The sequence below is a fragment of the Durio zibethinus genome, chromosome 27 (assembly GCF_047325235.1).
Source record: "Durio zibethinus cultivar Kanyao isolate XHJ-2024 chromosome 27, ASM4732523v1, whole genome shotgun sequence".
Taxonomy (NCBI): domain Eukaryota; kingdom Viridiplantae; phylum Streptophyta; class Magnoliopsida; order Malvales; family Malvaceae; genus Durio; species Durio zibethinus.
This window is the reverse complement of record NC_143188.1, coordinates 9,762,629-9,834,717: the sequence shown is the minus strand read 5'-3', so window position 1 is coordinate 9,834,717 and position 72,089 is coordinate 9,762,629. Positions and strand designations below refer to the sequence as shown.

At 28.9% G+C, this 72,089-nt stretch overlaps 1 protein-coding gene and 2 pseudogenes across 3 annotated transcripts; 2 read left to right on the top strand and 1 right to left on the bottom strand.

The window, feature by feature from the left end:
• The first annotated feature begins 22,260 nt into the window (after positions 1–22,260).
• Positions 22,261–45,086, top strand: LOC149510892 (2-alkenal reductase (NADP(+)-dependent)-like). Of its 3 annotated transcripts, none has more exons than XM_089756423.1 (4): positions 22,274–22,560; positions 22,652–22,829; positions 23,320–23,486; positions 45,057–45,086. In XM_089756423.1, exons 1-4 carry the CDS (start codon positions 22,318–22,320, stop codon positions 45,069–45,071), a joined length of 603 nt encoding a protein of 200 aa, XP_089612549.1. In that variant the 5' UTR covers positions 22,274–22,317; the 3' UTR covers positions 45,072–45,086. The 3 variants fall into 3 exon arrangements, with proteins under 3 accessions (XP_089612548.1, XP_089612549.1, XP_089612550.1); XM_089756424.1 differs by lacking the exon at positions 45,057–45,086 and adding an exon at positions 35,894–36,862 and having other exon boundaries at positions 22,279–22,560; XM_089756422.1 differs by lacking the exon at positions 45,057–45,086 and having other exon boundaries at positions 22,261–22,560; positions 23,320–23,644.
• Positions 35,556–37,573, bottom strand: LOC149510893 (shikimate O-hydroxycinnamoyltransferase-like; annotated as a pseudogene).
• Positions 45,087–51,793: 6,707 nt separating the features above from the next.
• LOC111279102 (protein LURP-one-related 15-like) lies at positions 51,794–52,565 on the top strand (annotated as a pseudogene).
• Positions 52,566–72,089: the final 19,524 nt, after the last annotated feature.

Below are 72,089 nucleotides of genomic sequence, written 5' to 3'. Positions count from 1 at the left end.
TATAAATCATAAGTTGTAAAAAAAAATCTTAAACAAATAAATAAAATAAAATAAAACTAAAATTAGAAAATGAAAATGAAAATAAAATGAAAAAAGAAAAACTTACAAATAGGTTGGGTTGCCTAGTGGGTCATGTGCGAATCTTGCACAGGTCACTCCATGGGTTGATGCCAAAATGGCATTGTTTGGAAGGGATTATAGAAGGCCCAAAAATCATATTTTTTTTTCATTTTTTTCTTTCCCTTTTTCTCTCTTTACCCCAAAAGCTTTTTTCTCTAAAAGTTTTTTTCCCTTCGCAAGTCGTTTCTATTTTCAGTTTTCAACTAGTGGCTGCCATCATCAATTGCCAAAAATTTCAATCAGCATCGAAAAGTTTAAAAAATTTTAGATCTTGATCAATTTTTAGGTTTTTGATAGCCGAAAAGTTCAACAATGGCAATAAAATTCAAATTATTCCAGCTTCCAATGACCCAAAAAAATTTCAAAAAAATTTAAAGAAATCTTAAAACAATTTTTTTGATTTCCTAAATACTTTTCCTAAACCAGATTTTTCAAAAAAAAAAATCCTACACCTTCAAGATCAAGAATTTTGAAAATTTTTGTTTTTGGAAAATTTTTTGGCTTTGCTATTGGCTTATCCTCTTAAACGATTATGTTGTTGGTTTTTTTTTTTTTTTTTTTGCTTGCTTGTGTGTGTTTTTATTTCTTTTTTTTTTTTATTGTTCTCTTAGGTTTTCTTTTGTAATCTAGCCATATCCTAAACTTCTCTCTTTGTCCTCTATTCTTTGTAAGAATTGGCTCTATTGATAAAGCCAATTAGAAGATCAAAATCTCAGATTTTGTAGACTTTTTGAGATTTTTTGTGGAAAAAATTAAGATTTGTCTAATGACTTTTGATCACCAAATTTTATGCTACCAAGTTCAGCAGTACAGAGTTTTGATGAATTAAATATACTAACCTTTAGGGAAGAAAAACCTTATGGCAACTTGATTTTAGCTATTAGAGTTGAAACAATTTTTTGACTCTTTCCCTTTTTTTAAAGATTAATAATAATAATAATAATAATAATAATAATATAAACAAAATTATATTTAAGTTAAAATAAAATCAGACAAAATTGGTGCCTATAGCTGTTCTTTTTTGCACATTGTTAAGAATTAAGACTAGAGCAAAAATGAAGAGACAATAATTTTGTCCAAGAGATTTTTTTTTAAAGAAAATTTGGAAGGTTCTTTTAAGCAGAGGCTATAAAACTTTTGAAAATTTAAAAGGCTTTTTTGACTAGCGGCTGACCAGAGGATATAAAACTTTAAATTCAAAAGGTTTCTTGGACTAGAGGCTATGAAACTTTAAATTCAAAAGGATCATCAACTAGAGGTAATGAAACTTTAAAATTTAAAAGACTTTTATGACCAGAGGCAATGAAACTTTAGAATTTAAAAGACTACTCAAACCAAAGGCAATAAAGCTTTAAATGGTTCTCTGACTAGAGGCAATAAAACTTTAAATTAAAATTCTAAGAAGACTTATCGACTATGCCCTTTGGTCTTACAAATCATGCCTAATTTTGATGGAATCCTCTAACCAGAGGCTTTTAAAAATAAAAAGCTTCTCTGACTAGAGGCAATGAAACTTTAGAATTTAAAACTCTAAGAGGACTTATAGATTATGCTCATTGGTTTTACAAATCATGCCTAATTTTGATGGAGTCTTCTAATTAGAGGCTTTTAAAATTAAAAAGCTTTTTTGACCATAGGCTATGATATTTTAAAGAAAGCTTTTTTGACCAAAGGCAATAAAACTTTAAATAGCTCTTTTGACTAAAGGTAATGAAACTATAAATTTAAAAATCTGAGAAGCAATGGTATTTAAAAGATTCCTCTAAATAGGGGGTTTACGTATTTTTTTACTTTTGACTTTTTCTTTTATTAGTCTTTGATTGCCCGTAGAACCATATATCTATTGTTTAACATGCATGCATGAATGACATTTTCATGCTTTTGCAATATCATGCAATGAATGATAATCATGATGCAAATGAATGAAGCATCTTCTTTCTTTTCCATTTTATGTCATTTTCTTTTAATCTTCAAAAATTTTCATGTCTGTTTCCCTTTTTTTCTTTGAATCTAATGCATTCTAACAACTGATTAAGCTTGGTTAATAAGATTTCTCATCATGATTTTTTATACTCAAGGTCTACCATTTTTATGACTTATAGGCCTCTTTTCTCATTGACCTCTGTTCCTTACTATTTGGCTTATCATTTTAAATTTCCTTCAAAATAATGTATGTGTCTTTCATGGTCATTGTTGTTCACCCATCATCTTTTGAATTCCATGACAATTATAACACATTCATATTTTTTTTAATAAAAAGGATAAAAGAAAGATAAACATAGGTGTATTTTATTTCAATAAAAGAGATAAGTGTTTTATGCATTATCCAAAAAAGATATAACAAGAAAAATAAGTAATCACATAATGAATATTCAAATCATCATAAACTAATTCATCATGGATTCTTTTCTGAAAACCCTTGATGCCTCTTAACTTTTTGAAAATTCAATAGATCAAGCTAGCCCAAAAGCAATGAGATCTTTTGGCACATATTGAGAATTATCCCACTCCATTCAATGCTTTTTTTTTTTTTTTTATCTAAGTCACCCTTTCAAGTTTTCAATTTAGATTTCTCTTCAGTTTGTTTTGCCTTTTTGACCTTTTTTAAGCATATTACTTCTTTACTGCATCAGTATTGACTGAATTTGACAAATCATTTCCATCCATTCTTGCCAAGATTAGTGTCTCACCAAAGAACGTTTTCTTTACCATATATGGGCCTTCCAATTAGGAGTCCATTGTTCTTGAGCATTCTGTTGGTTAGGAAGAATCTTCTTCAATATTAATTCTCCTTCTTGAAATTATTGAGGGCAAACTTTTTTGTTATGAAATCGCATCATTTTTCTTTGATACAATTGGCCTTAACAAAATACAGTTAGTCTCTTTTCTTCAATGAGATTCAACTATTTATAATGAGTGTGAACCCACTCAGCTTCTTCCAACTCAACTTTCATGAGAACGTGCAAGGAGGAAATTTCAACTTCAATGGGCAACACTGCCTCCATTTCATAAACCAATGAAAATGGTATGGCTTTCGTAGATGTGCAAATCAAAGTTCAATAAGCATGTAATGCAAATGATAACTTTTCATGCCAATTTTTATACACATTTTTCATCTTTTCAACAATTCTCTTTATGTTTTTATTGACCTCTTCAACTGCCCTATTCACTTTTGGACGATAAGGTGCCAATTTATTGTGTTTGATTTTGAACTGAATACAAACCTCACTCATCACTTTATTGTTCAAATTAAGAGCATTATTCAAAATAATCCCTTCTAGAAGTCTATATTGGCATATGATCTCTTTTTTGATGAACTTACAAACCACCATTCTTATCACATTAGCATATGAAGCCATCTCTACCCACTTTATGAAGTAGTCGATCACCATTAAAATGAATCGATGTCCATTTTAAGCTTTTGGCATAATGGGCCCTATCACATCCGTTCCCCACATAGAGAAAGGCCAAGGTGTTGACATGACATGCAAGGATGTTTGAGAAACTTGCATTTTGTTTGTATAAATTTGACATTTGTGACATTTTCTAGCATAGTTGATGCACTTTTTTTCCATTGTCAACTAATAGTATCCTACTCTCATGATTTGCTTAGTCATCATGTGGCCAATTGCATGAGTTTTACAAATACCTTCATAGATTTCTTCTAGCAACTTTTTGGCTTCAGCAGTATTCACACATCTCAATAGTGTCTGGTTTTGACTTTTCTTATATAAAATTTCTTCATCCAAAAAGAAACTTTGTGCTAGTCTTCTTAAAGTTCTCTTATCATTCTCTAATATGTACTTTGGGTATTACTAATACTTGATATATTGTAATATGTTTGAATACAATGGTTTCCCATTAACTTCTTTTTCAACATTTGAATAGTGAGTTGGTTTCTCTTGCAAGCTCAACTTGATGGGTTGGACTTTAACATTTTCATTTAGCTTGAACATTGCTGCTAATGTAGTCAAAGCATCAACCATCTGATTCTTTTATCGTGGTAAATGATGAAACCAAATATTCTTAAAATTTTGGATCAATTTTGATATGTACTTTTGGTTTAGAACCAATTTAAAATCTCTGGTTTTTTATTCTTTTTGCAATTGGCATATGACCAAGGTAGAATCTATATAAACTTTCAATGTATGGGCCTTCTTTTAAAGAGTAGCTTAAAGACTTATAACACATGCTTTATATTTTGCCATATTATTGGTGCAATCAAAGCTTAGTTTTGCAGTGATGGTAGTAATCTCCTTTTGGAGATATCCAAACTACTCCTATACCATGTCCCATAGCATTCGATACGTTATCAAAATATATTTTTCATGTATCTTCATTAGGCCCTTCTTCATTTATGTATAATGCTAACATTAAGTCTTCATCTAGAAAATCAAATGTCATAAGCACATAATCTTTATGAATGCATTCTACAAGAAATTTAACAATAGAACTTCTTTTGGTTATCTTTTGGGACACATATAAAATGTCAAATTCAAAAAGTAACACTTACCATCTCACTATTCTTCTTGATAATGAAGGCTTTTCAAAGATGTACTTGATTGGATCCAGTTTTGCAATGAACCAAGTGGTATCACACAGCTATACTGTCTGAGTTGACGAGTCGTCTAAGCTAGTGCACAACATATCTTTTCCAATGGTGAATATTTAGACTCGTAATCAGTGAACTTTTTATTCATGTAGTAAATGGCTTGTTCTTTCTTTTCTGTCTCATTATTTTACCTTAAAACGTATCCTATTGACTTTTTATGCACCATCAAATATAAAATGGGAGGTCTTTTAAGGACAAGCGACATTAATATTGGTAGGTTTGATAAATATTCTTTAACTTTTTCAAATTCCATTTGACAATCTTCATCTTGTTCTCCTAACCTATGTTTCGAATAATCTTGAATATGGGATCATATTTGGCTATAAGTTGAAAAATGAAACGAGTAATATAATTCAATCTCCCTAGAAATCCTTTACTTTTTTTATGTGCGTAGAGGTGATAGCTCTTGGATGGAACGTATCTTATCTAGATCCATCTCAATTCTTCTTTTACTGATAATAAATCTGAGTAATTTTTTTGTAGTTGCTCCAAAAGTGCATTTAGTCGGATTTAGTTTAAGCTAAAACTTTCTTAATCTTTCAAATAACTTTTTAATATTAGCCACATGATTTTCTTCTTCATAGGATTTGGCAATCATGTTATCCACATACACCTCTATTTATTTATGCATCATACCATGGAATAAAGTTACCATGGCTTTTTGATAAATTACCCTAGCAATTTTCAAATCGAAGGGTATGACTTTATAGAAAAAGGTTCCCTATAATGTCTTAAAAGTAGTCTTTTCCATATCTTCTTGTGCCATCTTGATTTGATTGTTGCTCAAAAACCCATCCTGAATGAAAATAGGGAATGCTTAGCAATAATGTCCACTTAGGTGTCAATATAGGGCAATGAGAGGTTGTCTTTTAAACTTGCTCTATTCAAATCCTAGAAATCAACATACATCCTCACTTTGTCATCTTTCTTGGGTACTAGAACTATCTTTGCCACCCATTCAAGAAATTTGGCCATTTCTAAGAATCTCGCATCAATTTATTTTTTCACTTCTTCCTTTATTTTCAACAACATTTTAGGTTTCATCCTCCTTAACTTCTGTTTAATTGGTTTGCATTCAGGCTTCGGAGGTAGCTTACGTACTACAATTTTGATATCTAGCCCTGGTATATCTTGGTATGACTAAACAAATTCATCCTTATATTCATATAGTAACTTTATCAACTTTTACTTTATTGGTAATGGCATTGAAGTTCCAATCTTAACCTCATTTTTAGTTTTTTTTCCCTCGAATTCATAACTTTAGTGCCTTCTTAATGAGGCATGATTTGCTTCTCTTTTTGTTCCATTAATCTCAACAGTTTTGAAGATATTACGTGGTCTTCCTCATTCTCTTCATCATCAAGTTCACCAATATAAACAGAGTTTTTAAAATCAAATCCTAAAATATTGTCATGATAATTTTCACATTCATTACTTGAGCACCTAAAAGTAAGTGAAATGGACAAAATGTAGAGGGATATATAGTAATGCAAGGAATTGAAATGAAAAAGGGAAAAAAAATGGACAAATATGCAATGCTTGTCATTTATTCAATTGAAAATGAAGAAACAAACACACATACAAGACATTTAATACCTTTAACAAAAGCATTTAGATTAAGTTCAACACATTACTTTAAAGAAAATTTAAAAATAATAAAAAGCTCCTCAACATGCTAATTCTTTAGTTCTGCACTAGTAGGAATAGGATACACCCATGGACAACCTAAATCTTCATTCACCTCTTCACTTACCTTCTGTATTGAAAATTCAATGAAAATATCTTTCAATGATGCTTTAAGCCCTTTTTTTTATGTTTCTTACTACATCTGGTTAAATATAGCTAGTTGAGATAAAAGTCTTGTAGAGCGGAAGAAAAGATAGGCCTTCAGTTTCTACCTCTTGCCCCATAAAATGAGCCAATCCTTTTTTCTCTTTTCTCCTCTATGAACATTATTCTTCCCCTTCAAGTTGGCTTGTAACCCAGACTAAATCGATCATCTTTTTTAGGTATCATCCATGGTTGTTTCATCTTTTACAAGTTAGCCCACAATTGTTGTCCTTTTTCTGTCATTTTTTTAAAGGCCATTTTGGAAGCTTTAGACAGATATGGAGGAGGCATCTTTGATCTTTCACCCACATAAGTTACATTTACAAATTCAAAGGATCTGAAGGAACATTTTAGCGCTTCCTTAGCTACTTCAACATATAATGCAGTTGATGGTTTAGTAACTAATAGATCTTCTTCACTGGCAATAATAACCACTTTTTTCATTAGTTATGAATTTTACCTTTTGATATAGAGTGGAAGGGATAGCTCCTACCATGTGAATCCATGGCCTTCCTAAGAAATAGCTATAAGAAAGAGCAATATCCATGACCTAAAAGATTATATCAAAAGTACATGGGCCAATTTGGATTAGTAACTCGATATCGCCTATCACTTCATGACGAGTCCCATTAAAAGCCCTCACTATCATGTGACTCATCTTCATATATGACATGTCACTAGCAATCTAGATAGTATAGTCATGGACATGATGTTCAAAAAAGATCCAATATCAATGAGTATCTTAGCCAATATGTGATCCTTGTATCTTATGAAGATATGTAAAGCATTGGCATCGCTCCTACCACTAAGTGGAATCTCGTCATCACTAAATGATATAAAATTTCTTATTGTTATATTTCTTATTATACGACTAAGCTTTTTTACAGATATATTGTGAGCTACATAAGCTTTATTAAGTGCTTTGAACGTGACATTTCTATAAGGCTCAAAATTTAACAATAATAAGAGCATAAAATCTGAGTTGGTAAGAGATTCAATTGCTCCATCGCACTATACTCACTATGCTTAATAAGTTTCAAGAACTCACAAGCTTCTTTTTCCATAATTGGATTCTTATATTCTTATAGTCTATCTTTTTTTTCTAAGCTTATCAACCTTTTTTACTTTTTTTTTCGTGCTCTTTCAAGTGCTTTTAGGGTATGGCATCGCCCACTTCAAGTTATGCCCTTATACTAGTTATGTTTGCTGTGCTTGTATCACCTAAGTTAGATTGAAGAGATCCATTGTTCAAACCTTGTGATATGATATTACAATCATATTTTCAAGGGATTGTTTTATTAGTTTTGTATGAGAATGGGTTAGGGACCTTAATTGTCACCTTGGGCATTGTCGTACAAAGTGGTTTATCAATTTTAGCACTTAATTTTTCATCATAAAAGATGGTGATAGCCTTAAAATTCATATGAATTGGCTTATCAACCTTAACATGTTGTTTTTTTTCATAAAATATGGTAATAGCCTCAAAGTTCATTCAATAAGGCTTGCTTTTAGATGAATCTCTAGTCACAATATTCACTGAACTTTCTTTATATTTCTCATAAAATTTGTCTAAACGGTTCATAATCCTGAAGCGAATGACCAATTGCCTCCATATTGAATTCACAAGTTTGATTAGGATTATTTGTAAAATTCTCACTTTTTGTGTTGTGTTTCCTGGTATTGGGCAAATCATATTGGTTTTCACTAAGGCAACAAATATTTAGTCCATAAGGGTTTTGATCTCGTTTATTTCTCTTTAGATGTTTCGAGTTATCTCACTACTTAAAACATTTACTGATCCCTCATCATGATTGGGCAATGGATTGGCCTCTACACTTGGTCAGACCTGTGTTGTGAAATTTAAAATTTTGTTATCAATTAAGCTTTGCACCTTACATTTGAAATTTGTATAATTTTTTAAAGAATGGCCCTAAATCCCATAATGATAGTCATAAGAAGCTTCAGGATCATACCACTTTGGGTTTAAAGGTTTTAAAGGCTCTATGAGTTGTCGGGCCACTAAGTGTTTTGAAATAACTGATGGAACAATTATGTGTAAGTCATAGGAATTAGATCAAATATTTGTTGCTCTTGGTTCTTTTAGGGTTCTTTTCAATTAAAGTTTATAGTGTTTGACTGAAGGGAAGGTCGTGGTGGAGGTGTTCAAGGATGAACATTGGTTTGGAAGGTAAGTATCTAAGTTTGCACTGGTTGGTAATGGTATGGGTTTTGGGCAATGTTGGAAATGGTTGGGAAGAAGGTTGATATACAGGATATAAGTAGTATGGGGTAAAAAGTTTCGATTTTTGTTTTTCAATGGTGATAGCTTACACTTCTACTTTTTTTTCTTAGGTGGCCTTCTTTTTTTTTATCCAAAAACATTACCCCATTTAATCTTTCCATTCTTAACAATATTTTCTAATATCTCACCCATAATCACCATATCAACAAAATTTTTCACGTCATGACCAATCAACCTATCATAATACGAGGCTCAAAGAGTATTGATGAACAAAATAGTTATTTCTTTCTCAATGAGAGAAGGTTGAACTTGGGTAGCAATATCTCACCATCTCTAGGATTATTCTCTAAAGTTTTTGTTAGTTTACTTTTCCATGTTTTGCAATGACAATCTATCTAAAGCCATATTTATGACATGCTTGTATTGGGTAATAAATTCTTTGGCTAGATTTTTTCATGAATGAATACGACTCCTGTCTAATTAAATATACCATATGACAGCTGATCCTATAAGACTATCTTGCAAACAATAGATAAGCAACTTGTCATTGTCTATATGCCTAATCATTTTTTGGCAAAACATGGTGATAAGCATCATGAGGCATTTGGTTCTATCATATTTTTTAAATTTTAGTACCTTAAACTTTGATGGGATTACCAAATTTGAAACCAAACTGAGTTTACTAGCATTAATTGTGCCTAAACTCTTTACACTTCCAACAGCTTACACCCTTTCTTCCAAGAGATTAACTTCTACTGCTCCTTTATATTCTTAAATTGTTGAGAGTGCCTTTTTTTATTTTCCCCTGTTCTCTTGGATCATTTAAATCTGGGACATAATAGGTTTCATATGACATCCCCTAATGTTTAGACCAATGTGTCTTTGACTTCATGGTTGAACTGTGAAGGAAGGTAAATTAATTTGAACATAAGGTTGCCTTTCAGGTTATGTCATTTATGGATGCACTTGATGAGAGGCTTGAACATGAGTGGAGTGAACTCTAGTGGATATAATGGATCTTCCCCATTACAGGTATTTTTCTTAGGTTAGGGCTTTTTCTCAGTGGTCAATTATTCAACTAGCCATTTTTCCTTGGCCATTTTCCTTATCATATCCATCATCACAACCATTTCTTTTCAAGTCTCTTCTTAAGACCTAGTCATTTGTTCTATCAACTCTTGTTGAGACTTAATCATCTACTCTTGCATTTCAAATTGAGTTTTCTTCATCTTTTTTGTTTTAGATGCTTGCTTGTTTTCCATGATTTTGACTTATGAGCAAGGGTTGTAATGATGATGAGTAGTGTGATCTATATTTTCTAATGCCTTAACTATCCTTACACCTGATCGAGTTAAAGGAAACTCTTTGAGATTTGTTATTTTAAGGCCTCTTTCTTTTAGTCATGATGTATATATATATATTTAAGATTTATCATTGAATGAAATACACGTATGATGCATGAATGCATGAATGCAAATGATGTGCTTGTTATATATCCAATATTTGTAAAAGATTTTAAGTCTAAACTTGAACTGCCATATCATAACATCACATTATTCTTACGAAATACTTCTTTCATTACAATATTAAAATTTTTAAAAAAAGTGCCCTACATGCTCGTATTACTCATAAGCACTATCTAGAAAATTGGTCAAACATTAACTGTGCTATCATAGGTAAACTTCTTTCTTTACCTGTTTAGCTTCTTGAGCCATGTCTCTTACTTTAAAGTTAACTTCTTTTATCTATTCTACCAGGCAAGTGGCTTGAGATTCCTTCAATAGATATTCCTCTTTCCAATACTATGCTTTATGTTCAAATTGATCTCGTTCCTCTCTCAAAACTTGAATGCTTCATGTCAATAATGCATTTGCTATTTCAAGTTATCCATGATACCTTGTAGTATCTTTTTTTCTTCCACAGAATGACTAAGATCTTTTTTTTTAGACAACAAATTAGACTAAAGCTGTTTTTTTTTTTTTTTTTTTGAATTCTTTAAACTATGAGGTCATTAAAGTGATGGACCTATGCCAATTTTTAGAAATCTTTTCTTGTTCTCTTTCAAGCCTTTGAGATTTTGCTTAAGTCTTATCAGTCTTATCTTTCCACTCATGAATCTTATGTTTAAACCTTTTTTTTTAAGCTTTTATATTTCTTTCTTTTCTTTAAATTTATGCTTCATAATCCTCATGTCTTCAAAGACCTCTTCATAATGGGCATCTTTTTGGTGACATAGTCTCTTTTCTTTGGGACCAACTTTGCTTATGACATATTACCCCCTCTATATCAAATATTTAAGCATGGCTTTGTTTGTATAACCCCCACAATCCATTTTTTGGGTCTGTTTTCATTCTTTGATAATATTTGTCACCTTTTCAAGAAATCCTAACTTCTCGAAACAGAACTCCAATTCTCGAAGGCCATGAGTTATTGGAACAAATTACAATGATCTTAATTGTCAATGAACTATTGCTAGAGCATAGCTTATACCTCTCTACGATCCTTAGAGTGGAACTATGGCTTGTCACCATACTTATACAACATAGCTTCTTGTGGCATCCATGGAGTTCTCCATAAAACCTGAGCACTGGTGAGATTTTGCAAAGTCAATACCCACTCTTCTTTGGACTTTGATTCTGGCCACTTAACATTACAAAATTCTTCAATTAGCTTGCTTTTATTACTATAAATAGGATGAAATTTACCTATAGGATGTTAAAGATGATTTTTTGCCCAAATATAGAGTAATTGTGAACACTTTATGAAGCATCATTTTCTTCTTTGACAGTGATTCAATGATCTAAAAGTTTCTGCTGGTATATAAGGAATAGGATTGATTTTGTTATCCACTTGCTAGAGGAAGTCAATCACTAATAACTCAATGTGCCCCAGAACCTTCGAGAATATAATCAAGCTATAAATTGCCAAAGCTATCATTCTCATGCCTCGTTCATCCTCTAAGTGTTTGACAATGTAATCACAAAAGATTTTTCATAGGATGCAATCACTTTTGCCTTTTATTTGGATAAATAAGTTCACATTTTGAGTGGGGACTTTCATCATATAGGCAAGTTTTTTTCAATATCTAAGTTTTTGACATTGCCAATAGATTTAACCCAAATTGAAGAGATGTAACCATAGCAATGTAGTATACTTTTCAATCAACAGGCTCATATCTATCTCGTAAAATATGGAACATCTATAAGTAGGTCCCAAAATTAAACTAGAGCTCTTATCAACTGATTTTCTATAGGCACCTTAAGGAGTGAAGCAATATGACCATATTTTTCCTTGAAAGCCATTTTTTTAAGAGTTGTGAGATGATGCCAAATCTTGACCAACTTAAAGATGTTGTTTTATTGAAGCCTTGTTTGATTTCTTTAAGCATAGTTCCTATTTAGATTCTTTCATGAAGTTTTATTAAAGCTCAGTCTGATTTATTAAAGCCCCAGTCTAATTTCTTTCATATTGTTTCCCATTCTGCTTTGGGCTCTAATGATAGAGTTATCACCACATTAATCCTTTCACACACGTTGGTTTTCGTAACTAAAAACATCATGGTAGTGTTTTTCTAGCAGAACTAAAAATCTTCTTATTGATATTGGCATAATGACAAGCACATCCCATATACAAGTGTTTATGATGATGCATGATCATGAAACAAAGGCAAAGTAAAACTAATTAGGGTTAGTAATTGTATTAAAATGAATAGTCCTTCGTGTGTCTTAATTTAGGGTGTAATCTACAAAGATGGTATGGCTTTATCTAAGATTGGTTTCTTAAGGTTAACTATATGCATGGCTTAGTTTTTAATAAAGGCTAAAAAGGTTCCCAAATTTATCTTCACTGTCATCCACTCTGGAATAGTAAGGCCCTTCAATTCTCAACATAACGGGCTGCTAACGAAAAAGATTAAACTTGAGTGAAAGTATTTTGCTAGCCCAAGCAGAGAATTATAACCTCACAAAAGCATAAGTACTCTATTCCCTCTTAAAAAGGGATAGATTTGGGAGCCTATGTATAGAGCTTGTGCATGACTGCAAATGTGTACGTGTGTGAGGAACGTAGCAATTATTAATTAAAATAAAATTCAATAATATAATTAGCAAAAATATAAGACAAATAAAATAATGAAACCATCAAATTTTTGCCTTTTTTTCTTGTTTTAATTCTAATATGAGATAAGAAATTAAAATTAAATATTGAAAAGACCATAAAATCAAAGTTTGGATGACATATACTTAATTTTTAGCTTGACTCTCTAGTGTGTCCAGTGGAGTCGCCAAATTGTCATAATGATTTTTTGTCTAAGGGGACTTAATCACTAGACTTGGTTGAAATTTTTGGAGTCACCACCAATTTTTTTTGGAGAGTGTGATTGGCCACCCAAAATAATATCTTTTAATAAAAATTTCAAAATTAATTAATATTTACGAAAAGATGTTTTGAACTACAAAATCAAGGTTAGGTGCAAGAGTATGGTTATGAGTGAGAAAAGTATTAGTACCCTCACATCACCAATTCAAAGAAACGGTATTAATTAAATATGTATAATCTTTTAATTTTGATGATATGGTTTCCTTTATATTTAAATTTAATTTCCTTAAATTTATTTATGAAAAATATTTTTGTTATGAAATAAGTACTATTATTATTTTCATATTTTATAAATTCTTCCACATTTTCATAAAATTTATAGAAAATCTTTATTAAAAATATTCAGGAATATTGACCATTCACAAAAATCTCAAAATTTTGTCATAGAATATTTTCTTTATTTATTTAATTGATTTTAGGATTATCCTAACTCTTTGTTGAAATCTCAAAATTTTATTAAACTAATTTTGAATTATCCCGACTCTTCAATTAGATTCTAAAAATTTTAAATAAATTTTAATATCATCTCAACTTTCTAATAAGATATTAAATAAAATCATTTTTTATTTATAATAATTAAGAGATTAAATTAAAATATTTAATTATTTTTATTATGATTATTTTTCTTGTTTTCTGTCATTATTATTATTTTTCCTTATCAATTAAATAAACCTTTATTTAGTAAAAAAAAATTTGTTTTTTACTTTAAATTATTCCAACTCTTATGTAAAATCTAAAAATATTTTTTTTAATAAGTAAAAGATTTATTTGAAAAAATATTTTTATTGTTTTTTAATTATTACTTATATATATGTTTATTTAGTGAAAAATAATTTTTAGATTATCCTGACTCACCGACGAAATAAAAAAAAATTATTTTTTTTAGTTGCATTAAGAAAATTGAACTCCTTTAATTTTCTTTAAATATTGTATTTTTAAAAGATTTATTTAAATAAATAATTGTTATTAGTATTATTATTTTTTGGCAAAAATAATTTTTTAAATTATCCCAACATTTTAACGAAATTTAAGAAATATTTTTACTTGTAAAATTATAAGAAAATAAAACTCTTTTTACTTTTCTTGAATATTATCATTATTTTATTTATCCTTTTATTTTAAATTAAAAACTTAGTATTTACTTTTTTTTATTGGTGCTAATAATTATAAATTTTTATTAAAAAATATAAATATAGAAATATTTTAAATCATAAGTTGTAAAAAAAAATCTTAAACAATAACGAAAATAAAATCAAAATAAAATTAAAAAAAAATAAAATGAAAAAAGAAAAACTTACAAATGGATTGGGTTGCCTGGCAGGTCACATGCGGATTCTGCATAAGTTGTTCCACGAGTCAGACATCAAAACGGTGTCGTTTTGAAAAGCTATTAATGGCCCAAATATCTTTTTTTTTTCATTTTTTCTTTCATTTCTCTCTCTACCCCTGATCCTCTCTCTTTAAAAGTTTTTTTCTCTTCGCCGGTCATTGCTATTTCTAGTTTTCAACAAGAGGCTGTCATGCAACGATGGCTAAAAACTTCAACCAATGTCGAAAAGTTAAAAAAATTTCCACATTCCAACCAATTTATCTATTTTTGGTGGTCGAGAAGTTCAATGGTTGTCAAAAAATTCAAACTTTTTCAATTTTCGGTGACCTAAAAATTTCAAAAAAAAGGTCAAAAAAATCTTAAAACAATCATTTTGATTTTCTAAATACTTTTCCCAACTAGATTTTTCAAAAATAGTCCAAAATCTACTAGATCGAGAATTTCAAAAATTTTTTATTTTTGAAAAATTTGTGGCTTTGTTGCAGCTTTCTCCTATTGGAAGACTATGTTGTTGTTTTTTTTTTTTTTTTTGCTTCCTTGTGTTTCTTTTTTTCTTATGCATAACCCCCTAACTCTTTCATTTTTTTTTTTTTTTGTGTAGTGTTTTTGATCTAGCCGTCTCTTAAACTTTATTCTCTATCATTTGTTCTTTGTAGGAATTGGCTCATTTATAGAGCTAATTAGGAGGTTAAAATCTTAGATTTTGTAGACTTTCTAGGATTTGTTATGGAAAAAATGAAGATTTATTCGGTGACTTATGGACACCGGATTTCATGCTGCCAAATTAGGTAGTGCAGAGTTTTGGTGCATTTAATGCACTTGCTTTTAAGGAAAAAAAAACCTTCTAGCAGCTTGATTTTAGCTGCCAGAGTTGAAACAATTTGTTTGACTTTTTCCCTTCTTTTAAAGATTAATTAATAATAATAATAATATAAAAAGTTATATTTAAGTTAAAATAAAATCAAACAAAATTGGTGCCTGTAAAAACAATGACAAATGTATGCAAATAGAGGCCAAACTCGACCACAAAGAATACTTGGTTGAGTTGCTATGAGATAATGCTGACATATTTGCATGGACTCCATTAGATATGCCAAAGATAGATCTCACGATAGTGGTCCATAGGCTGCATTCTGACCTAAACATGAAACCTATTTAGCAAAAAAAGAGGAACTTTGCTCTTAAAAGGCAAAATGCATTGAGGAAAATGTTAGAAACTGCTAATGGTTGCTTTCTTTAGGGAAACATATTACATTGAATGGATAACCAAAGTCTTTATGGTGAAAAAGCACAATGGAAAATGGAGACTGTGCGTTGATTTCACTGACCTTAATAAAGCCTGGCTAAAGGATAGCTTTGTTTTTTTATTGAACATAGATCACTTGGTAGATGACAATGCTGAGCATGACCTGTTTAGTTTCATGGATGCATACTTGGGTTACAATCATATCCAAATGTTAAAGGAAGATAAGGAAAAAATGACTTTTGTAATTGAAAAAGGCTTGTATTATTATAAAATGATGTCGTGTAGCCAGAAAATTCAGAGATGACCTATCAAAGGCTAGTCAAAAAAATCTTCGAGGATAAACTTGGTCAAAATGTTGAAGTGTATGTTGATGACATGATTGCAACAAAAAAAAGCCTGGACAAGTATTTGAAAGATCTGGATAAGACTTTTAACACACTTAAGAAGTACAACATTAGGCTTAACCTAAACAAATGTACTTTTGGGGTTACATCGACCAAGTTACTCGGATACATAATCAATTAAAAGAGGATAAAAGCCAACTCAAAAAGGTCCAAGCCATTTTCGATACAAAAGCATCAATTTTAATAAAAGAGGTACAAAAACTTATAAGAAAAGTTGTCGTACTAAGCAAATCTATGTTAAAGTGGGTAAATCAGTGCTTACCATTTTTTAATATATTAAAAAATATCTCCAACTTCAAGTGGATCCCCTAATGCCAACAAGCCATTGAAGAGCTGAAGGAATTCCTCTTCTTTCCCACTATATTGTCAAAGCCAAGAGTGCCCGATAAGGTATTGTACCTTTATATTGCAACTATAGATTAAACTATATGTAAAAAGAATGAAAAAAGTAAAGGCCACTATATTTTGTAAACAGAGTGTTCACTAGAGCAAAGCTCAACTACCAAAAAATAGAAAAATTGTCCTATGTTGTTGTCAGGTCGGCTAACAAGTTCTGATTGTAAACTCTTAAGGTAAGGATACTATTAGCTGACCATTAGAAAAGAAACAATCAACCTAGTGAAAAAATGCGGTAAGTGCCAAAGGTTTGTTCATGTGCAACATCTATTCTCGATTGAGCTGACTCTCATAATAAGCCCATGGCTCTTTATGCAATGAGGCATGGATATGCTTAGACCATTCAAACCAACCATTAGACATAGGAGATTTGTACTAGTAGTTAATTATTTTATCAAATGGTCAGAGGTCAAAGCACTAGCTCTTACAATTGAGTCCCAAGTTGAGAATTTGTATAGAAGACCATAATCTATTGATTGATCTTCTTTGATCTATAATAACTGATAATGAAAAATAGTTTAAGAACCCAAAGTTCAAAGAATGGTGTGTAAACCTCAACATTAATTTAAGGTTCACTTTTATTGTTGATCCAAAATTCGATGGTCAGGCCGAGGTAGTAACAAAATCATACTTGAAACCCTCAAGAAGAGATTAAATGAAACTAAGGGCTAGTGAGACAATGAGCTTTTTGGAGTTTTATAGGCTATAAGAACAACCCCAAAGTCCCAAAAAAAGATATCCCTTTTAACTTAGCTTTGGGAATAGAGGCTGCAGTCCTAATTAAGATCAGCCTCTTTAGTTTTCGAGTTGAGCTTAGCTTTAAGAAGAAGAATAAGGAGGCTTTAAGGGTCAACTTAGACTTGATCAAGAAAAAAAGAGACATTGCTATGATGAGGATAGCAACACATTAATAAAGAGTTTCCAACTATTACAACAAAAAGGGTTTAATGAAATAATATCAACAAGGGCGACCTAGTACATAGAAAGGTGGAAACCTGTAAAGTCAATGATCAAGAAGGGAAGTTTGTCTCGAATTGAGAATGCCCCTATATTGTGAAAGAAATAATCTAAGATGGGACTTGGAAGCTATAGTACTTGATTGAAAATCTCATCCTAAGGACATGGAATAGGGATTATTTGAAAATTTATTATCAATAGAGGCTTTAAAGCCAAGAAAATCAATAATTATGAGGTATACTTGTATAATTGAAACCTAAACTAAATAAAAGCCTGAAGTTCAAACATCTTTTGCTAATTCATTTATTTTAAGTCTGAGGGGACATTATTATATTAATATTCAAAATGTCCAAGGCTCAAGCTCAGACTTGTGTGAGCAACGGAAACCAAAAATCAACCTTAAACTTCTTTTATAAGCATAATGTCTGAGTTAGTTGAATAATGATGTTTATCTCATCCATAAATTGTTAATGCTAAAATGAAATATCAATGAGTAAAAGTATCGAGCTAAGACTAGTTAGAATTTTTGAAGTTAAAGTTCAAGGTATGTTATCATATTAGGTATAAGTTTTTTAAGATCGATTTTAGATTTCGTATAATTCTTGAATTTCTTTGAAATTCTTAAAGTTCTTTGAAATTCTTGGAAATCCTTCACTGTTTTCCTGGTTACAATAATCAAGCGAAGATATGGGAAATTATTAACTACAAATTATGTATTTTTAAACTGAGCTAAGAGTGTATAAGAAAAAGGACCAAGCTCAAAAATGCAAAAAAAAAAATTTGCATTTATTAAATTATGGAATGTACAATATAGATTAGAATAAAAAATAGAAAAAGATAAAAAAAAAGCTATCTTAAATGCCCTTCTTAGGTTGCTCCTTAGGAACTTGTGTTTCGATTTGACTAGGTTGGACTCCTACCTTGAGCTCTCTACGCTTTCTCTCTTATTACTCCTTAAAAGTAGTGTTTAGAGTGGCCTTGATTTTCATGTCTTTTTTGTCCTCTTCAGATGGTGCTATGACTTGTTACAATCGAAGTTTGTTTATGTTGACCATTGATAAGTCAAGAACAATATAAAGGAGTTTCACCTTTTTCAATGCTAAGTCAAAGGAGCTAAACACCTAGTCCCAAGCAAAGTCAGTCTACATGTTGTAAAAGTCATTGGGCTCAAGGAAGTTCTTAACAGCTTACTGCTTAATGTCCTTGGCAGTATGAAGCTCACTCTTCAATTGCTCCACCTTGACTAGTGCCTCGTTCAACCTTTAGTCGGACTGTTGTTGTAAAGATTTTGTTGTGGCTTTTTGGATAGACGTATCCTCAAGCTTTTGGCTGAAGTTTTCAACTTTCTTGTTGAACTCCTCATTAGTCTTTTTATATTCCTTATTGGAGAGCTTAGGCTTTCTTACCTCCTCATTAAGGGAGTTGAGGTCCCGAGCATAGTTTTTATGTCATGTTTGAACTTAAAAAAATAAGCAAGAGCTCGGTAATAGTGTGTAGGCCTTGTTCCATATTTTGAAAAATAGAGGTAGAAGCCAATTAGAAATTACAAACAAATTGAACAAATTTAGAAAAGATGTTAATTTTAAAAGTGAACTAAGCTCATATATGGATAAATGTTTTTTTTAGCATGGTGGCCCTTATAATCTTTCTCACCACGTCAAGATACCATTACGGTGGATACCCTCTTTAAGAATAGCTTAAGCTCGACAATAAACTCGAAGGATAAGGACTCCACCCTTGGCCTCTTTATGGCTTTTGAGCATGGACTTCTGTTATAGCTTTTAAAGTGTGGTTGGGTTCTTGCCATCTACCTAACCCTACTTAGAAGATGATGGGTCGATTAATTTAATCCCTTAAGAATGAGCACTGAGCTAAAGAGGGGCCTTACCCCTCTCTCTCTCTCTCTCTCTTTCCTCTAAGGAGGTTGTACAAAATAGGACATGTCAAATCCACTACCATAGCCAACCATATCTATAAAACCAAATTCAGAGTTAGAACAAAATTAATAAAGATCTACCCTAGTACTTGACTTCTTTAATGACACTAAGGGAGGTCGACTTTTAAGCATCAAATATTAATTTCCCCTATTAAAGAAGTAGTTTATTATGTCTTGAGCACAGAGCTTGTCTATTGTTTGGGGGTTGATCTTAGCCTTTTAAAAAATGCCCAGGTCATTATTAATTTTTGAAACCCCCTTGACTTTTTCTATATAAAGGAAAAGACCTTTCAAGTCTTCATTAAGCTCAAGTAGTTGGCAAAAATCCTCTTGGAAGGTCAAGTTGTTACATAGAACCTACTCTTATCATGTGGATGTTTTTTCAAGGCATAAAATTCCTTAAAAAAGGGCATAAAAGGAAAAAGACCTAACTTTCTACAATAATAATAAATCCTACTATATACTTAAAAGAATTTAAGGCGAACTGGGTGATAGTTAAATTGTCAGCTAAAGGAAGTTCAATAATAAAAAATGAAAAAGAAATTTAAGGTCAACCACTATAGAGTATGAGTACATCCATATCTTGTTGGATTATAATGGGATGTTTATTCTATCCTAGGAGGTCAACATCATTACATTGTACCTCTTTTGGAGAAAATCAAATTTGAATTTCATCGTGGAGACATGATGGACAGAGCACAAATTAGGGCAATCCACAAAGTTACCTTAACCTTTAAAGCTCTTCATCATGTCCTTATGGATTATACTTAAAGGGCTAGGGATGTATAAAGGGACAAGGTTGACATCATCATTGTCATAAGCAACTTTCCCCTTACTAGCTTAGCCAGACCCCTCGACCTACTTAAAACTTTGAGCCTACTCAATTTCAAAAAGATTATCACCAATTTGCTCGACTTTTAAAGAGTGAATAGTCCTTTAAGCCTGAGCAAGGGTTGGGACCTCTATGATGTTTAAGGAAAAAAAAGACGAAATGAAGTTAAAAAACTCCTTAGACTCAAAAGATGAGCCAGAGCTAGACTTTGAGCTCAAACCATTGGAAAGTTAGGAAAAATAAGAGTTTGTATTATTGGTAGGAGAGTTGAGGAAAAGTAAGGAAGGTCAGATAGAGAAATCGAAAGGGCTGTTTTGGAGGTCAAAATTTGTTCCCTCTAAAAGCTCTTCCATTCCATGATAGACCTTCTCTCCCTAGATAAGGCATTGTCTTCAATTTGTATTTAGCCTTTTGCAAACATCAAATTCAACTAGTAGGCAGCTTGACGATAGTCCTTTCTTACAAAAACAGAAGAGACCTTATCATCTAAAAAAAAATTCTCTTAGCCAAGCTGATCTCTTTTTATCTTTACCCTAAAGTTAAACAAGCTAAAATTAAAAGACATAATAAGAAAAGAGAGAGACATACTAAATAAGTTTTTGAAAAAAGGTTGGATAAAAAGAGATTGAGCAAAAAAAGCTTAAAAAATTTTTTAGATCAATAAAAACTAATCAACTAGAGAGCTAACAAGTCTAGGTAATGAGAAATTGGGACCCAAAGGGCCCTTATATAGCCATATCCTAGATCCGATAAACGTTCAAGATTGAGTCCTGTCACCATAACGATTATTGGGGATGACTGTTCAACTTTTTAACTTAAATTCAAAGAACCACTAGAATTTCCTTTTCCTCAATACAACTGGATATCCGTACACACAAGCATCATGTCAATCAGGCTATACAAGGACCACATCAATTGTACCTTCTTAAACTTGAATAATGACACCACCTCATATACGTTGGCATAGCCACATGACAATTGAGGTTAGGACGATCATGAAAACATTTTGTCAAAACGATGCCATGAAAACTCTGAAAAAATCCACGCTCAACTTGCAACTTGATTTTAATGATAACAGATCAACCAATCCTATCGCTAATCTAATACCTAAGATTACTCGGTAGGGGAATAGAATGATAAAGGCATTTTAGTGTCCAAAAGGCAAAATGGACCTTTCCCTCTAGAGTATGAGTAAGCTGTTAAGTGAAGGTAGTTTTGTCATTTCGATCAAGTTGGTATGTCAAGGCAGTCTGAAATCTCAGGCTCCACGTTAGCTTGGCCACCTCAGTCGATAACTTACTAGCACATTCGAATGCTGACTTCTCATCTTCAGATTGGACCATCAATTGTCAACTCAATTCAAGCCTACAACATCAACTCTAGCCTCTGTACCCTGAACTCAGACCACCTAAGCCTATGGTTTCCAATTGCACATGTATATGTATCCCTTTTCAAGCACTCCTAAACTAACTGAAACACTATCTTCCTTTCTTATATTTGGCCTTTCTCTCCTTCTTACTCCTTAATCGAACACTAACTTGATCATTGAAATATAAACACCAGAACAACTTTCCACCTTTTTCATTACCGATCTCCTTTTCTTATACTTTCATGTTCTTACCCCTCGTGCTATGTACATTCTTTGGTTAATTAAGACAATAAAACATTTCATACAGATTCATATTTTTGATGAAAATGTAAATTCATAATTCATAAAATTAAATAAACATCCAGAAATTATATGTAGTTTGTAACATTGAACGAAAAAAATTGTTAGGTTGACATGCATTTTTAGTGCTTAATTCTTGTGGTGCTAAATAAAAAGGAAATACCTTGACTACTTTTCAGACACAAATTGCTTTCAAATTTTTAGCCCCATAATACACTTTCCTGAAACTTCTGTTGAAATACCATCTATACGCAATCAAACTGAGCCACAGAACTAAAGTAGCTGATATTTCTGGAAAAAATGAATTTGTATAAAGGGGGCTCTCAGCTTAGTGTCTCCGCACAGAAAGAAACATTAAGCAACAAAATGGCAGAAGGTAATGAAAAGGAAGAAACTGTAAGCAACAAGCAGGTGATATGGAAGGACTCAATTACTGGGTTTCCAAAGGAATCAGACATGGCTATCACCACTGGCAAAATAAAACTGAAGGTACCAGCTGATTCGAAAGCAATTCTTGTGAAGAATCTCTATTTATCATGCGATCCTTATATGCGGCTTTTAATGAGAAGCGAAGGCTCTGAGTTATTCAATTCCTATACCCCGGGCTCTGTAAAACTTTCTTTCCTCTAACAGTTGTTTCTACACCGGCAACATATTATATATTTTCTTGGGTTAGTGACTTTTTCTGGAACATTTGCAGCCAATAACTGGGTTTGGAGTGGCTAAAGTTTTGGACTCTGGTCATCCAGATTTCAAGGAAGGAGATTTGGTTTGGGGCGCAACTGGATGGGAAGAGTACTCTCTGCTGACAGCTTCTGAAGGACTCTTTAAAATTCAGCATACTGATGTACCACTTTCCTACTATACTGGAATTCTTGGTATGTAACAAAAATGAAATTGTTCTTTTTATCAAATTTAAATTTATTTGGAACTAAAAAGAGAAAAAATTAGTGCATTTAAAACATTCGAAGTGAGAAAAAATTAAAATTTTAATTAAGCAATATTTGAATATCAAAATTTATGTATTACTATTACATCTCGGAAAATAAATTTATCTAAATTGAACCAATGTGATCTTATCAGAATGAAAAAAAAAAAAAAAAAAGAGTTATGGAGCCTTGGTACCTGCTGTTCTCTCTATAAACTGGTCTGAGTTGACATTGCTAAAGCTAGATATGAACTCAAGCTCGGCTAGTTCATTAAGTTTCATTTAAAATAAATTTATTATTAGAATATTAAAAAATAATTTATATTAATATGATAATATTTTAAATATATATTAGTAATTGCTAATCGTTAATCCACAATTTCGCCCAAGGAAAATTTTGCCTTATTTCTAGTTATTTGTATTATTTTCTTCTTAACAAGGCATGCCTGGTATGACTGCTTATGCGGGGTTCTATGAGGTTTGTTCTCCAAAGAAAGGCGAGTATGTTTTTGTGTCAGCTGCATCTGGTGCTGTGGGACAGCTTGTTGGGCAATTTGCAAAGATGATGGGTTGCTATGTTGTTGGTAGTGCCGGAAGCAGAGAAAAGGTGAAACCTCTTATCATCAGCTCTTATATACCTAGCATGAATTGGACTACAAATTTTAGCTTCCATTGGACATGGAGATCTTATTTTGTCAACCTATTAGCATATTAGAGTTGATTTTTATAAAATTATAATCATAATCAATTAAGTCTTGACATAAATTCATTTGTAACTTGCAGTAATTTTTTTATAAAATTAAATTCATTTGTAAAAATTATAATCATAATCAATTAGGTCCTAGCAGATCCATCCTTCGTGAGAGGATTTGGAAGTTGGAACCGTAATATTTCCCATTAAAACAATACTTCATTGCCTTCAACTTTCAAGTCTCAAGATTCAAATAACGGTGAAATAATGGTTGCTATTTCATCAGTAACATCACTTTTTCACCGTTATTGATGAAAAACGAAAAAGAATTTGAATCACGACAGCATTGATACATCGTGATTATGAAATGTGACGCAACGATAAATAGTAACAATAAGGAGCCGTTATTATCGTTACTCCATTTTTCGTCCAAATTCAAAACAAAAATATTACTCAGTTTAAATTTTAAACACAAAAAGGAAAAAAAAAAAAAAAACCCAGACTAACAGAGACTTCAATTTATTAGTTTGGCCCATAAAGCTCAATTAATTTAGTCATTCAATTAAGAATTGAAGGTAAGTAAGTAAGTAATCCCAAACTTTAATAACCTTTTTTTGAAAATTTTGCAAATTTGTTGTGATTTTTTGTTGAATGGGATTGGAATTTGCTGCTTCTTATGCTGCTGTGTTGTAGTGATGTTAAGGTATAGGGGCCAGAGCCAGGTTGTTGCCCGTTGGCTCTTGGCCTGGGTGCTTGGGGCTGGGTGTAAGGTGAATAGAAGACAAAAGGCAGAGAGTAAGTGTGACTCTATGAGAGACGAGAGTGATGACAGGCAGAAAAGTGAAGGAATTACCGTGAGTCGATGAGAGATAGAGGTCCATAGGATGTAACCGAGAGGGTGAAACTTGAGAGTACTGATGGCAACGAATCGAGAAAAATTTTTGCTTGCCACACTTTCGACCGACCGTCTTATCTTTTTACTGGATCCTTGACCAGCTTCTGATAAAAGATTTTGGTTATAAAAATGAATTTCAATCCGTAAAGAAAGGCGATTGTCTGATTTCGTGATAACTCTAAAAAATAAAATTATTTTTAGTGTTTAACTGTATTCTTTGTTCTTGGCAGAAAAAAAAAACACAATTTCCTCCATAATTTTCTTAGTTTGTTTATGTGTGGAAAATTTTCAAGAAAAGACGAAAAAGTTAAATTTTCGGCAATTTTGGTTGATTTTTTAAGCAAATATGGAAGATTGACTGAGAGCTTAATTGATGCAAGATACAGTTGCAGCCATAATTTTTTTTAGAAGCAGTTTAAAGCTTTTACAGGCAGTTTTGAGCTACTTCGGAGCTGAACTTGGGAAGAAAAATGGCAGGAAAAATTCTAGGCTGAATAAGGATGAATTCTGTTCAAGAATATGTTGCATTTACAAGCATGCAGCCATAGCAATTTAATGAGGCAATTTTCGGTTCAGGCAGAGGCAGAATTTTAATTCCAAAATTTGGATACTAGTCCTTTGTAGGTGTGCATGCAAAGGATAATTTTTTAATTGATATGGCAGCAGCTGGATTTTAATTGGAAAAAGAAGTTGACTAGGATACTGACATGGAAAGAGAAAGCCTATAACAGAAATTGAAATCCTAATCTCTTTTAGGGACTGCATGGCTGATTTTACTCTTACATGATAGAGGTCAAATTGAAATTGATCTCCCAGTTCTATTTGGAATTAGCGTGAAAAGAAGTGGCTGGAAGAGAGAAGTACATTTGAACTTGGAGTTCTAGTTCTATGTGGAGTTGGTGTTGAAGAAATCCAAGATTGCATGGGCCTTAATCACGTCACTGCATAGGGTTGTCTTTTAAATCCAAGTTGCAATTAAGGTTGTAAATTCCATGAGAAGGTGGTGTGATAAGAGATAGAAGAGTCCAATTCCCTCCTAGAACCGAAACTCTAAGAAAAACTCAGCCTTCTCAAGAATTCAATTAAACCGAACCACTAAGCTTTTTTATCTATAAGTAGCTTAAATTAGATCTAGAAAAGCATGATTGGGATGACAGATCAACCTATCTTTAGTTTTCTTTAATTTTCTTGTTCTAGTTCTTTAAGTTTTCAAGCTTCTTTAAGTTTCTTTTACAACAGTTTTTAATTTTCAGTTTATATTTCATGCAATTTAAATTCAGTTTTGTTTCAATTCTAGTTCAAGCTATTGTTTGTTCCTGCAATTCCTCAAAATTTTTTATTTAGTTTCTTGCAAAATTTAAGATTTTGGTTCATGTAATTGATGATTTCAATTTCTTAGATTCTTGTTTAAAGTTTTGGTTTGCTTCAAGTTTAGCTAGTTTTATTTTTGGTTAATGCAGTTTGTGATTTTTAAGTTCATAAGTTCTCGCTAGTTTCAGTTTCACTTGATTTTCCACCTTTAAAGCTTTCAGATTTTAAGTACAAGATTAGAGATTAGTTAATGCAAAGTTACAATTTAATTTTCCTGTTTTCATTACTGCATATAAGTTCAACCTTTTGTTTTCTACACTAGAATAGATTTTCTGCATTCAGTTTAAAGGTTGTCTTTACTTTTCTGCATCGATTTTTTTTTTTTTTTTTGTTTTGCATATTCTTTTTCTTGCTATTTTCATTTTAATTTCCAGATTTTATTTGCCATTTAAATTGGTTTATTGTTGTTTAAGTTCAATTTGTTGTTTGCTCACTTAATTTTGGTTTAATTTATAGTGTTTGGTAGTTTAATTTGGTTTGCATAGTAGGTTAGTAATTGCATAACTTTTCAATTTTTTGAATATAATTAAAAGTATTCAATTTTGGTACTTAGTTTTCTTTATTAAAGTTTTTGTGGAAACAAACTCTACTCATCACTCCATCACTTATACAATTTTGTATACTTACAGATATTCAATCATTTTGATCTGTCTCAATTTGAATTCTCTAACATAATTACTCATAAAACAAAAAATAATGCACAAACTAAAATGGAAACTCCTTCAATTTTTGTAACAATAATCAAATCCAACAACTTAAAGAAGAGAATGAAAAAATAAACCAACCAATATAAAATAATATAAAAATCTAAACTTTACTCACTTGAAAACAATCTTAGTACTGCAAAACCAATCAATATAAGGAATCCATTTGCATCTGAAATGAAGTTGATAAAATTGATGAGTTTTATCATCCACTCGTGGAAAAAGATGGATGAGTTTGGGATTGGGAATGAGAAAAAAAATCTATTAATCTTTGAAAAAAGGAGGTGAAAGTGAGATTTGAGTTTGAAGAAAGGATGTAGAACTGGAGAAAGGGTATTTCATGGGATGGTTAACATGTGGCCAATTACGTTCATGTGCCACAAGTTGGGGACTTATGCTAACGTTTCATGTTGCTTTAGGTTGGACACCTTCCTTGTATACCTCAGTAAGCTTAAAAACACTTTCAAAGAGTGAGCACTCAAACGAACACTAAAAGGCACTCTAAACTAAGAAAGGCTAATAAAGCAAGAGATGCTTGAAAATGTTGTAACTTGTATTAACCTCAAGTGTTTTTGTATATCCAATGAGGGTGCAGAAAGCCCTTTATTTATAGTTGAAGCCGTCATGAATCAATGGCCAGGATTGACTCAATCCAATGGTTATGAGGGTGGGGAGTCCTTTTATTTATAGTTGAAGTCCCCACGAATCAATAGCTAGGATTGACTCAATCCAATGTTTATTATAAAGTCCAAGACTACAAAGAGATTGCATAAGAGATACATTAAGAGTTTAAATTATGCAGGGAATTATCTTAGCCTTGGGAGTCTCTAGATCCTTCTAGAAAGTTTAACTTATTAGGTCTACTAAAGCCTGGTGAGCCCGTACTTAGGCTTGGTCCGTCTAGGCCCTTTCTAAAAGCATTTAACTTGGTCGGGGAGTTGCTGCGGTGGCTTATGTTTGTTGTGTGCCTTGGACCCAAACCTTCGTGATTGAATCTATTGATGATGCCTGAGCCTCAAGTGCACTTGTACGGGTCATGACACTCTCCCTCACCTGATTTTACGATGCCCTCATTAAGTGCTCTAAGTGAAATTGGTTGATTTGGTCCAACCTACCAAAGATCTTCAGCTAGTTCTTAACTTGCTTCATTATTGGGAAGTCCCTTCCATTGCACCAAATACTTATGCCTTAGCTTCTAATTTTATCGCCTCAAAACCCTGTTAGATAAGCTGCACTGGACCTCTTTATCATATGAAGCATTTATCCTTATGGATGCACGCTTTAACTCTACCTGTGTTGGACCCTCTTAATCTTTATGAAATGGCTTTAAAATGCTAACATGGAAAATTAGGTGTACTTTAAGCTTCAATGGAATTTTTAGCTTATAATCTACTTTACCTACTCTCTTCAGAATTTTAAAAGGTCCCTTATATCTCCGGACAAGGCCCTTATGCACACCTTGTGGCACAAGATTAAGTGTAGCTTTACCATCAACAAGTCCCCAACCTGGTATTGCACATCTTTTCGTTTGTGACCTACCTATTTATTGCACTTCTTAGCTGCTTTGAGTAGATAGATTCTACTTAATCTTACCAAGTTTTGCCAAACTTATATGTTGCTAGATTAGGATCAGTGGCGCCCACTGTAACAGCTTTTGGATTGTGGCTATTAGCCTATCACTAACTCAAATGGACTCTAGTTTGTTGCCTCACTCTGTTACAAGTTGTAAAAAAATTAGGCAACATCTAGCAACTTGGACCAATCTTGTTATACTGCACTAATTTAGCATTTGAGGTAGATCTTTAATAACCCATTAACTCTCTTAGTTTGCTTATTAGTTTGTGGATGCATGCTGGTGGAAAAATTTAAGTCTGACCCCAATAGCTTGAACAACTTTGTCCAAAATCATACTATAAAGCACCCGTCCTGATTACTAATGATGGTCTATGGTATGCCCTAATACTTCACCATATTCTTCAGGAATAAACGGGCTACCTCTTCAGTTGGACACTCCTTGGTTATTGGAATGAATGTCCCACACTTGGAAAATTTGTCCACCACTACCATAATACTCCTAAACTCATCTAACTTGGGTAGTCCAATTATAAAATTCAACGAAACGCTCTTCCATGGGCATTTTAGTATAGGTAATGGCTACAATAGACTAGCTAGTAACTTTTACTCCACCTTATCCTATCGACAGACAAGATAAGATTTGACATAAGCCTTGATGTCATCCTACATGTAAGGCTAGTAATATCAATCCTACACCAGTGCTAAGGTGTGATACACTCTAGGGTGACCAGCCCAGCTTGAGTCATGGCATTCATGCATAACTTTCTTATGGAGTTTCCTATACATCAATACAAACATGTTCCCTTTAGTGTAAAGTAAGTCATCTTGCAACCAAAAATCTTTGGTTTTACCTTGTTACATATACTTTATGAATATCTTAGGTATAGGATCATAGACCAATCCTTTCCTAATACGCAGCACTTAAGAACCTTCAAGTTGGCTTATGGTAAAAAGCATAAGCTTTCTACTAAATGCATCAACCATTAAGTTAACCCTCTTAGGCTTATACTCCATGCTAAAACCAAACTCTATAAAGAAATCCTACCATCTAGCCTATTTAGGGAACAACATCTTTTAAGTCTAAAAGTAACTTGTTGCAATATTATCAGTTCTAACCACAAATCTAGATCCCAGCAGGTAATGTCTTCATGTGGACAAATAGTGCACCACCCCTGTCATTTTTTTTCTTGGATTGTATATCTATGCTCGATCTTATTAAGCTTTTTACTCTCAAAGGTAACCAGATAGTTCTCCTACATCAGCATCCTTTCAATGGCAAAGTTTGATGCTTCTCTATGCACCTTATATGGCTTAATATGATCCAACAAAACTAGTACAAGCTCATTAATCACTACACGCTCTAGTCAATTAAAGGCTTACTAGCACTCTTGACTCCAATCCCACACTCTTCTCTTCTTGAGCATGTTTATTAATAGTGTGGTGATGGTAGAATGGTATTTGATGAAGTGCTTGTAGTTGTTCACCAACCCAATGAATGATCTCAACTCTATGACCTTAATTAGCAACTTTCAATCCAATATGGTCTGAACTTTGTTTCTATCTATCCAAATCTTGCCATTTTCAATAATGTGGCCTAAAAATGGCACCTCTTTTTAAGCAAATGAACATTTCTCCTTCTTCATGAATAGCTCATTTTCCCATAAAACCTGAAATACTTGCCTAAGGTGCTCAATATGCTCCTCTAATGAATGGCTGTAAATCATAATATTGTCAAGACAAATTATAACAAAATGATCTAAAAATAGTTGTAACACCTTGTTCATTAAGGTGCAAAATGTTACTGATGCATTGGTCAAGTCAAAAGGCATTATAAAGAACTCATAAGATCCATAGCAAATAATGCAAGCTATCTTGGGCTTATCCCCCTCACAATTTTAACTGGGTAGTACAGTGACCATAAGTTTAACTTGGTGAACTACCAAGCATCTTCAAGTTGGTCAAACAAATTTGCAATGAGTGGGAATGGGTATTTATTCTTCACTGTCAGCTTATTCAATGCCCTATAATCTATGCATAGTTGTAAGGACTCATCATGCTTCTGTTGGAGCAACATTGGGGCACCAAATAAAACTTTTGATGGTTTGATGTAGCCAACATCAATAAGCTCCTTGAGCTATCTTTGTAACTCCTTCAATTCTATGGGTAACGTTCGATATAGGGTTTTGGTTTGTGGGATAACATTTGGCACCAACTCAATTATATGATCCATTTTTTTTTTTAGGGCAGCCTCTTGGGCAATTCTGTGGGCATCATGTTTTTGAATGACACCAGCGCCTTTAACATTTCCAAAAGGGTGTTAACACTATTCTACTTAGACTTTTCCCTTTTTAAGGTTAAAAGAAAAGTGTCTTCATTCATACTTACTCCTTTGACTAATTGAATGACAAATAACATCTTGGTTATTGACCTCGATTCACTTCTCACTGACATAATGTATAGATATAAGTGATTTAGTATGAAAATGCAATTGGCAAAAGACACCACAAGTGTACTAATAAGGTCAAGGAATTTTAAACCATCAACAAGTTCATAATCATCTAAAGGAATTACCTCGACAAATTTTTTGCCTTTCCACTCACCAAGATGTAACTCTACACCATGTGCTACACTAATTATTAGAACCTCCTTGAAATTGATAGTTTTGATCATGCTAGCCCTTTTTCTAAACTTTAGGTTTAGTTTCTAGGCTACATCTCAAGATATGAATAAGTGAAATGCTCTTATGTCCACAAAAGCATTCATTTTCTTGCCTGTAACCATCATGTCAACAAACATTACTCTTTTTTGCTTTTGGCACCCTTTTCTTAAACTAAATTCAACACAATTGAGCCAAGCTTCATGGTCTCCTATTCTGACCCATCACATTCTTCTTTATTGATGGCAAATAGCTTAGTCTTCTTGGGGTAGTTTTCGACAAGTGTGGACCTTCATAAAAGTAACATGCAATTGGCTCTTGATTTTTATTGTTCCACTTGTTTGGCCTTTATTTCTTAAGTGGTGGCTTACCTTGATCATTCTTGGTCTATCGACCTCGATCTTAATCCTTGGACTGTCAATCTTAGTCTCCCTTATTTAACTATTAGTCTTTGCCATTATCTTTTGGCTTGAATGACTCAGACTTTTTTGTGGCTAGATCTCCACCAAAAATTCAACAACTGTCATGGCTTTAGCCAGATTCTTGACACCCCTTTACTGTAACTCATTCTTAGTCCATGGTTTAAGACCATCCTTGAAACAAAAGAGACATTCCTCATCTTTAAGGTTTGAAATCTAAAGCATTAACTCTAAGAACTTTCAAACATACTCCCATACCTTACTTTTTTTAATGAACTTATGCATATTCATCCTTGCCTCATCATTAGCATATTTAAGGTAGAACTGGTTTTTAAACTTTATTTTAAACTCTTCTTAAGTTCAGACAATAGCACCTTTGCGGCTTGCATCATCACACTTGTGTCTTCACCATAACAGTGCAATGTCAAACAAATACATTGATACCTTAGTGGCATCCTCATCAAAGCTTATGGCTTGAAAGTATTACTTCATTCCCTTCATAAAGTTGTCTACATCTTTTGTAGACTTGGCTTCCTTGTACTCTTTAGGCTTAGGAATCTCTTCTTAAGCTTTGGTTGCTATAACTAGCACACCATTCCCAATGGTTGCCTTGCATGTCATGAGCTCCCTTTTAAGCTCTTCCATCTCCTTACACATAGCCTCCATAACGGCCTCTAAAGGTTCATTCTTTTAGGTAAACATATCGATGGTGTCATTGAGGGCACCATGAAATGCTTCCTTGATCTCCTTTTTAGTGTCTTCAAACCTTTCCTTAAGGTCTAACACTATCACCTCCACTTTGGCTAAACAACCATTCAAGGTAGACATTGGACCTTATTTCTCTTTCCAAGGGCTAGCTATTGGACCTTTGGTTGTCGGCTACCAACATTACTTTAAGATGTGATTATTTTGAACACCTTGAGTGCGACCTAAACACAAACTTGAAGCAAAACTTGCTCTGATATCAACTATCATGTGACTGAGACTTATGCCAATGCTCTATTACGGCCTTGCCTGAACTTCCCCTTTGTATGCTTAAGTAAGCTTAAAAATACTTTTTAAGAGTGAGCATTCAAAATAATAGTAAAAGGCAACCTAAAGCTAGAAAGGCTAAAAAAGCAAGAGATGTTTTGAAATGCTATAACTTGTATTAACTCAAGTGTTTCTATAGATCCAATGAAGGTGGGGAGGTCCTCTATTAATTATTGAAGCTCCAATGAATCAATGGCCAGTATTGACTCAATCTAATGGCTATTATAGAGTTTAAGATTACAAAAAGATTACATGAGATATACATCAAGAGTTCAAATTATGGGGGGAACTATCCTAGCTTTAAAAGTCTCTAGTCCCTCTAGCACCTTGATGCACTAGCACCTAAGTTTGGTTTGCCCGCACTAGGCCTGGTTCGTCTAGAGCCCTTCTAGAAACAATTACCTTGTCTGGCCAATTGCTATAGGCAACCTATGTGTTTGTTGCACGCCCTGGGCTCGAACCTTGCTGATTGAATCATTTTATAGTGCTTGAGCCTCAAGTGTAATCGTGTGGGCCGTGAAACATGCATCATGATAACCAGCTTAAGATTGTTGAAAACCTTAAATCTCTTCACATTACCCATGCCTACAAAAAAACAACAAATCACCACCATGAATGCGCCATGCAATTTCATTGTGTTGTCTAAGAATGGCATTCAAAATTTGATAAGTTTGTAACTTATAAAGAAAAAGAAAAGGAATTTGATTTTCAAGACAGAGAGAAGGTGAGAAGCTAAAGTGGAGAAGAAAGAGAATAATGAAAAAACTCTTAACCTTGAGTAATATTTTATATATATGAGAGAGGCGTACATGGGGAAGAAAAAAGAATACAGAAAAGATTAAAAGTCTTTAATCTTGAATATTATTATATATATATATGAAAGGTATTTTGGTAAATATATTAAGTTTGGTCAATTTTTCTTTAAACTCGTATTTGACTCGACTCTGCTCCTTTTAAAGAATAAAATCGACCTGGTCTAACTCGATCTCAAATTTTCAAAAAAATAAATTGACATAGGGTTGGATCACACAACCAAACGATTATGGGTTAAATTGTTGTTCTTACTTGAGAATGAGATCATATATTTTGGAAATAGTGAAGACTAAGGATGCGATGTGGTAAATATATTAGGTCGGGTTGGATTTTCCTTAAACTAGCCTTTGACGCAAAGTCATGCCTTTTAGAAAATAAAATCGATTCAACCCAACTTGACCTCGAATTTAAATAAAAAAAACCAATCTTATAGGGTCAAGTTGAATCAAAATTCAAAGGTTATAGGTTAAACTGTCATCATTATTTGCGAGTAAGATTATAAATTTTAGAAAAAGTGAAGACTAAAGATTGAAGATGCAACGAGGGTGATTGGGATTGGGTGAGAATAGGGAATTTGAGAAATAGGGACGAATGCAAGACTAGCCATATTGTTGCTGATGTAAAAAAAAGAAAAAAAACTTATGTTAGTAGGGAGAGGATTGAGGGAGGTTTTAGAGAAATTGAGTGATGGTGAACATTGAAGATGCGGGGCACGATGGGAAATTAAGAGATTTTTTATATTGAAGAAATTTCTTTTATTTGGGGATTTTTATTTAAAATGAAATTTATTAATTAATGATATTGTATTGGAATTGTTGTAATTTTTTTATATTGTAATGTTATTATTTTTTTGGTATTAGATTTGTTTTTATTAGTATTATTACCATAAGCAAAACCATGTCCATCACCTAAATGGGTCAAATAATATTCATCTTGCTATTTAAATTTTTTTATATACACAAAATCTTTAAATCACTAATGGCTTTTAAAATAAATATAATTTATACTTTCATTATATCTCAACTAAAATCATGAGATGTAGAACATACATAAAAGCCATAATTATTATCAAATAAAATTAAACAAATTTAACTTTTATGCAAAAACTATTGAGAAAAACTATTTGTGTATTATTTATAAATAAATAATTTTTAAACTTATCAAAAGTACTATTCATTTGATGATTAATTCCAAGGATTAAGGCTATTACAAGCGAACATCATTATCAAATCCACACATTAAAAGTGCATGATTTGTACACATCTTTACCATGAAATTCACAACCCATGGAGATTTGTACGTTTTCCTTTTTTAATTAATTTATGCACAATAATCCCATATATCCTTACAATTACTTATAATCTCTGTTTACATTAAAACAAACTTTATTTAAATTATTTTAATTGCAAACCATGTTATTTTCTTCTTTGCATTCGAAAATAAAACTTTTCAAATTCATAAACATGGCTAATAAGATATTGGTGGGTTGTCTTCAAATTATCGATAATTAGAAATAGCCTTTAATGTTATTAATGATGTGCCTTTTCCATTTGAACTTGAATATCACATTTAACCCAATTTGTTGGCCTAACTGTTAGTTTGAAATAGTAACATAAAATTTCACAAATAAATCATACCAATATATTCACCCTATTTATTTCATTTTAGCCACAATTTTGAAAAATTCATTCCAGTGAATCTTTTGGAATTCACAATTAATAAACTCCAAAAACCCAAGTACTATGAAAAGTAATCATGAAATTGGATTCATGCAACACAATCAAACAATAAATTAATGACATGCTAATTTTGAATAGAAATTAAAGAAATACTTATTTGACATCACGGTAGAGAATTTTTTCTCTTTGTTCATAATTATTTCAAGAATTCAAATTTCACCAATACATTTCTAAATTTTTTTTCTCTTGCATCTCCATAAATATGAAATATAAAAATTTCTTCATAATTACCTTCAAATTGTTAGAAAAATAAATAAGATAACAGAAATAATAAAAAAAAATTTTGACTTAGAGACATGAAAAATACTTTTTTAAAAGTAATTATACCTTTAAGACACAACAAAATCTTAAATTATGCAAGCAAAAATAATGAAAATGATTATATGAAAGATCTATTTATAATGAATGAACAAATATAAATTTTTATTCAAATTGTTATAATATTTTGTATAATCATAACTTTTATGAACAATAATTTATTTATATTCAAATAGTTATGATCATTTATCATATGATAATTATTTTTATTTAAATATAATTATTTAAAATATAAATAAAATTAATAATTAAATCTTTCTATCCAATTTAAGATGCATCATATTCTAAACTACTAATAAGTACTATTGTCAACAAATTAAATTATTATCTAAAGTTGTCAAAATTAAAAGCAACATTTTACTAGCTATCGGCAAATTAAATTATTATTTAGCAATTATTACATCCATGACAATTTTTTTAATAATCATAGAATAGAGATAGAAAAAATAGCAGTACACTCCCACTAAAATTCATAAAGAAGTTACTCAAAGAGTTTCAGTTGAGAGGTCTCTAATCGAGTAACCAGTGACAAGCTCCCATCACTAGTTGGACTTGGTAGTACATAAACTTTTTCTTCTTGAACAACATTTGCTGGCCCCATATATATGGGGCGACCCCATCCGAAATCTGCATCATATATAGGCAACCACATCCAACAAATAACAGTTAGGTTTGGGCGTCGAAAAGTATGCGATCCTCGAACCAAAGTGTTTAGATTAGGCACCTTTTCTATGTAATCAGTAGCTGAGCTCAAATATTCATCATTAACCTGCTTTAACAGTTCATGGATTCTCTTAACAGTGTTGGTAAAAGGTTCAGATTGGAGATCACCAGCTCGAGCAATTGTTGTAGCTTGAAAGATTACGTTGCCAAAGTAGCCTTGAGGGAGAGGAGGAGTTAATCTGGATCGTCCATCAATTGGAACGTGTAGCTTAGTAGCTTGATCATTTGAGAGGCCCCTTGCTTTGCTTATGCAACGCCATCAATGAGAAGTTAAGATGCTGTAAGTACTATATTTTGTAGAGTCAGAATTTCCATCTTGATCATCTGAGAGGCCCCTTGCTTTGCTTATGCAACGCCATCAATGAGAAGTTAAGATGCTGTAAGTACTAGATTTTGTAGAGTCAGAATTTCCATATTTGTCTTAGCTTTCAGGATATTCAGTTGATCACTGTGAGCTTAAAGATGGAAACAATTGATGGCTTAAGATCATTTGACTGAGATTCTGATGTTGAAATGGAGTGGCCTGTAGTCATTATTTTGGGAGGTGGGTCATATTCAACATGGTGAAATGTAGAAGTTGGTGGGACACGAGCATGAAGAAGGGTTCGATCCATGAATAGGGCAATGCTAGGAGACAAGCCTCGAGCTGTGTCAGCCCAACTATTGATGAAATGAAGAGCGGATGTGCCATCTCCTAAAGTATGCTGAAACCCTACGCCTAGACTAATCCCACCGCATTTGAAAGTAGTTACCTATTAAAATGTGCATACAAGAAGTCAACATCTTATTAATGTTGAAAAAACCAAAATGGATGCATGAAACTTGCTGAGTTTGTCCTTAGCTCATGGCTTTTTGATTGAAGAATGTTTAATATATATACCTGCAAAACAAGAAGCGGATAGGAAGATATTCCTCCAGAATAGTCGACCTTGGGAACCAGTCGGAAAATTTCAGAGTCATCAGTAAAATCACCAATAAATTGATCCATAACTGAGGTTGTTTCAGCCTCTATGAATAAAACTCCTTCTGCATTGCATATTGTTTCAAGTCTTCCATTTTCATCAAATCCCAACCTTCCAGCTACGGGGTAAAATGGCACAAGAATCTTGCTTAAGTCTCTTTAAGGTTTCCAGGTTCAAAGAAATCGGAACTAACATTTGGCTTGTAGTAGTGTACAGTAGGGACATGGTATCTTGTCATCAACAGGTCTAAATTGGAGTTACATAGACTTCCTTTCGGAGTTTCTTGAGCAGGACGAACAATTGTAGATTCCTTCACAGTAATCTCCATCCTGAATTTCAGTGCCTAACATTCAATGAGTTAATGACATGCATAAATTTTCACTTAAAAAATATTTGAGAAAAGGAAAAAGAAGAAAAAATTAAAGGAGATGAAACGGAACGGGTAAATAAACATATGGAATTCGTATCCATACCTTATCAGATTAGAAACAAGTGTTGGTACAATAAGGAAAGGATAGAAGTGTTCAAATTGCTCAAGGATGGCGAGGTTCTTTTCCTTTCGTCTTGAAAAATGGTTAAGGGAGATTTATAGCGGTAATGGTGGAGTGTAATGTTTTAACGATGAAGGTCGGAGTGGGCTCCAGAGGTATGGCGTATGGCTCTTTATATAATATTACGCTTATTACAATTCATTGACCACAATAAATGTGTCAGTACACGACAAAATGTTTTTTTTTTTATAATGGCCAGTGGGTTATACAGAGCGTTTTAATTGCACAGCCTGGCAGACTATGCGGAGTGTATTAATTAAATTTGATAATTTCAATATTTAATATTTATTTATTTTATATTTCATATATATATATATAAAATATAAAATTATTATGTTATAATTTATATTTGACAGTCAAATAATCAAATAAAGTGATAATATATATTTTTATTTTTATTAAATTTATATATAATTTTATTAATATTTTAAATTATATTATTTTTATATTTTTATATCACATTTAAAATTATTAAATTTAATTTTAATTATTCGAGTAACGAAAATGAGGCAATAAAGAAATTTTTAAATTTTGGTAATTATTTTAAGGTTGGGATTTATTTTTGTAAACTTCTTGGTTGTCCTTTTTATATTTGGGTTATTATCTTGCTTTGATGGAAATTTCGATTGGGAATCTTAGTTGGGATGGAGGAATGAATTTTTCAGTATGAAGTTTTGATTTTTCTCTTGCTGACGTGGTTTCGTGCTTTGTTAAAGGGCTGTGTGGATTAAATCTGTTCGATTATGTAATCTATTCTTCTAAAATATTTTGATTAGGAATAAAGTATAAATAATTAATTTAATATTTTTTAAAATTTTTAATATTTAAAAAAATTAAAAAAATAGTTATTCATTTGAAATTTTCATAATAACCCTTAATATTTGATATAATATATTTTATAAAAATAATTACTAAAAAATCCTCTAATATATAAACAGAGTCTCAAGAATTATTATTATTTAAGATTATTAATTTTTATGACTAATTAAAAAGTTTTTCAAAGCCACCCTTTACAACTTTACATCTTTTATGATAATAAGCATATTTCCAATTTAATTTTATCTTATAAATTTTTAATTTTATCTTTTTTTATTTTTAATCATTTATTTTAAAAAAATCATTTAGTGATAAAAAATTTTATTTCTTTGTTTGTTATTATTTTTTTGTGCTTAAAATTTTTTTAATTCTCTAATATCTAGACAAAATTTAAAAAAATCAATCCTTCACTTAAGAAATTTTAATAATTAATTTTGGTAAAAAATAAAAATGATATTTCTTACTAAAAATATAATTTGAATTCTCTCTAATATTTAGATAGTGTTGTCAAAATCATTTTTAGAAATATTATTCTATATATTTTTTTGAAATTGGGATTTTTCTATTTCACATTCATTATTAATACATAAAATGTTTATATGACAATATGAGCATATATTAAATTATGCATGTAATTCGTTATACTTGAATCTTACTAATGTAATAAAATAAAATTCCTAATTGCCTCTGCCTAAGGACATGCAAAAAATTTGAATGGATGTATCTTTTGTTATCATTAATAAAATAACAAATATAATGCAATTCTCACTTCACATTTTGTCCGTTTTCTTTTTCTTTGTCTTTCCTTAGCATATATATTTTTTGTTTCTACTAATATATCCACCTATATCTTTGGAATCTTACCTATTTTTAAGTTTCTAAATAATGAACATTATGGATGATAATGAAAATAATTATGGGTTTGATTTGGAAAACTCTATTCACATTGACGAGCTTGATAATAATAAGGATTTAGAAGACTACGTTTTACCTTTTGATTTGTTAATATTGGTAGAACAAAAAACAAATTGATAGAACTCCATTAAGAGGCCATAAACATGGTCAATTTAAGAAATGAAAAAACTAAAAAACAAGTCAAGGTCTGCATTTCGCTTTTATCCGATAAAAGGTGAAAGTCGGAAGATTTGTAGACGTGCTTGTGTGATTTTATTAGGATATGCCAAGACTCGATATGGATATCGTAGAACGTATTCTACCTTTAAAGCCATAGTGTAGGCTAATGCAATAAAAGTTAAGGCAAATGAAATCAAAAATGCTATTGAAATTCAAGAATAAGGTAAAAAAACCAATTTGACAAAGGCTTTTTCGGGGTACACTACCATAAATCTCTTTAATACCAATCGATTTTTATCAATGAAAATTTTCCATTGGTAATTACTGATGGTTTCTTACGGCTTACCAATGGAAATTAAAAAAAATTTAGAAATTTTTTATCGATGGCTTGCCGATGGAATTTATCAATGGAAAAAATTTATCAGTATTTCATAGGTGAAGTTGTCATGATAAAAATAACTGTTTAGTGCATTTTTTACTGATGGAAAAAATTCATCAGTAATTTGTTGCTAAAAGTTTTATCGATAGATTTTTTCATCAGTAAAATATTTTTAGTTTAAAACATTGATTCTTTTTTGGAATTAAATTAGGAGGAAAATTTTTTAGCTAGCATCGAAATCCATTGGTAATCCATCACTAAAAGTCAAAAATAGCGACAGAATCTGTCAGTAAACCATCGTTAAAAGTTAAAAATTTTTAGAATTACCAATGAATTTTTTGTCGGTAATTTGTCAATAAAAGTCAATTAAATCTAAAAATCTTTATTCTGTTTTCATTTTTTCCTTGATTAAAAACCCTAATTTTCATTTCTCTTTCCTTTTCTTTCTTATTTCCTCACCACTGACTCGTGCCACCCTCTCCTTGCCACCATCGACCCTTAAGTTTGTGACCTTAAGCCTCTCTCATCCCTTCTCTTCATCTCTCATCTTTCCTTTTTTCTCTTTGCTCTTCATCGTCAACCCGTGCCCATGCCATCCTCTCTTTGCCTCTGTCAATCTTTAAGCCCATGAGCTTGTGACCTTAAGCCTTTAAGCCTGTGATCGCCTGTGACTACCCTTAACGAATGGCCATTTAGTAGGTTTGGAACTCATCTCTTTTACCAACGTATAATTTCATTACTTGGCTTATTGATTTTACTATAGACGAGGTATAGTTAAGGCATTCAACTGAGAACAAAATTACATGCTATTTTTCCAATATTAAGAAAGAGATTTCATTTTTTTTTTATCTTTCAAATAAAGTTTAAAAATTATTGGCAAAAGAAGCTTAGCTTAATTTTAAACCATTGTAGGAAAAAACTTTCATAGCTATTTTTTGAAATATACATGGTAACATGCATTTATCACATATGATTTGTAAAAAAGTGATAAAAAATTTATTGTTCTTACTAATTTATTAATAGTATTTTACAAGAGTTCTTACCATACCACTAGAGCAATAGAGTTAAGCCCAAATAATACTCTAATATAATCTAAAGTTCATATTAAGATGAAATATAATTTGAAGATGAAGTTTTTGTTGGACCATGGATGAAATATAAACTAAAGATGAATTTGTGTACTTATGTTGAAAAGTAAAATCTCAAACTCTAACTATAAACAAGATATTATTACATATCTACATGCGTTGGAGAATTTGTGTTGAAATAATTTATTATTGTTGCTTATAAAAAAACTATCAATTCAACATATGTGACTTTTTAGCTTTTGTTCATGTATACACCTCCAAAACATATGTGTGTGCATATGTATGTTAAAATTTAATAATTGCTTTTTAGGTCTTTAATTGCTTAATTTGCAATTTGATATACTAAGTAATTTTTTTGGACCTTTATGATAATGCAATTAAGGTTGAAAAAATGGAGAAAAATTACTCTTAGATGTGTTCTCGTTTAGATGTAAATGGATACATTAGTTAAAACTTTGTGATGATGTAAAAAAATTTATTGGATATACTTATTCTCAACCATCCTTTATAACTAATGAAAGGGTTAAGCGTGCTTGTATCCAATGTGAGAACAGATGATTTTTAAATGTAGAAGTTGTGTATGGCACATTTATTATAAAGGGTTTACTCTTTGTTACAAGTTGGGTCTCACATGAAGAGTTAAAAATAGGATAACTATCAATAAGCATGAATACTTTTAAATCGATTAGTGAAGTAAGATTAGAAAATTTGTATGCTAGAATGGCTATGGATGTTGTCTATCTTGATTTTGAGGTGGATGCTTATTATGTTAGTGATACAAAAGTTAAAAGGAAAGATATAAGTACAAATACAACAAGCTTCTATTCTTTGTTAAATGATGCGATGAATCATTGTGGTCAAGCTGTACGAAGCATACAATCATATTTACTATGTCGTAACTTCTAAATTGTAAATCAAAATTTTCACATAAATGAGTCATGTTTTGATCATATGATGAGCATAGCGAATGATATGTTGTTGGTGGATGATAAATTACCAAAAAATCTATAAAATAAAAAAAAAGATGACAAAACTTACACTTAATTATAAGAAAATTCATGTATACAAAAATAATTACATGTTATTTTATAAGAAAGCAACAAATTTGATATATTATTCGATATGTGATCATCTTCGATATTTAAGGAATAAGTCTGGTGTTGAAAAGAAAAATATATTCTTTATAAAATCTTATATTAGATGCCACTGATACCAAGACTACAAAGACTTTATATGTCAAGTAAAACTACTGAATATATGACATGGCATGTCAATATCCAAAATCATGATGGTGTGCTTCGACATCTTGAAGATGGTGAAGCTTAGGAACATTTCAATCGTGGCCATAAATCATTTACAGTTAAAGTTTGAAATGTTAGACTAGGATTATGTGCTAATTATTTTTGTCCATTTGGCTTAAATGCAAAACCATACTCTTATTGGCTAGTAATCATAATGGTATACAATTTGTCATTATGGTTGTGTATGAAGTGAGAATACATCTTGCTAAATAAGATCATTCTAGGAATGAGTAATCCAGATAAAAATATTAACGTTTTATTGAAATCTTTAATAGATGAGTTAAAATATTATGGTTAAATGGTGTTGTGACTTACGATGTTTATAAAAAATAAAATTTTCATTTGAAGGTAGCTTTTTTATAGACAATTAATATTTTTCCTACATATGGTATGTTGTATGGATGGAGCACTCATGAAATCTTATCGTATCCTTATTGCATAAGACAAAAAAGTCTTTTCGATTGGCTCATGGTAAGAAGCCTTGCTTTTTCAATTATCATAGTCAAATTTTACTTATTAATCATTCTTTTTAAAAGCAAAAAGACAGATTTCAAAAAAGGGTTAAGCATGACTCCCTTATTGTTCCATTATCATGTGAAAAAATTTTGATTTAGTTGGCTAGCTTTCCTGATATCACATTTGGCAAATAAATGTAGAGATTAAAGTTAGTCAGTTTTGGTGAAAGTCATAATTAGGTGAAGAAAAATATATTTCGAGAGTTATCCTATTAACATACCAATCTTATTTGGTACAATCTTGATATGGTGCATATTGAGCGTAATGTTTTTGATAATGTCTTTAACTTAATAATGGATGTTAAAGGTAAAGCCAAAAACAACATAAATGTTAGATTAGATCTTAAGGTGTGCTGCAAGTGACTCAAGTTAGAATTAGTTGAAAAAAATGAGAAAGTTTTCATACCTAAAGCTTCTTACATTTTAAGCAAAAAGCAAATAAGAGATATTTGTACATGGGTTAAACAAATAAGACTTTCTAATGGTTTTGCATCTAACATAGCTCAGTGTATAAACAGGATTGATTGCAAGTTTTATGGGATGAAAAGTCATGATGGTCATGTTTTTATGCAATCATTACTCCAATTACTTTTCATGATTTGGTTTCTAACTCTATTTGGGATGTAATTACTGAGCTATCTAATTTTTTCAGAGATTTGTATTCTACTAACTACATTTAGATCATATGAAAGTGTTGAAAAAATATTAAATAAAAAATATGTAAATTAGAAAAGATTTTTCCTCTAGGTTTCTTTGATTCTATGGAGTATTTGCCGATTTACTTGCTTAACAAGAAAAAAATTTGGTGGACCTGTTCATTATCGATGGATATATCTATTAGAGAGGTAATATATTTTAATTGTTAGACATTAACATTTATTAATTTAATTTTTGATCAATAACATTTATGTTATGCTATGATATCATAATGACAAGGTTGTTTCATCATCTCAAGAAAAAATGCACCAATCGAGCATTTGTTGAAGCATCTATATATGAGGCATTTGCTATTAAGGAGATATCCAATTTTTACTAATTATATGTTGATCCAAAATTTTCAACAAGATTGAATTGAGTTTCATGTAATGATGATTGGGGAGTCATGGAATCTAAATGATATTTTTTGGTTTTTACTCATATTGGTCGAGCATTAGGTTTAAAAGATAAGTCTCGACAGCTATCAGTGAATGAATATACCAAGGCACACTTATATGTTTTATTGAATTGTGAAAAGATAAATTCTTACATTGAGTAAGTATTATGTCAACATGATAATGTATTATTTCTACTTAGTTTTTTAAATATTTCTAATTCCTAATTTATAATGATAAGATATTTGATAACTTGATGAGAATAGAATTTATAAATATAAGTGATGTAGAATTGGAAAAAGCACATGGTGCAACATTTTCACAATGGTTAAGATAATTTGTGAGTTTAGAGTATAATAGCATATATGAATAGAAATAATAGTTTCATGTAATTAAAAATAATTATCAATTTGAAAGTTTTACAATTGGATAGGTTGAAGAGCAAAATGGTGAAATTGATCACCATCTACTTAAGATAGCTTATGATCCCAAACGTATGGTTACGTGTTTCAAAAGTCACTTTGTGAATGATTTTAAGTTTCATATAGTTAACTATGGTCAAAGTTGAAAGACAATGAATTATGGGGTATGCGTGAAAGAAAGTTGTTACAATGATTATGAGTATGATTTTTATGGTATCTTGGAAGATATCATTGGGTTAGAGTATTTTGAAGTAGGAAATAAAGTTGTATTTTTTAAATGTCGTTCATTTGACATGGAGAAAAGGGTAAAGGTAGATCCTCATCATGATATTGTTGAAATTAAACACAATTCCATACTTGCTAGCAATGAACCACTTGTCTTAGCTTCATAAGTACATCAAGTTTCTTATATTAGCTATCCTTTTAGAAGAAAAGATCGAAATGATTGGTAGACAATCTTTAAAACAAAGGCCATAAGCATTGGGTAAGTAATAAAGATGGAGATTAAGAACAAATAATTCATTTAAATGAAGACATACACTAAGAAATTGAAGTTTCTATTCCACATAATGTTACTATCTCAGAAAAATTTAATAATCCTATAATTCTTGTTGCTAAAAATTATAAAGAGATAGATTATGAACAAGTGAATCGAGCAAAAGAAGAAAAAAATGATGACGATGATAAAAAATAAAAAGAAAAAGAAGATGAAGATGATGATGATGATAATGATAATGATAGTGATGAAAATGATGATAATAATAATAATGATAATGATGAAACACATGAGTTTGCTTACTTTAGCAGCAATTGATATATTAAGTTTAAGTTCTAAAGCTAAATGTAACATTAAATATAATAGTTGATTTGGCTTATTTTCATTATAATGTTTTGATATGTTTATTTGTATATATTTTGCTTATTTCATCTAATACTCTAATAATAAAGTACCATTATATATGTTTGTTATTTTTTATGCTTTTTAAATTCTTACAAAATGTTTATGTTCTATATAACAAATATGATGGGACGTTGTATAAAGAGCTCTATTCAATGAGGTGGTTCTACAACAAGATCAATAAAAGATGATTCACATATCGGGTCATCAGTAGTACTAGTACAGCATGATCCCAAATACGGGTCTCCCTTAGCACCGATAGAGTATGATCCACCATACGAGTCATCTTTCACACTGATGATAGATGATCCATCGACGAAGCATGACGTAAATCCATCATTCATTAACGAGCCACCACGTAGAGAAAAAGAAGAAGGTATGACAATAACGCAAATAACTAGGAGAGCAAACAAATATTATCAACTTCATTAGATCCAAACAACGATTGTGGATTACTCCACAAGGAGAAAGGTTTGAGATAGTTTTTACAATTAATTTTTTCTTATTGTTATTTATTTTTTACAGAATCTGTACAATTTAACTAATCTTACTAAAAATGAATGTTGATAGTTATTTTGAGCCATCAACGATTAGCTCAATAATTTTTGGAATAATTCAAGTGAATTTTATAGGTCATTGGCCGACATATGTTAAAGTTCTTGTAGCAATGAAGTCCATGATGTTGCATATATATATTTTTATATATTTTTATTTAATTTAAATGAAAAAAATTAAATTCTTGTCAACCACTTATTGTATTTCACTATTACTTATGTTAAAAAAAAGTCAATAGGTTGAGTCAAATAATGCTATAATTCAAAAGGCATGAAACAGTATTTCCAAGAATTGATTAAAAGACTTTTTTCTAATGAGAGGGAATTGACAATGAAAGAGCATGGAATTGATAACATCATACATTGCAAAAGGATCGAGCAAAAGTGGATCATAGTTTCGATTTGGGATGCTCTTATTAAGAATGCATGGAGCACTTCAAAATGGCAAAACACATCTGCCAAAGCCAAACAAAATAATCGTACACAAAAAAAAGCATTATGAAGCACACTAACACTTCAGTTGCATTTCCTATTCATAAAAAGAGAATGTTATGATGTTTTTTCATGAGTTATTATTTCCATCAATTGTCAAATTTATATAAATTACATTGTTACATATTTCATTCAATGTATTTAAATGAATGTAGTCACTTGAGTTGCAATGATAACTCATTTTATAAAAGTCTTCAATTGCACTCATATACGTTCAGGAGAACATGGTGATTTTGTTGACAATAAGTCCAAAGTTGTCGGTGTATGTGACTTTCCAATGACTTTGTGAATACTTTCAAATTGACGTATTGCTTTATTGAAATAGGTAATACGTAATGTGTTTTAAGATTAAAAAACTTTGTGAAAAGTAAAAACCATTACATAACTTGAATTGTGATTTTGGTTGTGTATTGTGATTGTTGATGAACTATCTTTATAGTATATTACAATGAGATCACATTTGTAAAAGGTGAAAATATTGCTTATTTTGCTTTGTAATTATGGTTGTTCATTATGATTGTTGATGAAATAGATGGGGTGGTAATTGAAATATTGAACATTGTAAGAAAAATGGTATTGAACTATATAGTGTTTTATGCTTATTAAGATGCAATGACTTTATGAAAATGAAAACTATTATGTATTTTGCTTTGTAATTTTGGTTGTGTATTCTGATTGTTGATAAAGTAAATAATGTATTTTTTAGAACTTTTATAGATGTTATGAATTTTTTATGGATGTTATGAATTTTTTTATTATTATATTTTTTAAATGTTCGAGATGTTAAGAATGTGAGCTTTATGATTTGGATTTATTTAATAGTTATTATGTGCAGTTGATATGTGGATTTTTTTAATTTTTATTAAAAATAATAGAAATCATAAGCTTTTTAAATAAATATATATGTTTTAATTTTAATTTATAGGTTTCTTAAATAATTATAAATAAAATTAATCAAATTATGGATAAAATTATAATTTTATCGATATATTTTACCAATAAAATTTTGTTATTATTGATGGAATTTTAATATTACCGATGGAATACCTACATATTTTTTCGATGGAATTTACTGATGAAATTTTTATAGATGATAAATTCCGACAGTAAATTCTGATGGATTACTGACGAAAAATTTCATCAGTGAAATCCATTGGTAATTACCTATAGAAATTCAATTTTATTGTCGGAAAGGCATTACCAACTTTTTTACCACCAATGAAATTTTTTCATCAGTAATTCTATTAGTAAAAGTATTACCAAAAAATAATTGACTTTTACCAATGAAATTTTTCATCGATAACAATGATATTTTTTCTCATGGTAGTCAAATACCCTAAATGGGTAGCCAATATAGTCTAGTGCCAAAAAAGATGAAAAAGTAAGAATATTTATAAATTACTGAGATTTAAATAAAGTTAGTCCCAAAAATATTTTCTCATTGCCTCATATTGATACCTTTATAGATAACACTACTAAGCACTCCATGTTCTTGTTTATGGGATGGCTTTTTTAGTTATAACCAGATCAAAGTAGCTCGAAACAATATGGAAAAGACTATATTCATGACAATGTGTGACATATTTTGCTACAAGATTATGCCTTTTAGGATGAAAATGTTGGTGCTATATATCAAAGAGCGATGGTAACTCTTTTCCATAATATTATGCACAAAAAGATAAATGTGTATGTTGACATATGATAGTAAAGTCACATGAGGGAGAGAAACATGTTACTAACCTTAGAAAGCTTTTTGAAAGGTTATGAAGGTACCAACTCAAACTAAATCTAGTTAAGTGTGTCTTTAGGGTCAAATAAGAAAAATTAATGGGATATATAGTTAGTGAAAAAGGAATTTAAGTGGACCCGGACAAGATTCATACCATTAAAAGCTTATCTCCTCTACATACACAAAAAGAAGTAAGAAGTTTTTTGAAAAAGCTGAATTATATCACTCGCTTTATTTTTCAACTCACCTCAAAATGTGATTCTACTTTTAAGTTACTTTGAAAAAGCAATCCGAGTGAATGGAATGAAGAATGCTAGAATGCCTTTGAAAAAAATTAAGGAGTACATGTGAAATCCACTAGTGTTGGTACTATTTATTGTAGGGAAACCCTTGATTTTGTATTTAAAGATTCACGAGAATTTTATGAGTTATGCACTAAGGCAAAGAGATGAAACTGACAAAAAAGAGTAAGCCATTTAATATCTAAACAAGAAGTTCACTGAGTACAAAGCTAAGTATTTCTAATTAGAAAAGAAGTGTTATACATTGGTATGAATTGCTCGTAGGCTTAGGCAATATATGCATTATTACATGATCTGGCTTGTGTCAAAATTAGATCATCTTAAGTACATCTTTGAAAAATCATCTCCATTGAGAAAAATAGTAAGACAGCAGGTTATTGAAGAAAAAAATCTTCAAAGTGTCAAGAAATAAATATTGTCAACAAATTAAACTTTATCTTTTCAGTAATTATAATTGTCAGAATTTAAATCTGATCACAAATACAACGAGTTGTAGTTTAAAAAAAAAAAAAGAATTATCAAAAAAAGGATTAAGCATTTTCTAAAAACTAATCAATAGGAGAATTGGAAAAAAAAAGTAAAGAAAATCTTAATAGTTTTGGTATTACTGCAGTATTAAGAGAGTTAAGTGTAGATTAGTCAAGAAGAAAGTACAAACCCCGAAAATTATAAGGTTAAATATAAAAATGGCTTTTAACTTTTATATTTTTTATTAATTTGATACTTAAAAAAATAAAATTATCATATTAGTACGTAAACTATCATTCCGTTATCATGTTGCTACCTAAGATTGACGTCGTTAATCAAATTTGCTAATGTGATATGAACATCGATTAAAATGTTGACACTTGTCAAAAAGTCCAATTAGTGCTATATCATAAATGACACATTAGCATAAAAAGAAATTTTCAAAAAAAATTATAAAATTAAAATTTTTTTTTTAAATTCGACAAATTAAAAAAAAATTAATTCCAAAAAATTCTTAAAAATTCAAAAAGAATTTAAACTTTACAAAAATTCTCAAAAAATACTAAAAATTTTTAAACAAATTTCTAAAAATGTTTTAAAATTTCTAAAAAATTTTAAAACTTTCTAAAAAATCCTTAATCAATTAAAAAAATTTTAAAAATAAGTATTACTTTAAAACAATTCAAAAAAACATTTTAATAAAAACATTTAAAAAAATTGAAAAATTTTTAAGAAGTTTTTAAGAAACTTTTAACAATTTTTTAAATGTATAAAAAAATTTAATATTTCAAATTTTTGTCAAAAAGTACTTATTTTCTTAAAAAAATTTTAAAAATTTTTAGAAGATCTAAAATTTTCCAAAAAGTTTCTAAATAATTTGAAAACTTTAAAAATTCAAAACAATTCTAAAAAATTTTGAAAATTTAAAAAAAAATTTAAAATTTTTTAAAATTTTAAAAAATAAAAAATATGAAAATATTTATAAGAATTATAAAAATTATGATAATTTTAAAAATTCAAAAAACTCTAAAAAATAATTAGAAATAAAAAAATTGAAAATTTTAATAAAACTTAAATTTTCTTAAAGTTTAAAATAATTTCAAAAACTTTAAATTAAAAGAATTAAAATTTTTTGGAAATTTTTGAAATAAAATATAAAAATATGAAAAAAAATATGAAAAATTTTAATGAAATTCTAAAAATTTGTCAAAATTTTAAATAATTTAATAATTTCAAAAATATAAAATTTTCTAGCAGTTTTAAGAATTTTGAAAAATAATAAATAAAAAACCTAAAATTTTAATAGTAATCTAAATATTTTATAAAAAGATTTTATAAATTCAAGAAATATATAAAAAATTAAAATCTTAAGATTCAAAAAATATGAAAAACTTTTAGAAATTTTAAAAAATTTTTTATAACTTTTTATATCTTTTAAATTTTTTATTTTATTTTTTAATGTTAACTATTGTTAAGTTTTTGTGATTTTTTTTAATTTTAGGAAATTTTTTTTTTATAAAATTTTCATTTTTTTAATTTTCTAAAAATTTTTTAAATTTTTTTTAATGTTGAGAGTTTTTGAAATTTATAAAATTTCTTTAATTTTTTAAGAAGTTTTTAAAATTTCTTTAAAATTTTTTTAAAAATTTTAGAAATTTTTTTTGAATTTTTTAAAAAATTTTAGATTGTTTTTAAATTTTTTTATTTTCTAAAATTTTTAATTTTTTACAATTGTTAGAATTTTTTAAAAAATTTTTAGAATCTTTTAAATTTTTTAAAATCTTTTATAATTTTTTATTTATTTTAAATTTTTAAAAATTTTCTTTTAATTATGTTATGGCATTGGTCGGATTTTTCTGATACGTATCAGTATTTTGGTGGATGTTCATATCACGTCAATAAAGTTAACTAACAACATTAATTTGACGCACCAACATGATAATAGAATGAAAATTTAAATACCAATCTAATAGTTTTATTTCTTTAGATATCAAAATAACATAAAATGTATAATTTAGAGGTCATTTTTAGATATAACCCCAAATTATAATAACAAAGATTTAGGTGATTGGAGCTTGACTCTTGTGGAGGGGAGAGAAAATAAAAGAGAAAAGGAGCACAAGAGTCGAAAGAGGCACGAGAGAAAGAAACACTCAAATAGAAGAAATGGGGATAGGCAAATAGGGATTTTAGATTTTAGGATTTCATAAATGAATATTAGATAAGAGAAATTAGGTATTTTTATTAAATATTTAATTATTAAAAATTAATTTTTTTGTCGATTCAATTTGTAAGATTCAAAATCGCAAATTAACCAACAAATCTTCTAAACTGCTCCTTAAACCGATTAAATTAATTAAACCTAAAAAATTAAACCAATTTAATTAAATGATCAATTTTAAATTGGTATAGTCAGTTTAAACTAACTCCTCTAAACAATCTGCCCCTAATCATAGAGGTGTAGATGAAATTTACTCAAATAAAATAAAGTTCTTTTGAACCCACTATTCAAAGACAATTACGAATTTAATTTGCTCACCCAAACTTAGGAAATACTTTTTCTTAAAGCAAACAAGTAAATGCATGTTGATATTTATGCAAACAACATTTTAAAAGGAATATTATAATAACAACATATTACATTATTTTACCAAAAAATTAATAATTATGTTATGATTGAGATTAAATTTAATTATTTGTTTATTTTTAAATAATTATGATTTTATTTTTTATCTTTTGCTTTTGTATTATAACAATATTTTCAAAAGTAAAAAGCAAACGGAGAAAAAAAAAAGAAAATTAGTAAAAATACCAATCAACTAGAACTTAATTTTTTTATGTCCTTGAAGAGTTCAAGAAAACAAAAGATTTGACAAGGCATTTATCAATAGAAAATGAGTGTCATATATACTTCTGATTCTTTACATAAGTTTTATGTCACTTCCTACTTTTTAGACATAAAAAGGTTTAGATAAAGTTATTTAGCTAAAGTATTTGAAATTTTTCATTAAAAGTAATTAAATTAAAATCAAAATTAAAATTTTAAATTAAAAGATTAAAAAGTCTTATTATATAAATTGTGTAAATTTTTTTTTATACTTTTTTTATATAATTTTTATCATTAAATAATTACTAATAAAATTTGAATTATAAATAATTATTTTAATAATTATTTTACATATCACTGATATTTTTGTTAAATTCTATCAATACATTTATTTTGATCTTTTATAATAATTTTTTAACAAAAAGCCCCCTACTCTTGTGTATATACGGTGCCTCATACAAGAATGTGTTACCAAAACCTAATAACAAAACGAGATTCCCTCTATCCCAATGGCATATTCTAGTTCCAACACACCAGTATCAATTATCAGCCCTCATTTCTGTGCTCCTGAATCCATTAATCTTGCAATTGTCAGGAAGGTTTTGACCACAACTGATGCCAACTTTGTAGTTACAGACATCAATGGCAATATTGTTTTCAAAGTTGAAAGAGCTTTTATAACCATCCATGACCAACGAGTTTTGCGAGACGCTGCCGAGAATCCCATTGTCATACTCAAATGGAAGCTATTGAGGGAAGATAGCACAGACTCCAGTGATCTTATGTTTTCAGCGAAAACATCTTTGATTTTTCAGTTAAAGACTAAATTTAATGTGTTCCTGGCAGACAACACAAAGGAGGATGTTTGTGATTTTAAGATTAAAGGGAGTTGGTTGAAATGTTCCAGTCTTATTTATATGGAGAGTCTTCCATCATAGTTGCAGAAGTAAGATTTTTCTGCTACTTCAACATCAATTTTTTTTTTTACTAATTTTCTTCTATTCATCCACATTTAGTTCATTAATTTCTTCAAGGAAAAAAATGAACGCCCGAGGCACTTAAAATTAATCCAATTAATGAGTGTCGAATTAATTATGTGAGCAGATGCGCAAGAACGGCAGTATTCAAAGCGTCTTGATAGTTCATGGTGACAGTTATCCCAACATCGAGTATGCATTCATCGTAGCCCTTATCGTGATTCTTGATGGGATAAATAATTTGGACGATTGAGACGGTTTCAATTGCTATTGTAAACCAGAAATCCTCTCCGATAGTCACGTAGACTGCTGAAATTTGAGTTTAGTAATCAGATTCAATCCTTAGCAGTTTAAAATACGTTAAAAAAAATAAATCTAGAATCTGTTCCTTTATTCTAATTTCTGCATTAAGATTAGCTCTGTTAGTTTGATTGAATATTCTCAAAATAATAAGTCACATTACATGCATGTGAAGGGTTATGTAAGATACGGGTTATTTACTAAGATTTATGTTTGAATAATTGTGTTTGTCCAAAAATAAATATATATATATATGGACAATTATCTTTACATAAAAAAAAATACTTATTTGGATAGTTATATAAGTCCAAAGATTCATTTTAATAGTTATGTATTTACAAAGAGACGTAAGTACAACTCTGATTTTTGGAAGAAGATATATATATAAAAAAAAAAGAACAACTTGCATTGAATATAACAGATCTATACATATGGAACAAAATCAGGAAAACCTCTACAAGTTTTGTATTATCAAATTATATTCTTACATCCATGAATATTGAATGTATTGATTTCATAAGTGCAAAATGTAGTCAATTACTAACTTCTATTGTATGTTTGAGGTTATTTTCTAGACGTATATTCTAATAATTTTAAGGTTTTAATTTCCCAGTTAAATGAAATTTTTTTTTATCAAAGAGAGTGATGATAAACAAAAAAGAATTTATTTTGAGATTCAAATAAAAGTTAAAATCGAGATTGTTTTATTTGGAAATTCACGAGGATTCACAAGATATGTTTTGTATTAGTAGATTTTTTATTTAACTTTTGTTTAATGAATTTTTTATTTCTTATATATACTAATTTCAAATGTAACATTGGAATGGATTCAAAGTTGTGGCCGGTGGGAGTGTAAAATCAATGGTGGAATTATTTTTTCTTATACTAATAAGCAAAATTTGGATATGCTGGGAATAACTTGAAGCATGCAAAGTAGAAAGAGTATCCATAAATTCTTCCTTTTGTCAGTAGGTTATTGTATAAGTACCAAGTACAATGGAGGTTGATCACAGTTAGCGATATTGATAGGTGGGATATGGATAGGGTAGAGTCTTCTTGATCTTCATTCTTGAATTTTTATATTATTAATTCTCATACTTATACCCAATGAATATTTTACATTTATCTATATATCCATCCTTACGGATATTTTTAATGGGCATGGGAAATCCTCATGCCCATAGTATTTAACAAAAAACAAAAAACAAAAATTTTTTATAGCTTTTTTATTTTTTATCTTGTATATTTAGGTATTTTTTATAAAAATATATATTAATATATTTTTTAATAAAAATATATTAATTTTAATTAATTTAAAATAATAATTTATATTATTAAATAAAAAATCTACATACTAAATATATATAAATATATATGTAGGGTATAGGTATAGGACGGATACTATATTATTCATTTTTATCTTTGTACCCAATAAAAATTTAAAATCATACACATCCTTATTTTTATATTTACAATATGATACTCATCCTCATTCCCATTCGAGTACTTTTGCATTTCTCCATTTTGTTTCTTGTTCTTGGGAAGAAAATGACCATGGACCGATAAGTGGGAAAGTTTGTATGATACTGTTATCACGTGAATTAAAAATTTTTATTACATCGCTCAAGCATATAAAACTTAAAATAATTTTAGTAAAACTTATCTTTTATTTAAATAAGTATTTTTATTAAAATATATAACGATTTTCATTATTCAATATCCAAAATAATCAAAATTTGTGTCTAGATATTATTTTTAATTAATTTGCTTTTACATACTATTGATTTTATTTGTTAAACTTTGTTAATTAATTGGTTTTTTTATTTTAAATTTAATTTTTATTCAGCCAAATTTTAATTTTTAAAATATAATATCTATTACAATATAATTAATTTATATAAGAGTAGAAAGTTATTTTCTTTTGGGGTCTTAAGAATTTCAATTTGTAAGTATTTTATTTGTTTTTCTTATTGTCCTAAGCCAACAAGAATAAAGGCTGTAATAGAATGTTTATTTTATACATCCCTTATTTGATTAGAAAAGCAAAATGTCAAAGCCAAAATAAATAAGACAATGCTGATGATTATGATTTTACATATTCTTTCCTAAAGCGAAAATAAATAAGAAAAGGGTATATAAATTAAGTAAAACGATTAAAAGTGTCTATCAACCTAATCGATTGAGTAGGACCATCGCAATAGTTGTTTTAGTAATTAACTAGCTTACAATAATGCAATGCATGAATTTTTTTATTTATTTAAATATATATTTATATTGTAAAATTTATATTTTTTTTACAATTATATCTAAATCTTTAAAATTTAATGATATATATAAAATATAAACTATATATATTCAATTAGCATGTCATAAGAAAATTAAACTTTACTATTATTGTCTTGATCAAAATGAAGAAAACAAATGTGTAAAAAATAGGAGATATTAGATTTGAATAAAAAAATAAAAAAGAATTGAATATAAATATAATATTAGTTTTTTAGAAGAACATAAAAATATAATATTAAATGATCAATCATATATTAGAAGAACTATTGACATATCTTTATTAAATTATGATTTTGATCAAAATACCAAAAGAATATCAATTCAAAAATGTGTAACAAACAAAAAAATTAAATAAAAATAATGTCAAAAGAAGAAATTATCTAAGTAAAATTAACAACAAAATCGCAAAAGCAATAATGTGGACATCAAATTTTGTTCGAAACATTTTAGTATGATTGAATAAAACCCATTTGAAACCTGTAAAAAGACCCTTTAAAGAGCTCATAAAATGCATTGTTATTTAGACTTAATAAACAAAGAAAAAGGAGACCCATATGATTATTGTCAAACTCTTTCGCATGAGATTTATATAGATGATACCTTTTCATATTGATGCATAAGAAATAAATAATAAATGAAACGAGTAAACCCCAAAGTCAACTTAAGACAAAATTGCATAAAACTTTGTCAAAATGAATAGAATTGGGGTTAATCCTCAAAGTTAACAAACTAATTAGAATCAATGTGATTTAAAATTAAATTTGGTGATTTTTAAAATACTAAAAATTTTTATTGTATTGGAGGAAGTACGAAATTACAAAAGTACCTTTTAGGGGATATTTTCATAATTTAGCCCTTTTAAGCTTGAATTTTCAAAAAAACTTTTCAGATTTTAATTTCATAATATTTCATATTTTTGGTGCATATGAAATCACATCAATATCCCAAAAGTGTGAAATTACCTAAATACCCTTATAAGGATATTTTCGTAATTTGGTCTTTTCAAGCTCAAATTTTCATAAAACTCTTTAGATCTTAATTTCATAATAATTCTTTATTTTTGGTGCATTTGAAATCACAATAGTACCCTAAAAAGTGTGAAATTACTAAAATACCCCTATAAGGGTATTTTTATAATTTGATTTTTTTGAGCTCGAATTTTCATAGAACTTTTCAGATCTCAATTTTCTAATCTTTCATGATTTTTGGTGTTTTAAAATCTCAAAAATGAGCATGGGAACATTGATTTGTAAGAAAATGGCTTAAATACTAAAAATTTTGTACTATGGGTAAAATGGTCTTTTTATGGGTTTAGAGGTTATAAAAATTCAACCTTTTCAGTGAATAATGTGGACTATTGGATCTCTCATTGATTTTAATCTAATGGCCAAAAGTGGTTCTTTGAAAAGAGAAAAAAAAGAAACTTTGACCCTTTGATGAGATTTCATCCAAGGTTCTATATTCACCAAAATGAGATTCTTTTGGAAGGGGGTTGACTTTGAAAAAGTTTAAGGTGGGGGGTCTATCAGAAGGAGAAAAGAAAGGAGGAAAGGCTGCTAAAACGGGGGAAGAAGGGAAGCATGTAAAAAAAAAATAGAAAGAAAAGAAACTGCTAAAAAAATAGAGGGCAAGCCAAATAGGGAGGGAAAAAAAGGAAGGAAACACTCACTAAGAAAGGAGGAGGGGTCTGCCAAAAAAGGGGAAAGCTGAAACTTGTGGTAATCTTTTCATTTTTGCAATTTTTGTTTTTCTTTGTAAATGACATTAGAATAGGCAGCATTCTTGCTGACTTTACTTTGGTTTCTTGGCTCCATTTTAGCTGTTTTCTTCTTCATTTTATTGCTTTTAATTCTAGTCTTACTTTATTTTCCTAGTACTTGCACTTTGTTCTTCATTTAAGCTTTGTTTATTATATCTTAATCAATGAAATTTCTTGTTTTGATAGTTTTAGTTCAACCTAGTTTCTTTTAGTTTTCCAAGTTTAAATTTCTTTACTTTGTTCTTGTTTTTTGTTGAGAAGTATGGCTCTTGATAGCTGGATTGACCCTTGTTCATCATTGGGCATCAAAATAGCTTGACTCTTAAAGGCTTGATTTTTTTTTCTTTGCCATTTAAGTATGGTTTTGCCTACTTTTATTTTCTAACCAGCCTTTGTTTCTATTGTTTATTGAGCTTGTTTTGGTTACTATTTGCTTGTTATTTTCATTTAGTTTATGTTATTTTATTATGATTTCATGATAGTTTATGACCTTCCCTTTTCAGCACTTGCATTTCATTTATTTTCCTTTTATCTTTCATATGAATGTACGATTTTAGGGGGGCTATTTTCTTGTCATTTTGTTCAGTTTTTACATTAAGTTGCCTTACATTATGAACTTATGGTAGGTAAAAATAATGTTTTGTATACCTTACAATAATCAATATTTAAGTAATAATAAATGGAATTTATATTTGATGATGAGATATTAAGGAATTTCGAGTAGTGATTCTTTAAAATCTCTAGTTGAAGATATTTTTCTAGAAAAATTACCAAAGTAATGAAGTATTTAAAAAAATATTTAATATGAAAAAATTTCGTTTATCTATTTTTCTAAGATTATTGTACATTGAAAATAATAAGTGATGATTAATATTGTGATCCACTAATTTTATTTATAACAAATTTTAATCAAAACTAAAGATTAGAAATAGAGTAATAATTAAATAAAAAAGGAAAAAGTGAATGAAACTTTTGATGATGGGATTCTAAAGAAGTACGAATAAAAATTTCTAAGAAATCCCTAGGTGAGAAAATTTTTCTAAAATATCACCAAAGTATCGGGGTATCTAGGAAAAATTTCAAGAAAAATTTTTATTTACTTTGTTCTTTTCAAAATTTTTAGTGATAATTGAAAAATACTTAAAGAAGATTAAAACATAATCAATATATGTTTTTCGTATGCATATTCTACTTGGTTGTTTGCATTACATAGTTTTAAATGCAAATAAAAATTTCCTATGATGGGACTTTGAGAAGTTCAAAAATTGATTCCCAAGAATTCTCTAGTTGAGAAAAATTTTCTAAAAATTACCAAAATATTGGAATATTTAGAAGTTTCTTTTCAATATGAAAAATTTTCATTTTATCATTATTTTTAATTTGAGTAGTTTATTATATGAAAATATACACTTTTGGAAATCAATTTGTTTGTAGATAATAATAATACTACATGATTTTAAAGTAATAAGAATTTTCAATGATGAGACTTTAGAAAGTCCAAGTAGTGATTTTCAAGAATTCCCTAAGTAAGAAAAGTCTTCTAAAAATTGCCAAAGTACTAAAATATTTAGAAGTTTCTTTTCAATATGGAAATTTTCCATTTCTTAATTATTTGTAGATAATTATATTATTACCTTATTTTTAATAATTTAAAAAAAAACAAACAAAAAATCTCCAAGGATGAGATTCTGAAGAAATCCGAGTAGTGATTCTTTAGGAATCTTTAGGTAAGAAAACCTATCTAAAATGCCACCAATGTATTAGAGCATTTAGATTAATTTTTGATAAAGATTTGTCTTTTTTTTTTTAATATAAATGGCATAGAAATGAGCTTTAGAAAATACTATTTATTTTTAAAATTATAGATATCACATTTCATAAAAATAAATATGAACTATCAAGGATAGGATTTTTTAGAACTCCAAGTAGTGATTCTTAAAAATTCTTTCAATGAGATGGTTCTTTTTAATATTACCAAAGTATTGAAATATTTTTTGAAAATTTTCAATATAAGGCTCCTTTTAATTTTTCAAGCTTACTAAAAAATAAAAATATGTTTTTAAAGAAAATTAAGAAAGTTAAATTTTAAATATAAAAAATTAAGACTATTTTAGTCATAATTAAAAGATAACATAGAATTAATTGATAACGTTTTAATGTACATTGTGGGGTGCTAATTCTTCTCCACGTGTAACCAACTCCTGAACCCAAACTATTTTCGCAAACCCAAAAATTACCTTTTTAATAAATTTTAATTAGTTTTAAAATTTTATTAAGAAAATAAGTTTTAATAGGTGGCCAATCATATATAGCCAAAAATGGAGAGAGCTGAAACTTATGGTAATCTTTTCATTTTTGCATTGTTTTCTTCTTTGTAAATGACATCATAGCAGGTAACATTCTTGCTGACTTTGCTTTGGTTTCTTGGCTCCATTTTTGTTGTTTTTTTCCTGATTTTATTGCTTTTAATTCTAGTTTTTATTTTATTTTCCTAACACTTGCACTTTGTTCTTCATTTAAGCTTTGTTTATTATATCTTAATTAATGAAATTTCTTGTTTTGATATTTTTGGTTTAGCTTAGTTTCTTTTAGTTTTCCAAGTTTAAATTTCTTTGCTTTTAGCTTGTTTCTTGTTGAGAAGTATGGCTTTTGACAGCTAGATGGACCTTTGCTCATCATTGGGCATCAAAATAGCTTGACTATTGAAGGCTTGATTTTTTTTACTTTGCTATTTAACTATGATTTTGCTTATTTTTATTTTTTGCCTAGCCTTTGTTTATATTGTTTATTGAGCTTGTTTTGGTTACTATTTACTTATTATTTTAATTTAGTTTCATGTTATTTTACTATGGTTTCATGATAGTTTAGGACATTCCCTTTTTAGTAATTGCATTTTATTTATTTTCCTTTTATCTTCCATATGAATGTATGATTTTTAGGGGGCTATTTTCATGTCATTTTGTTCAGTTTTTGCATTAAGTTGCCTTGTGTTATGAACTTACAATAGGTAACAATAATGTTTTTTATACCTTACAATAATCAATATTTAAGTAATAATAAATGGAATTTACGAGAAGGATTATTAACAATAAAAATAAAACTGATAAAGATAAAGGAAAATTTTTATCTAATGATGAGATATTAAGGAATTTCGAGTAGTGATTCTTTAAAGTCTCTAGGTGAAGATATTTTTCTAGAAATATTACCAAAGTAATGAAGTATTTAGGAAAATATTTAACATGAAAATTTTCGTTTTTCTATTTTTCTAAGATTATTATACATTGAAAATAATATGTGATGATTAATATTGTGATCAACTAATTTTATTTATAACAAATTTTAATCAAAACTAAAGATTAGAATTAAAGTAATAATTAAGAAAGGAAAAAATGAATGAAACTTCCATGGATGGGATTCTAAAGAAGTCTGAGTAGATATTCTCAAGAAATCCCTAAGTGAGAAAATTTTTTAAAATATCTCCAAAGTATCAAGGTATCTAGGAAAATTTTCAATAAAAAATTTTATTTACTTTGTTCTTTTCAAAATTTTTAGTGATAATTGAAAAATAATTAAGAAGATTAAAACATAATCAATATATGTTTTTCATATCTATATTCTACTTGGTTGTTTGCATTACATAGTTTTAAATGTAAATAAAAATTTTTTATCATAGGACTCCAAGAAGTCCAAGAAGTGATTTCCAAGAATTCTCTAGGTGAGAAAAGTCTTCTAAAATTATTTAAATATTGAAACATTTAGAAGTTTCTTTTTAATACAAAAAATTTTTATTTTATCATTATTCTTAATTTGAGTAGTTTTTTATATGAAAATACACTTTTGGAAATAAATTTGTTTGTAGATAATAATATTATTACATGATTTTAAAATAATAAAAATTTCGATAATGAGACTCTAGGAAGTCCGAATAGTGATTTTCAAGAATTCTCTAGCTGAGAAAAGTCTTCTAAAAATTGTCAAAGTATTGGAATATTTAAAAATTTATTTTCAATACGAAAATTTTTCATTTCTTAATTATTTGTATATAATTATATTATTACATGATTTTTAATAATTAAAATAAACAAACGAAAAATCTCTGAGGGTGAGGTCCAAAAAAAATTTGAGTAATGATTTTTTAGGAATCTTTAGGTAAGAAAACCTATCTAAAATGCGCCCAATGTATTAGAGTATTTAGAATAATTTTCAATAAAGATTTCTCATTTTTTTTTATAAATGGCATAGAAATGAGTTTTAGAAAATAATATTTGTTTTTAAAATTATAGATATCATATTTTATGAAAATAAATATAAACCACAAGGATAAGATTTTTGAGAAATCCAAGTAGTGATTCTTAAAAATTCTTTAGGTGAGATGGTTCCTTTTAATATTGTCAGCGTATTGAAATATTTTTTGAAATTTTTTAATAGAAGACTTCTTTTATCTTTTAAGCTTACTAAAAAATAAAAATATGTTTTTAAAGAAAATTAAAAAAATTAAATTTTAAATATAAAAAATTAAGACCATTTTAGTCATAATGAAATGATAACATAGAATTAATTAGTTCCATTTTAAACGGGCATTGTAGAGTACTAATCATTCCCCACGTGTAACTCACTCTCGAACCTAAACTATTTTCTTAGACCTAAAAATTTCTTTGTTAATAAATTTTAATTAGCTTTAAAATTTTATTAAGAAGATAAGTTTTATGAGGTAACCAATCATATATAGCAAAAAAAAAATTAGTGATGACTTTATCTTTTGTTTTTTAAATTCATCTAACGGTCCCCAAAATCGTTATATTAAATGAAAATCTTAAAAGAAAATTGAATACTGAGAAAAAATGACACAACATATATTATTAGTAGGTTGAACATAACATTTGTTTTTTAATTTAAAAAGAAATTAATAATAAGGTATGTGGAAATTAAAAAAGATAAAAGAGATATATTTGATTTTAAATTTAGAGAGAATTTTTTTAATTATTTTTTTTACATATTTATAGTAAAAAATTAGTAATTTAATTTGTTTTTAAATTTAGCATTATTTTAATTAAAAATTAATTACTTGATTGATGAATATTTTGTCATATATCATTATTTTCTTATTTATGTGATGTTAAGCTAATCACACATCAAAGTTTCAATTCACCATCTATATAAAAAAATTGTTAGCCATTTTATTCTTAATTATTTTCTCAAGAAATTTTATAGACAATTACCATTATTACATATAAATCATAAGACATATGAAACATTGAAAAAAAACTATTATTGTAATGCAAATAAACAATAAGTATCTTATGTAGTTATGGATCTATAGTCTTATTCAACTTATTAAAAAATATATTTTTATAACACTTTACTTAAATTTATACATTGAATATTAATTTTAAGTGAAAGTTGGTTACATATTTATTGTAAATGATGAAATTATAACAATACACATCTTTCAAGCATATATTTAGGCTCAGTTTGTTTTACAAAAAATGACTTTCGAAAAATGATTTTTAAAAAATATTTACATTTTTTGAATTAAAAGAGATCTTCTGTAGTTTGAATAAGTTAATTAAAAATATTTTTCGTTATTTGGTTGTTTTTTGAAAAATATGTTTTTTTTAAATAATATTAATATAACTATTAAAATATTAAAATTATTTATTATTAAAATATATTGAAATTATTTTTATTAAAATTATTAATATTAAAAAATAATTATATTTTAATAATAATTTTTAATATTAAAATATTATGTTAATATAAAAAAATACTAAAAATAAAACTATTTATTATTCTTTATATTATTTATTAATTTATTAAAATATTAAAATATCATTTGTTAATATATTATATTAATATTTATTAATATATTATTTATTAATATAATATTATTTATAAATATATTATAATATTATTTATTAATATTAATATATTAGTATATTATTTATTTTTAATCATATTTATTAATATAATATTATTTATTACTACACAAAAATAAAAAAAATTTAAGATTAAAAATATTGAAAACATATATTATAAATCTAATAATAAGAATGAAATAGCTAATATATCTATGTTTTACATAATAATAATAATAATAATAATATTATTATTATTATTATTATTATTATTATTATTATCATTATTAATTAATTAATTAATTAAGTCTAAAGCGTCAAAATTATTTTACAATGTACTTACATAGTTTAAATGCAAGATAAAAAAATATGAAAATGTTCTATAAAAACTATTCAGGTTAACTTTAAATGAGATTTTAATTTTTAATTTTTTCATTACAATGATCACAATAACCTTATCTCATTTAAATGAAGATAAAGATTATAAATTATTTAATATAAAAAGATTTGGATAAATCTATTTTTTTAAAAAAAAAATTGAAACAATTTTAAAATTTAAATAATAAGGCTATTTGGCAGGCAACTATAATTAAAGAATTATCCTACATGTTGGTAATATAAATTGTCTACATAGGATGACTGTAAACAAATTTTATTATATATCTTGTAATATAATATTATATATGACATTAAAATATAACTATTAAAGGTGTTTGAACTTGATGAATCCAATTCAATCTAATTCAGTGAGATTTGAATAGATTTGACATTATTTAAAAAATATTAAAAATTTAATATATATATTTTTACATTAAAATAGAATTTAAAATAATAATTTTTTATTAATTTCAAAGATTTATACCACCAAACCTCTAAAATTAATGGTCACAATCATTCTTCATTAAAATTAATGAATCTCATCTCATGGTATTATCTTTCTTCCTATTATTATAGTTGTTATCATTTAAAACGAGTTGAAAAGGTTGGTAACAAAAAAAATCGAGTAGAAAATATTTTAATTGGCTTCACCTTGTTTTAGAAGGTGATCATAGTCATCATGCTTTTTTTATGATTTTTTCTCTATCATTTCTTATTATCAAGGTTATTTTTTATTTTGATATCAACATTTATCTCATATATATAAAGCAAATGATAAAAGGTGAAGGAAAGGTTTGTAGATTCGTTATTTATCATTCATTATGCAAATTGGGTAAAGAAGATTTACCCAATATGATGTCTCAATATTTAAGAACTTAAAAACTTCAAGATTAAGGTATGATCTCCTATTTAAATTTCGAGAGAAAAAAAAAAACCACTAGTGAAATTTATGAGATATTTTCTTTCAAGGATATTTTTAGTGTCCAGATTCATAGTGAATTTTTTTTTTCTTGAGAAAATTCTCAAGGGAAGATTTCAATAAGCAAAATTGGAGACTTTAAAATATGGGTTTAGTTAAATGATTCATTCATCTCGTAGATAGTGATTCAATCTATAATATAATGTGTTTTCATGATTAGTCAAGAGGGTGACATAATTTCATGACAATGTAGTAACCCACAAAAAATCAAATGCATTGCATATTTGATATTTGAGTTAATATATATTTTGGCTGTTTCAACTTTATTTTGTTAACCTTGAATTGATATTTATTTGGAATGACAAAATATTAAAGCTAAAATTTAAAATAAATTGTTTTGAACTCAAAAGAAAATTTTGTTATAATTTTTCTAATAAAAAATAACTTAGAGACTAAAATAAATTTTTTTTCTCCATTAAAGACATATTATATACAAAATTAAGAAAGAGGGATCGATCACCCTATGGATAGGATCAATCATTCCTAGACAGAAACTGAGAATTTTGCTTAAAACCCAAAAACAATTAATCCATTCAAAAATTGGATCAATTAGTTTTTATTACAGAAAGGTCTCAAATTTGAAATTTGTAAAAATGGATCGATCCATTATAAAATGGATCGATCAATTTTTTTTACAAAAAAAAGTCTTGAATTTGAAATTGGCAGTGGATTAATCTACTCTGAGAATGAATCAATCAGTTTTTCTTATAAAAACTTCATTGATTTTAAAATTGACAAAAATTGAAACTTCATTGATTTTAAAATTGACAAAAATCAATCAATCCCCTCCTAAAATGGATCTATCGGTTATTCTTTTTCATAAACATGTTTTGGCTCAATTGACTAAAACCAATTGATCCCTTCCAAAAATGGATCGATCAGTTCAGCCCTAACAGTTTCGAACGATCACATTTTCTTATGTTTTGCAGAACATTCAATGCACTAAATGAAGGTAACATTTCATTTCTCATTTTTACCTATATAAAGAAATCTCCTACTATATTATAAGTAATCAAGAGCCAAAGAATTTATTGCTATCCATTCTTCATTTTCTTTAAGCATTAAAGAGTAAACTGAAGTGTGAAAGTGCATAACTTCCCATCTTTTATTCAAATTTTCTTACTATTATTCATATCTTTTATTTGTACTTCAAATTAGCAAACACTTAACCTTAAAGAGGTTTTTAAATTTGCAAAACACTTGTGTCTAGCTTTAAGATTGTAAGCTTGAGGGGAAGTATAACCCTTGAGTGGTTCTTTAAAAAACTTAAAAAACCATTGAGAGGATTAGTTGATTGTATCAATAGCTTTGGAAGGGCTGGTTGTAACATTCAAAATATATATAGTAGATGAACTCTTTGGCAAGTGAGGTTAAAGGAAAAAAGTAGGTGCCTTGTGGAAAAACCAAACATCTATAATTTTTGGTGTTTGATTCGCCATTTTTACTCCTTTACTTTTCAAGTTATTTTATTGTGTATATATATTCTCTTTACTTGCTTAGAAATCTATAATTGTGATCATTGTTTAATTTGGTAATAAAAATGTCAAAATTTTTAATTAACCAATTCACCCATTTGTGGTTTATTCAATATTTTTTAGCTAACAATTAGTATTAAAGCTAGTATTTTATTTTGTAAGTCTAATAACCTAGGAGTGATCCATCAACAAGCTTGAATCAAAATAAAGATCAATAAGAAATACATCTCACAACAATTGAAATGTTTGCCACATTCCTTGGTAATGAAAGACATTCTATTATGAGATCTCTTTTGTTGGTGAAAACTACTTATATTAGAAAACTAGGATAAAACTATTCATTTAATCCAATAACTATAAAGTATGGAAGGTAATTATAAATGGTCTTTCATTTCAAAGAAAAAGGTGAAAGATAGAAAAGTCATCAAAGAAGAAAGTGAATAGGATATAAATGATTTCAAGATAGCTTAACTCAATACTAAAGCAATGCATGCACTCTTTTATGCATTGGGTCTTAGTGAATACAATAGAGTTTCCTTATGTGACAATGCAAAGGAAATTTGAGATAAATTGGCCATCATTCATGAAGGTAAAATTAAGTGAAGGAAACCAAGATTAGCATCTTTACTTATAACTATGAATTCTTTAAGATGAGACAAAAAGAGACTATTAGTGAGATGCCAAATTGCTTCATTGATATCATTAATAGATTGAAAACTCTTAGGGAGATATATTCCAATATAGAAATGGTGAATAAAATCTTGAATAGTCTACCAAAATGTTGGGAGGCAAAGGTAACAATCATTAGAAAGTCAAAAGGTTCCCATACACTTTCATTGGATGAATTCATTGATTCTCTTCTAACATATGAGATGAAGATCAAATGTGGACAAGAATAACGAAAAAAGTTGAAATAGCCTTTAAATCAACAATTCAAAAAGAAGAAGAAAAAAATTTGAACAAGATGAAATTGATGAGGATAACAAAATAGCCATGTTTGCAAAAAGGTTTCAAAAATTCATGAAGATGAAAAAGTTTTCAAATTAAAAAATACCATAAAAAGAAATTATCAAGGGAGAATTTAGTAAAAGGGAAAATAATCAAATTGTTTGTTATGAGTGTAAGAAACTGGGTCATATTAAATTTGATTACCCTTTGTGAAATAGGCAAAATGCAACGAAGTTAAAAAAGAAAGCAATGATTACCACAAGGAGTGATAGTGACTTCTATGATGATGAATCCAATGAGGAAAAGGTAGCCAGCCTATGTTTCATGGCTTTTGAAAAGCCTACAGTAACTTCAAATTTCAATGATTTAAATTCATAAACATTTGATGAATTGCAAGATACTTTTGATGATTTAGCCATGAAATTTGAAACAATGAACATGAAGTATAAGAAAATGATTTCCAAATTGAAAATAGAAAATGAATTCTTGACTAAGGCAAAGAATGAATTGGAAAAGGAGATTAAGTTTTTGAAATTCAATGTTGATAATTTAATTAAGGAAAATGTGAATTCACAAAACTCTTTTCCCATATTTTATATGGGACATCAAAAGCTAAATGACATACTTGAAACTTAAAGAGTATTCTTCGACAAAGATGGATTAGGATATAATGGTAGTGACAAAGAAACTTACTTAAAATCTTTCTTGTTAAATCAAATGATTCAATTGAAACAGATAGTACATGTGCATATTATCATAAATTAGTTTATTTTATGCAATATTATTCATTGAAAAAAGTCACTAGGAGTGTGGATTCCATGAGATTACCAAGATAAAGTGAAGTCCAAAAGGTACAAGAATTATGAGTACTAACACTCAATGACTGTCATAATATATTGATCCAGAAACTCAATTGTTAGACGTAAAAATTTAAAATCGTGAAAACACGATGGGTCACCATTAATTTTTTTAGAGTGTGATTGGTCACTCAAAAATTTTATATTTTTAATAAAACAATAAAACAAGTTTAAAGTTTATTAAAAAGATGATTTTAGTCTATGAAAACATAATTGGATTCGGAGTTGGTTATGTGTGGATAAGGATTAGCACCCTCACAGTGCCCATAAAAATTAATACGAATTAATCATGCGTTATCTATAATTTTGGACAAAGATAGTTTCTATTACTAATAATTTCCTTTTTTTATAAAAGCAAAATTAGTTAAAAATCTATATTTGCGAATATCGTGAAAATCTTTAAATTAAAGAAATACCTTATAATTCTTCAACATATAAACATAATTCAAGGGTAATCTTTTTTGTCCAAGATTTACCACAAATCCCTTTTAAAATAAAAAATAACATTCTTAACAAAGGAAAATTATTGGCAGCTCTCCAACATCCAGGTAGAGTACCAAAACTTATCTTCTTTATAATGTTATTTCAATTTTATTTCTTTGTAACCAAACTTTTAAGAACTTTTTATGCAAAAAAAAATGAAAAATACTATAATTAACCATAAATATCAATAATAAATATATGTATATGTGTATTGAATGCAACCATTAATCTAAAATGAGATATATGTGAATGTATATCTTAAGTGACGAAGAGATGCGAATTTAAGATTGGATCCTTAAATATAAAAAGACTATCTTGACTCTCCAATCTCTAGGCAAAATTTGGGTTACTTTTTATATTTAAAATCCCAAATCCCATTTTTTTCATTTTTTTATTCTTTATTTAATTTTATTATTTTAAAATTAAAGAATTATATGAAAAAGTTTAATGAAATGAAATTTTCTAAATATCCCATCGTTTAGGTAATATTCGGGAATAGATTATTTCACAAAAATTTTTCATACAAATCCTTAAAAATTTAAAAGTTTCAAGACTTTAAAGCTTTAAAGTTTTATTTAAGGTTTCAACTAAGGCTTAAAGTTTCGGGTTTCACTTAGGATTTAGGGTTTCGGGTTTTAATTTTAAGGTTTCATTTAGGGTTTTAATTTTATAGGTGCACTTAAGGTTTTAAGGTTTCATTTAAGGTTTTAATTTTAGGGTTTTGGGGTTTCATTTAGGATTTTAAAAATTTACAAACTTCTATAAAAATTTTCAACATCTAGACAGATTTTCGAAACAAGCTCGTTTTTCATAATTTCTCTAAAATATGAATTTTTATATTTTTATATATTTTCTATTTATTAAAATTTTATTATTATTTATTTACCTTTTATTATTTATTATTATTATTTAATAATTCTCTAATAGCTTGGCAAAATTATTTAAAAAACAAAACACAATTTTTAATTCTCTTCTTCATCTAGGCGGGGAATAACATTTTCTTTTGAAATTTTATTTATTATATTATTAAATTTTTAGGAGATTTGAAAATATAAATAACAATGAAAATGTATGAATATAATCAAAAACAATATATAAACATATTAATTAGTAACATAATACCTATGTAAAGCCATTAAACAATCAAGATCAAACATAAGCTAAAAATATCATATATTGGTTAAAACAATAACAAAAATTATGCAAAAAGCTATTTTTTTGCATGACCTAAGTTTTTTATTATTATTATTATCTGAATTATTTAGATTTTTATGTTTATTTATTTATTATTATTATTATTATTATTTTATATATATATATATACACACACACACACAAAACAATGAAGCAAAAAAGGGAAGCTTAATGCATACAAGTGCAATCAAAACAAGCTTTACGAGAACCTAAAAACGAGCTTAGAAAGGATTCCATATGTATGATCTCCACCCAAAGCCTTTTAACTTCTACAAATGGGCTCCATCGAAATCCACATGCTGTAAAACAAACACATGCAAGATTGAGGCCCCAAGCTTCCATGGACCAATAGTATTGCATGCATCTTATATACCACAGGCAAAGGTGACAAGAGGGAAAAATAAGATGCGTGAATAACAAAGTAAAGCCAACAAACGTAACAAAGAAGAAGTTTTAAATCTTCTCGCACAAATTTCATGCAGAAATAAAAAAAACAATAGAACATACATAAGACGAACTTGTAAGCTCATGTAATCGCATACGTGCGGAAACAACGAATAGGAAAAGAAAACAACTTCTCAATTTTCAACAATATACCACCATTGTTTTTCATGAAAGGAGAAATAGTTGCAGAATATTGCTTTCCTTCAAACTCTATCCTCTCTTCTTCTCCGCCTGTTTTTTTTTTTTTTTTTCCTAGTTCCCTTTCAAAATTTTTCTGTTTTTTCCTTTTGGTTTTTTTTTTTTACCTGCTACTAGTCTCTGATTTCTATTTGGTGTTTCCAGCGTCTTCCTCTTTTCTTTTTATCTGTTCTGCTACTTCCTTCGCCTACTGCCTCCCGTCTACTGCAGGTTTTTTTTTTTTTTTTTGCTTTTCTCCTCTTCTCTGCTTCTCTGCCTAGTGTTCTATTGGTTTTTTTTTTTCTGTTTCATTTTTCTGGTCTTTGATGCCAGTTTTTTTGGTGCTGTCGTATGCTTCTCCTCTTCTTTGCTTTTCTGCACCCTTTTTACCCGTGCCTCTCTCTTTTCTGGTTTTTCTTCTTCTTCACGATTTGCCCAGTTTTTCTACTGCTGGTTGGCGTTTCCAGGGTTGTTTCTCTTTCTTTGTTTTGGTCTGTTTCTCCTCCTTTCTGTTCATGCCTCTCTCTTTTCTTACGCTGCAGTTTTTCTGTTCAGTCTTTTTTCGCTTCACGCCTTCACGATTGTACTTGTTTTCTGGTCTGTTTTCCTCAGGTTTTTCCTTGTCCTTTAGCCTTTGTGCTGCTTCCCTTGTTTGCGTGCCCAGTTGGACCTTTGCTGCCAGCTTTTCTCTCGCCTCCCTCGCCTCCTTCCGCTTCTTTCGCTTCCCTCACCTCTTGCCCTTTTGTTCAGCCACCTCTCTTTTTTCTTTTCCTTATTGCCTGAGTGCCTTCCTCTCTTTTTTTCTGTTTTTTTTTTTGGTCTTCTACCTTCCTCGCCACTTCCTCGTAACCGTGCTTCCTTCTCCTTTTGTTTTTTTTGTTTTTTGCTTTTTTTCCCACGCAGTTTTCATGCTCCCACTTTGGCCGGCCACTTCTCATGTGGTTTCCTCTCACGTTTTCATCCGTTTTTACTTCATGGCATGCATATGGGCTGGTCATTTTCATGCATGTTTCCTTCGGCTCTTGTTGCTTTACCATTTTGGGCTCCTCTATTTTCTTAAGTTTGTTTTGGGCTTTTTATTTTGGGCTTGCTTCATTTTACATTTTTTGGGCCAAACTTTTTATTATTTTTTTAATTTTAATTTTTTAAACATTAATATATATTTTTATATGTTATATTTTATTTGGTTTTTTATTTAATGATTTTTATATTTTATTTGGGTTTTTCCTTTTTCATTTAATGGCTAACAATGGGCCATATTAGGCTTTAGATTAGGCCATATTTTGGGTCTTTAATTTTGGGCTTTTTATTAAACCATTTTGGGTATTATTTGGGGCAATACAATGAGTTTCATCATGAGCCCATATTAAGTCTCATCCTTAAGCATTTAAAAATAGATCATATAATGGACTTAAAAAATTATGATCACAGTCCAATTGCAAAATCAAGCCCGAAATAAAATGATAAAATATTTCAAATAAAATTAAATATCTACAGTTATTCATCTTTGTATATTTATGAAGATTATAAATAATGCGAAGATATAGAAAATAATTTTGTTCATATGCTACTTTCTAAGGAGAATTTTTTTTGTTTTGTTTTGGGTTTTTTTTTTTTTTTCCTTAAGATGATCAAGATTAAATGATAAGTTGAAGGACAAGGATGACTAAGATTGAACAATATGATGAATGAGGTGACTGGGCTTGAACTATAGGTCGAATGAGGTGACCATTAATCTGGGTTTACGTGCCAGCTAATTTTGAGTTTACATGCCAATTAAATTGGACTTAAATTTTTAAAGGTACTAACTAATTTGGGCTTGTGTGCCAACTAAACTAAGCTTAAATCCTTTCTTGATGCCAACTAATATTGGGCTTAAAACCTGGATACCAACTAAACTAGGCCTAAATTTTCATTGATGCCAACTAAACTGAGTTTAAAATTTTATTAGTTGCTAGTTAAACTAAGCTTAAATTTTCATTACTGTCAGTTAAATCGTACTTAAAAATTTGTTGGGTGCTAGCTAAAATGAGTTTAAATTTTATTAAGTGTCTACTAAACTAGACTTAAATTTTCATTGATGCCAGCTAAATTAGGCTTAAATTTTCATTAGATGCAGGTTACACTGAGCTTAAATTTCATTGGGTGCTAATTAAATTAGGCTTAAATTTGCATTGGGTGTCAGCTAAACTAGGTTTAAAATTCATTGGGTGTCAATTAAACTGGGCTTAAATTTTCATTCGATGCTAGCTAAATTTGATTTAAATTTTCATTTGGTACACTTAAATTTTCCTATCAAAAATGAAAGAAAAGAAAGTTTTCTATCCCAAAAGATTGACTAGTTTAGCACATAGAAGTTTTTGTTGATTCAAAAGGATTTCACCACCAAAAAAGGATAAAAGAGGTGTATATTTTTTTAGCTAATCGAAGCTTACTTGCCTGCTAATCTAGGATTGCTTACCAGCTAATTTGAGCTTGCATGCTAGTTAAATTAGATTTATGTGCCAGCTAATTTAGGTTTTAATTTTAGGGTTTCACTTCGGGTTTTAATTGTAAGATTTTAAAAATTTACAAACCTCTATAAAAATCTTTAGCAAATTTTCGAAACAATCTCATTTTTCATAATTTCTTTAAAATATGAAATTTTATTTTTTATATATTTTTTATTTATTAAAATTTTATTATTATTTATT

Bases quoted from the DNA above. Each gene is read 5' to 3' on its own strand.
- LOC149510892 (XM_089756422.1), top strand. From the start codon at position 22,318: ATGGCAGAAGGTAATGAAAAGGAAGAAACTGTAAGCAACAAGCAGGTG. The intron at 22,561-22,651 runs GTAAAACTTTCT...GAACATTTGCAG, and splicing joins ATTCCTATACCCCGGGCTCT to CCAATAACTGGGTTTGGAGT. The intron at 22,830-23,319 runs GTATGTAACAAA...CTTCTTAACAAG, and splicing joins CTACTATACTGGAATTCTTG to GCATGCCTGGTATGACTGCT.